Source organism: Myxine glutinosa, chromosome 7, assembly GCF_964187855.1.
Source record: "Myxine glutinosa chromosome 7, kmMyxGlut1.1, whole genome shotgun sequence".
Lineage (NCBI taxonomy): Eukaryota > Metazoa > Chordata > Myxini > Myxiniformes > Myxinidae > Myxine > Myxine glutinosa.
Genome location: NC_136267.1, coordinates 97,514,693 through 97,586,781, shown reverse-complemented (window position 1 = coordinate 97,586,781; position 72,089 = coordinate 97,514,693). Strand labels below are relative to the sequence as shown.

The 72,089-nt window shown below is 45.3% G+C and overlaps 1 protein-coding gene across 3 annotated transcripts; it reads right to left on the bottom strand.

The window, feature by feature from the left end:
• Positions 1-33,613: 33,613 nt before the first annotated feature.
• Positions 33,614-68,259, bottom strand: LOC137431449 (rho-related GTP-binding protein RhoE-like). Of its 3 annotated transcripts, none has more exons than XM_078782030.1 (5): positions 68,037-68,259; positions 64,590-64,677; positions 62,746-62,855; positions 37,006-37,143; positions 33,614-34,868 (listed from the first exon to the last, which is right to left on the bottom strand). In XM_078782030.1, the coding sequence occupies exons 1-5, from the start codon at positions 68,187-68,189 to the stop codon at positions 34,614-34,616; spliced, it is 744 nt and encodes a 247-aa protein (XP_078638156.1). In that variant the 5' UTR covers positions 68,190-68,259; the 3' UTR covers positions 33,614-34,613. The 3 variants fall into 3 exon arrangements, 2 of the variants coding, with proteins under 2 accessions (XP_078638156.1, XP_078638157.1); XM_078782031.1 differs by having other exon boundaries at positions 37,006-37,125; XR_013624119.1 differs by lacking the exon at positions 68,037-68,259 and having other exon boundaries at positions 37,006-37,125; positions 64,590-67,826.
• Between the last annotated feature and the right edge of the window lie 3,830 nt (positions 68,260-72,089).

Genomic DNA, 72,089 nt, shown 5'->3' with positions numbered 1-72,089 from the left:
GGGAGCAGAAACAGCAGAGCATGAAAGTTATAAGGCAGCCAAGAAGGCTGCAAAGAAAGAGGTAGCAAAGGCGCAGGAGGCATGTAGGAAAATGTTCGGAGAACGCTTGGATTCGCAAGACGGTCAGAGAGCAGTATTCAGGATTGCAAAGCAGATAGCGAAAGAGAGATGTGATGTGATGGGGGTGAGTTGCTTGAAGGATGAAGTGGGACAAATCGTTGTGGACCCAGATGGAATTAAAGGAAGATGGAAAAGATATATGGAAATGCTGTTGAATACAGAGAATGAATGGGATGGCAACATGGAGAGTAACCCAGTTTTAGGACCGGCAGAGAAGATAACTGAGAAGGAAGTTGAGGAAGCGATAAAAGCAATGAAGAGTAGAAAAGCGGGAGGGCCGACGGGAGTTGTGGGAGATATGTTGAAGGCAGCAGGAAGTTGGGGTGTGAAGAGAATGACAGAGATCTGTAATCTGGCGGTGAAAGAAGGCCGCATTCCAGTGGATTGGGAACTGAGTACCCTCGTCTCTCTATACAAGGGGAAAGGTTACCCTCTAGAGTGTGGCTCGTACCGAGCGATAAAGTTATTGGAGCATGGAATGAAGGTATTGGAAAGGGTGTTGGAGAGGAGGATAAGGAAGAAAGTGAAGATCGACGAAATGCAGTTTGGATTTATGCCGGGAAGAGGAACGACAGACGCGCTTTTTATTGTGAGGCAGTTGCAGGAGAAGTACATGGAGAAGAGGAAGAAGTTGTTTCTTGGGTTTGTTGATCTGGAGAAAGCATTCAATAGGGTTCCACGCAAAGTATTGACATGGGCAATGACGAAGTTAGGAGTGGAGGAATGGTTGATCAGAGTAGTGATGGCAATGTACAAAAGAGCGCGCACAGCTGTAAGGACGAAGGACGGGAACGGTGGTGAGTTTGAGGTGAAGGTGGGAGTGCATCAGGGGTCGGTACTAAGTCCACTACTATTTGTAGCTGGGATGGAGGTGCTGGCTCAGAACGTAAAGGAGGGTTTACCGTGGGAGTTGTTGTATGCAGATGATCTGGTGTTGATTGCGGAAAGTATGGATGGACTGAAGGAAAAGATGAACAAGTGGAAGGAATGTATGGAGACAAAAGGTCTGAAGGTGAATATCGGAAAGACGAAGGTGATGGCAAGTGGTAAAGCATGTGGTGAGGTGGAAATAACTGGGAAGTGGCCCTGTGCTGTGTGCAGGAAGGGTGTCGGAGTGAACTCCATTCAATGTACAATGTGCGCTGAGTGGGTTCATCAAAAATGTAGTGGTCTGAGAGGGTCATTAACCAGTGTGGCAGCTACATTCAAATGTAAGGTGTGCACAGAGGGAGCTGCAGATGGAGGAAATGTTGAGTTGGATCTTGGAGACGGTGTGAAGCTGGAAGGTGTGAAAACATTTTGCTACCTCGAAGACATGCTGAATGGAGAAGGTGGATCAGACTCGGCAACGGTTGCAAGAGTGAGATGTGCATGGAAGAAGTTTCGGGAACTGAGTGGCGTGCTGATGAGGAGGGGAGTGTCGTTGAAGCTGAAGGGAAAGGTGTATGCTGCATGTGTGAGAAGTGTTATGATTTATGGGAGCGAGACATGGGTAATGAACGTAGAGCAGCAACGAAGGTTGGAAAGGGTGGAAATGCGAATGATTCGATGGATGTGCGGAGTATCGTTGAGAGAGAGGAAGACAAATGATGAATTGCGAAAAAGATGGGAATAGAGCCTGTGATTGATGCTGTGAAGAGGAACAGGTTGAGATGGTTTAGCCATGTGTTGAGGAAGGATGAAAGTGACTGGTTGAGAAGAGTGATGGAAATGAATGTAGAAGGAAGTTGAGGACGGGGAAGACCGAGAAAGACTTGGCTAAAGATGGTGGAAGAAGAAATGCGGGCAAGGTTAACAAGGAGAGATGCAGAAAATAGGGCAAGATGGAGAAGATTGTCATGGGGACCGCAAGGCTAACCCCCGCTCTAGCAGGGAAAATGGCCTTAAAATGCATGTTCTTCTTGTTGTTGTTGTTGTTGTTGTCATTTTTCATCCGATTGACTTGAAAGTTGAACAGCATTTGCATATTGAGTCACTAAATTTGGGAAAAAAGCAGCTTTTTGGGTCAAAAGGTCAAGCTCAAGGTCAGACTTCTAAAATCATCAATTTTCATCTGAACAATCATCAATTTTCATCTGATTGACTTGAAAATTAAGCAGCAATTGCATAGTCTGTCACTGAATAATTGAGAAACCAAATATTTTGAAGGTCAACTCAATGTTTAACTTCTAAAAGCATCAATTTTCATCTGCAAAATTGTCAATTTTATCCGATTAACCAGGAAATTAAAGAACAATCGCAGAGTATAGCTCGGAATTGGAAAGACAACTATTTTTGGGGCCAAAAGGTCAAAGGTCACCTCAAGGTCAAACTTCTAAAATCATCAATTTGTGTCTGAAAAATTGTCCCTTTTAATCCTATTAACTTGAAAATTAAACAGCAATCTCATAGTGCATGACTGAATTGGAAAAGCAACTGATGCAATGCCTCTCAATAACCACTTATCTGGTACTCATTTTGCTGACCTCGGAAGGATGACAGGCTGAGTCAACCCCACCTTGTGTTAATTCAATGGGATTCTAACTCAAGACCTTAAGATCCCAAGCCTGCCACCCTAACCATTAGGCCAACACTGGTTTGCGCAGTGTTCCTCTTCTTCACAATATGAGCCCAAGCAGTTCCTCTTCTTCATAAGCTGAACACAAACGCTAACAGTGAAACAAGTTTCGGTCGGGGGAGTTGCCCCAGGAATGAGTGCAGGTATTGTGGCTGTTGTGCCTGCTATTTCCCCTTCCCCCCCCCCCCCCCTCCTCCTTCCCTTCCCCTCCCCCCCCAACCACATCCCCCACCACCATCTACCTCTCTGCAGTCAGGGAGGAAAGAGAGAAAATAACAGAGGGATAACCTGGGTGGGGAAGTAAGGCGATTGGATATTATGATTGTTATTTTGACTTCAGAATGAAAAATGATAACGATGACGAGATCATGGAATTGAGAGAGCAGTCACCTTTAGTTCAGGGTCAGCGGGTCCACGTGGAACCACTGCCATTCACTCGCAAATGGGTTCCAGATGAGATCGTACAAAAACACGAGTCCATGATCACCATAATCCTTTGACCACCAATGTTGTGTTTGATGAACAAATTCCAGAAGCCTGTTGCCAATACTACTTGCTCAGGCCGTGTTGTAAAACGACTGGACAAACTTAATGTTTCAGTTGATTTTCATTCTTGAGGAGAGGAGATGTAATGTGATGCTATGTTCCTGCTTCATGTTTGTATTCCACTTGAACGTGATCGACGGAGATCTCACGAGAGCACGCAAAGCGGCTATGGCCTGCTGAATAAAGTAGTACGGTATATACATTCTCTTGGATGCTCACTCTGCCAACTATTTTAAAGTTGGCTATATTTGATCATTGAGGTTTGCATGATTTTGGTACATAATCATGAAATGACAAGCCCTCACCTCTGAAAGATCATAACAGACAACGAAGCCCCGCCTACAGGAGAGGTCCGAGCTTTTGCGATATATTGTAGGATGTCAGAGAGGAATGTTCGAGGTTGAGTGAAGAGGAAGAAGATGCCTTTTGTCTCTCTCGCTCCCGCTCTGGTTTTTGGTCGCAGGCGGTCGCTTTTTTCTCGGGTGGTTTGTGAGGGGAACTTTGCGAAGCTTTGGGAACTCTTGCAACGTTGGAGGAAGGAGTGTTGTTGAACTGTGGTGCTTCTCGGGGGAGTTGGGCCCACGTTGCGTTTCAGAGGGAGTGGAAAGCGAAGCATGAACGACCGCACGAGACCAAAAGACCCAAAACCCAAACGAAAAACCCAAAAGACCCCGATACCCTCAGGTTCACGGCGCAGTGGAGAGCGACTCGTTGCCATTGTTGGTGCGCTTCCCGCGTGAGCGGCGTCGGGCCACCTGGCTCTGCCGACTTCATTTAAAAGCCTCGTAGACCAGAGCTGAGCACCGGCCGACCAATAAGACAAATTATTTCATTTCCTTTATCTTTCCCCTTGGCTGTTTTTGTGTCTGTATGAGGGTCCCTCAAGTAGGAATTTCAACTATTTCACTCCAACCTATATTTCATCTTTAATTTATTTTCATAAAATACATTGTGTTGCATTTTCAATTGTGTGTCGTGTTTCTCTGTTCTTGGGTCCGAGGATAGCCCATGTGGTGGCTGGCGAAGGGAAGCACTTTGGTTCCATTCCGCGTGCGCCAAAAGGTACCGCCAATTTCCGGCTTGTCCGCCTCGGAGTTAAAACTGTTTGGCTATCTGCCGCCCGTGATCTTAATCACCGGCGACACGACAGTTCTTTGTCACCAGAATCATTAGCTACTAACTGCATGCAATATTGATGCTATAGTGTACATGGCATTAATCGAGAATGTTTGAGATGCCACCGGAGCAGCTAGCTGTTTCTTCCTTGCAGTCAATGCTGCTGACAACAAGCAGAGAGACACGAATATGAGTTGTATTCGACTCACAATCAATCCGTAAGTATAGTGTGTGGTTTGTGTGTGGCTGCCATAAAGGAAGCCTCGAGCACGTTGCACCCATGAGGCGGGGTCAAAAGTTAAAATACTGAAAAATGGAATTATTCAGGGCACATTTTTAAACATATTGAAATGAAACTGTATATGCAGTCAACATTTGGGGAGGGGCGGGGGGAGGATTGTGAAACTATTTTTTGGATTTGACCTTCAATTCATGCCCCAAGGGGTGGGGACTTGGGGTCACACATCAAAACGGTGAAAAATTATTAACTGAAAATTTGACATTGGATCGTTTTTGGTGTTCATATGAAGGGGTGCCAATTTGATTCATACACCTGCATGAATAAGTAAATGTATTTTATTTTCCAGATGTGGGGCGCCCCTTCATATGAACCTTTCTAGAGCATTACTTGGTTTATCCTCAGAACACAAGGGTAGTCCAGCATGCACATGATATTTTTAAAATTCCCCTTATTTTGTATTGTTTGGCATTGGCTTTTCTATACTTTGTCACATGCCACATACCTTTATATAAAGGGGCCTTTTCTATGCCCCTGGCATTTTCCCCAAGATACATCTTAAATACGACCAAAATGCATTTGTTAATCATACAATATTTTATTCAAGACAATATAAAAGACTGAAAAAGTAAGGGGGGAAAAATACTCAACCCAAACAGGATTTTAACCCACAATCCACAGCTTGGGAGTCTGATGCTTTATCCATCAGGCCATTGAGCCAACATGGTAGAACTATTTTTTTAAATATTTTAAAGCGGTATAAAGTGTGTCTATAATGGATATTTATCTCTTATTATAATAGAGCAAACATATACAGTCACGTGAAAAAGTAAGTACACCCCATGTAAAGTTTTGTCTTTTTCAACATATTTCAACATACAGCTATTTGATCTTCATTTCAACAATATTGATAGATAAAGGTGATATAATATAACAAATATCATGAAACATTTATATTTTGTAGTCCATTGTATAATTTAAATAAACATAAATGCAAATTTCGCATGTGGGAAAAGTAAGTACACCCTTGGCTCTAATCGGTGGTATTGCCCCCTTTGGCAGAAATGACCTCAAGTAGGCGTTTTTATAACTGTCTACCAGTCTCTGACATCGACTGGGAGAAATTTTTGACCACTCCTCCATGCAGAATTCTTTCAGCTGTGCGATGTTTGAGAGGTTTCTTGCATGCACAGCTCGTTTCAAATCCCCCCGCAACATCTCGATGGGATTTAGATCTGGGCTTTGACTTGGCCATTTCAGAACCCTCCATTTCTTTTTTTCAGCCATTCCTTGGTGGATTTACTGGTATGTTTAGGGTCATTGTCATGTTGCAAGGTCCACCCTCGCTTGAGCTTCAACCTTTCCGACAGATGGCCTCACATTATCCTCAAGCACCCTCTGGTACAATGAAGAATTCATAGTGGATTCTATGATGGTGAGCTCCCCAGGCCCTGATGCAGCAAAGCTGCCCCAAACCATAATATTTCCACCACCATGCATTACAGTTGGTATCAGGTTCTTGTGGTCAAATGCTGTCTTTGGTTTTCGCCAAACATGTCTTCTGGTACTGTGGCCAAATAGCTCCACGTTTGACTCATCTGTCCAGAGCACATTGTTCCAGAAGTGCTGGTCTTTGCCTCGGTGTTCATTGGCAAACTTTAGTCTTGCCCTGATGTTCTTTCTGGATAGCAAAGGTTTCCTCCTTGCACACCTCCCATGTAGATCAAATTTGTGCAGCCTCTTTCTAATGGTAGACTCGTGCACTTTGACATCAACAGTGGCAAGAGCTACCTGTAGGTCCCGTGATGACATTCTGGGGTTCTTAGAGACTTCTTTCAGCATCTTGCGGTCTGCTCTAGGGCTGAACTTGCTGGGGCGGCCTGGCCTGAACAAGTTGACAGTTGTTTGGAATCTTCTCCACTTGTAGATGGTCTTCCGGACAGTCGAATGATTGATTTCAAATTGTTTGGAGATCTTTTTAAATCCCTTCCCAGACTCGTAGGCATCTGTAACCTTCTTTCTGAAGGCCTCAGAGAGCTCTTTTGATCTAGGCATGGTGACGCCGCACACTTCAACAACAAAGAGCAAACCAAACTAAATGTCTGAGGTTTAAATAAGACAGGTTCCTCCAAGATCCTCTCTCACGATGTTCTAATCATTTACACCTGAGCTGGTGCACCTGATTCTAATTTTAGGTGTTTGAAGTAGTGATAAATGTCGGGGTGTACTTACTTTTTCCACATGCGAAATTTGCATTTATGTTTATTTAAATTATCCAATGGACTACAAAATGTAAATGTTTCATGATATTTGTTATATTATATCACCTTTATCTATCAATATTGTTGAAATGAAGATCAAATAGCTGTATGTAGAAATATGTTGAAAAAGTCAAAACTTTACATGGGGTGTACTTACTTTTTCATGTGACTGTATGGTTATGTATGTTGTTATGTTGTTATGTTTATATGCGACGAAAACGTCTTCTTCTTCTTCAAATAAAATTAACACCCTCTTAATTAATCCTCTGAATTGCGTTAAGACTGCTGAGACCCCCTCAGACATTTGACGACCCTTTAAAATCCACCAAGACCCTTCAGACCACCAAGACCCCTGAAGACCCAAAAGACCCTAAGACCATTAAACACCCAGAAGACCCAAAACACCCTGAAGACCCAAAACACCCCGAAGACCCAAAACACCCTGAAGACCAAAAGACCCAAAAGACCCTGAAGACCCAAAAAGATCCAAAGACCATTAAAGACCAAGAAGAAATAAAAGACCCTTATGACCCAAAAACCACTGAAGACACCGACGGGCAGGTGGAATGCCAGGGTGGGCTTCAAGCAACCAGCTACAAGCACAAGACCCAAAAGATCCAAAATACCCCGAAGACCCAAAACACCAAGAAGACCCAAAAGACCCTGAAGACCCAAAACAACCTGAAGACCCAAAACACCCCGAAGACCCAAAACACCCCGAAGACTCAAAACACCCCAAAGACCCAAAACACCCCAAAGACCCAAAACACCCCGAAGACCCAAAACACCCCGAAGACCCAAAACGCCCCGAAGACCCAAAACACCCCCAAAGACCCAAAACACCCCCAAATACCCAAAAGACACCGAAATGGTCAAAGATGCCTGCCCCCTTTGAAACGATGTTTGGTGAGGCGCGCGGAGCACGCAGAGTCACGCTAGTATATACAATATACCAGTAGAAACTGAGAAACGAATTTTCAGTCCCCATGTTAAAGTTGCAACTCACACCTTTTCTCGAACTCCCCCTTGATCCCAAACTGACACCTTTTCTCTAACTCCCCCTTGATCCCAAACTCACACCTTTTCTCTAACTCCTCTTTGATCCCAAACTCACACCTTTTCTCAAACTCCTCATTGATCCCAAACTCACACATTTTCTCAAAGTCTTCATTGATCCCAAACTCTTCATTGATCCCAAACTCACACCTTTTCTCAAACTCTTCATTGATCCCAAACTCACACCTTTTCTCAAACTCTTCATTGATTCCAAACTCAAATCTTTTCTCAAACTCTTCACTGATCCCAAACTCACACCTTTTCTCAAACTCTTCATTGATCACACACACACACACACACACACACACACACATACACACACGCACACACGCACTTAATAGTATAGATGGGAGAATAAAAAGAAACTTACCTTTGTCAAAGGTAGAAACATGGTAGTGAAGGATATCGAAGATGGTAAAATACCACAAATAAATCACAAAACTCCACAGATGCATGTCCCGGATGAAATCCAAATGTTACACGACACCAAAAAGAGAAGCACAAACCTCACAGATCACGCGCTATTTTCAACTTAAGAAAATAACTAGTAAACTCTTAAATCATGTGAAATAAAAAGCAAATGCTTGGATTTGTCGAAGGAATTGAAACGCTGATCCGATTTCAAATATAAGATAATAAATACGAAGTTGAGAAAAACTCAGGAAGCACATGAGATAACGAGAAGGAGGAAGCACACAAAATGATGTGAATACATCTTCTTCTTCTTTCGTGTATCATCAGATGGCCAGCTCAGTGTCGTGCAGCCATGCCCTCGTCTCTGGTCCTACATCGAAGAGGCCGGCTTCTGAAGGTGGTCTGTATAGGGGGCAGGTGGTAATTATGTGTTCGGCAGTCTGCTCAGGCTCGCCGCACTCGCATGTGGCGCTGTCTGCCAGGCCCCACATCTTCAACGATGATTTGAAGCGGCCGACCTCCATACATAGACGGTTCAGCAAGGTCCATTGCAGGCGTGGTAGGTCTTCTCTTACGACGCCACCTCCTGGGTCCCAGATGTAGCGGTGGATGCGGGTGGGCCCGGCCGTTTCCCACACCTGCTTCCAAGATGCCGCCAGCCATGCGCTTCTAGACAGGTCCTCAGGGATAGAACTGAGCATCTCTTGTGCCGCCTTGTTGTAGGGATGGCGGGACTTGAGTCTGCTTGGAGGCGCCACTATCGTTGTGGTGTTGTGCAGGATGTGCCAGTCGTGTTTCTGGGCATTCCTTGCCAGGGCGAGGGTAGCAGCCTCCCGTCGGAGACCGGCCGGGGCGATTCCCGCTAGGACAGGCAGGTGGAATGCCAGGGTGGGCTTCAAGCAACCAGCTACAATGCAGAGGGCGTTGTTAATGGCAACATCAACCTTTCTCACGTGTGGGCTTCTGCTCCAGGCTGGGGCGCTGTATTCGGCTGCAGAGAAGACCAGGGCTTGCGTGGATATTCGTAGGGTCTTGGCGGAGGCTCCCCAGGTCGTACCAGCGAGACGTCGGATAAGCGAGACTGATTGATTGATTTATTATGACACAGGAACCTGCAGATGTTGACGAAATATTAGCCAAGTCTGTGGTGTGTGTGTGTGAATACATCATAGATGAGCCACAAAATAGCGCTGCAGATTATAAACCATCACTGAATTATTCACAGGTAAATAACGTACACAATAATGATGGAGAAAGATCGGGACTCGCACACCCGATATATGCAAATTATGTACAAGGTACAGAGCAGTGATAAATATGGATCGGGACTCGCATGCCTGGTGCATGTAAATTCATGGTAGTTTTTCAAATAATTAATTATTTATTTATCTTAGACCTGAACGAGAAAATTTATATATATATATATATATATATATACATATACAGACTTGGCATTTAATATGGAATATTTTTTTTGTGGGGGTGAACTTACTTTTCAAGATGTCTTAGAACCAAAAGTTCATTGGAATTATGTTGAAATTATTCTAGATTTTGGTAATGTGACCTTTAAAAGAAACAAAAACCACATTTGACATTTCAAAACAAATAAATTGATCCTTGAAAGTGATGTAAACTGATATCGAACTCAATTCATGGACAGTACTGTGTTAAACTTCTGTACGTTTTCCAGAAGTATCTCTTTATTTTGCACATTAGTCAAACTTTTTTTTAACAAAAACAAAAGTTAAATTACGACTGGGATTACGGACAGTAAAATTACAGTACAGTACTTCGTGTAACCCCCACGAGCATTCAGGAGAGCACGTACACATTGAGGCATGCTGTTCACGAGATTTGCCAAGGTTTGGACAGGAATCGCTTGCCATGCAGTGACAATAGCCTGCTGCAATTCACGCACAGAGGTCGGCTGCTGGTCCAAGTGGTCGATTTGACGCGTTAATTCTGCCCACAAGTTCTCTGTCGGATTCATATCCGGGGACATGGCAGGCCAATCCATATGCTCTGCACCACGGTCAGCAAGAAAGTGTTGGATCATGCGAGCACGATGAGGCCGTGCATTGTCATCTTGGAAGACAAAGTTTCCTCGAAAGGCTGCACGAGCAAATGGAAGCAACGTTTCTTCCAGAATGGCCCTGTACTTGAACTGGTTCAGGTTTCCATTCAGAACAACCAGGTCAGTTTTGCCCCCTGCATGAAAAGCAGCCCAAACGGTCACCACACCACCTCCAGCTTGGACTCTTGGCACTATACAATTTTTGTTGTAGGCTTCATGCACTTGTCTGCGCAATCGAACGTGGCCATCTTGACGATAGACCAGAACTCTAGACTCGTCACTGAAGATCACGTGATTCCAGTGTCCTGGCTGCCATTGACGGTGCTCTCTGGCCCAATGCAATCGGCGCTGGCGGTGTTGTCTGGTCAGGCGTGTCTTTCTCAGGGGACGCCTGGCACGATAGCCTGGTTGAACCAGTCGTTGGTTGACTAGCCTTCTGGATACAGGCACATTTGTCAGTTGCTGCCACTCAGCCCAAAGCCGATTAGCTGACTTGGTACGGCCATTGCGGACTAACCAGTGCAGCTGGCGATCATCCCTCCTTGTGGTTCTGCGGGGACGTCCTGGCCTCGGTATTGGAGTAGGGACACCCCTCTGAGCATTTCGTTTCAGGATCTGTGACACCTGACCTTGAGTGATGCCATACTGCCGAGCAATAGCACGCTCTTTCATGCCGTAATTTAGTAAAGCCACCACTCTATGACAAACAGCATTGTCGAGTTGACGGACTATCTCCAGAGGAAGCGGCAATAACTTTTGGAGATGTGCAGCAGTTGTTTTCCACTAATACAGAATGCAACAACCCTTGTGTACCCGACTGTGAAGCCAATCGTCAAATGCACCTGTCCGTACATTTTGCCACGCCACCTGTGATATAATCCTGTTGTTGACTTCTTGCTGCGACAGACAATCAGTGACATGGTTCTTTTAACAAATAAATCACCAAAGTGTAAAAGAAACTCACCAGATTGATATACTGAGTTAAGAAAGTAAACCCAAGTCAAGGAAAAAAAATATATTCCATATTAAATGCCAAGTCTGTATATATATATATACATGGAGGAGGTGCATGAGAGGAAAGTACAGTGAGCTGGAGGCAGAGTGTCAGGAGAAGGGTTGGTGAGTTTCTTGTTAGCCATTTGAGGTGCGGTGTAGAGGATATATTGGCAATTCCTTTTCTGCATTTCTTGCTCGGCTTGGAGTGTGTGGGACAGAAAGAATGAGGATGTGTGACAAAGTTGCCCAGGTTGCCTTGAAAGGCTCACTTTGGATTTGGAGGAAGTTTATGGAGGCACGTCAAACGGTGTAGGTTGAGGTTTTGAGTGGTGGTTCATTTCAGCCTAAATGGGAAGTGACTGAGCGTGGAAGAGAAATGGAGTGTGTGTGTGTGTGTGTGTGTGTGTGTGTGTGTGTGTGTGTGTGTGTGTGTGTGTGTGTGTGTGTGTGTGTGTGTGTGTGCGTGTGTGTGTGTGTGTGTGTGTGTGTGTGTGTGTGTGTGTGTGCGTGCGTGCGTGTGTTTTGGAGGAATTGGTTGGTGTGGTTTTGCCTGAAAGCCCGCTTGGAGTTTGCAAGAAAGCACCTAAAGGCCTCTCAGACTGTGAGACACAAGATTCTGTGGGCATTCATGTGTTTCACTGAGGAGAGGCTTCCGTCTGGCCACTCTGCCATAAAGCCCAGATCGGTGGAGTGTTGCAGTGATGGTTGCCCTTCTGGAAGTTTCTGCCATCTCCACACAGGTTCTCTGGAGCTCAGCCAGAGTGATCATCGGGTTCTTGGTCACCTCTATTACCAAGGCCGTTCTCCCCCGATTGCTCAGTTTGGCCGGGCGGCCAGCTCTAGGAAGAGCCCTGGTTGTTCCAAACTTCTTCCATTTAAGAATTATGGAGGCCACTGTGCTCTTGGGAACCTTCAACAACAACACAACAACATGCATTTTAAGGCCATTTTCCCTGCTAGTGCGGGGGCTAGCCTTGCGGTCCCCATGATAATCTTCTCCATTTTGCCCTATTTTCTGCATCTCTCCTTGTTAACCCCCTTGCCTGCATTTCATGTTCCACCAACTTTAGCCAAGTCTTTCTCGGTCTTCCCCGTCCTCTAATTCCTTCTACATTCATTTCCATCACTCTTCTCAACCAGTCACTTTCATCCTTCCTCAACACATGACCAAACCATCTCAACCTGTTCCTCTTCACATCATCAATCACAGGCTCTATTCCCATCATCTTTCGCAATTCATCATTTGTCTTCCTCTCTCTCAACGATACTCCGCACATCCACCGAACCATTCGCATTTCCACCCTTTCCAGCCTTTGATGCTGCTCTACGTTCATTACCCATGTCTCGCTCCCATAAATCATAACACTTCTCACACATGCAGCATCCACCTTTCCCTTCAGCTTCAACGACACTCCCCTCCTCATCAGCACGCCACTCAGTTCCCGAAACTTCTTCCATGCACATCTCAGCAACCGTTGCCGAGTCTTATCCACCTTCTCCATTCAGCATGTCTCCGAGGTAGCAAAATGTTTTCACGCCGTCTCCAAGATCCAACTCAACATTTCCTCCATCTGCAGCTCCCGCTGTGCACACCTTACATTTGAATGTAGCTGCCACACTGGTTAATGACCCTCTCAGACCACTACATTTTTGATGAACCCACTCAGCGCACATTGTACATTGAATGGAGTTCACTCCGACACCCTTCCTGTACACAGCACAGGGCCACTTCCCAGTTCTTTCCACCTCACCACATGCTTTACCACTTGCCATCACCTTCGTCTTTCCAATATTCACCTTCAGACCTTTTGTCTCCATACATTCCTTCCACTTGTTCATCTTTTCCTTCAGTCCATCCATACTTTCCGCAATCAACACCAGATCATCTGCATACAACAACTCCCACGGTAAACCCTCCTTTACGTTCTGAGCCAGCACGTCCATCACAGCTACAACTAGTAGTGGACTTGGTACCGACCCCTGATGCACTCCCACCTTCACCTCAAACTCACCACTGTTCCCGTCCTTCGTCCTTACAGCTGTGCGCGCTCTTTTGTACATTGCCATCACTACTCTGATCAACCATTCCTCCACTCCTAACTTCCTCAATGCCCATGTCAATACTTCGCGTGGAACCCTATCGAATGCTTTCTCCAGATCAACAAACCCAAGAAACAACTTTTTCCTCTTCTCCATGTACTTCTCCTGCAACTGCCTCACAATAAAAAGTGCGTCTGTCATTCCTCTTCCTGGCATAAATCCAAACTGCATTTCGTTGATCTTCACTTTCTTCCTTATCCTCCTCTCCAACACCTTTTCCAATACCTTAATTCCATGCTCCAATAACTTTATCGCTCGGTACAAGCCACACTCCAGAGGGTCACCTTTCCCCTTGTATAGAGGGACGAGGGTACTCAGTTCCCAAACCACTGGAATGCGGCCTTCTTTCACCACCAGATTACAGATCTCTGTCATTCTCTTCACACCCCAACTTCCTGCTGCCTTCAACATATCTCCCACATCTCCCGTCGGCCCTCCCGCTTTTCTACTCTTCATTGCTTTTATCGCTTCCTCAACTTCCTTCTCAGTTGTCTTCTCTGCCGGTCATAAAACTGGGTTACTCTCTATGTTGCCATCCCATTCATTCTCTGTATTCAACAGCATTTCCATATATCTTTTCCATCTTCCTTTAATTCCATCTGGGTCCACAACTATTTGTCCCACTTCATCCTTCAAGCAACTCACCCCCATCACAACACACCTCTCTTTCGCTATCTGCTTTGCAATCCTGAATACCGCTCTCTGACCCTCTTCCGAATCCAAGCGTTCTCCGAACATTTTCCTCCATGCCTCCTGTGCCTTTGCTACCTCTTTCTTTGCAGCCTTCTTGGCTGCCTTATAACTTTCATGCTCTGCTGTTTCTGCTCCCGTACCCTTCGCCTTCTGCCACTCCTTGAACTTCTTCCTCTTCTCGGCAATCCTCTTTCCAACTTCATCATCCCACCACCATGTTTCCGAGTGCCTCGGTGGTCCTTTTGTCCATCCACAATCCACATACCTCACCAACGGCTCCCAACAGACTATCTTTCATTGACATTTGACATCCAACCACTTTGAAGCTCAACCACATCATCCTCTACCCTACTCATCCTCTCTTTTAATGCCTCCCTTACTGTCACCTCTTTCAACCTCCACACCTTCATTCTCGGTTGGTACTTCACCCGCCGAGCTCTCCTCGCACCTTTCACTCTTATGTCGCAGACAACCAAGTGGTGCTGTGAAACAGCCTCCTCCCCCGGGATCACCTTTGTGTCTTGGGAACCTTCAATGCAGCAGAAACTTTTTGTAGGCTTCCCCAAATCTGTGCCTCGACACAATCCTGTCTCTGAGCTCTGCAGGCAGTTCCTTCGACCTCATGGCTTGGTGTTTGCTCTGATATGCTTCGTCAGCTGTGAGACCTTATATAGACAGGTGTGTGCCTTTCCAAATCATGTCCCATCAATTGAATTTACCACAGGTGGACTCCAATCAAGGTGTAGAAACATCTCAAAGATGATCAAGAGAAATGAGAGGCACCTGAGCTAAATTTCAAGTGTCATAGCAAAGGGTCTGAATACTTATGTAAATGTGATATTTCAGTTTTTTCTTTTTAATAAATTTGCAAAACTTTCTAAAATCCTGTTTTCTCTTTGTCATTATGGGGTATTCAGTGTAGATTGATGAGGGGAAAAAATGAATTTAAACGATTTCAGCATAAGGCTGCAACATAACAAAATGTGAAAAAAGTGAAGGGGTCTGAATACTTTCTGAATGCACTGTATATACCTGAGCATGCAATTTTCCCACACATATGATTGCCACTCTCTTTTAGTCAATGCTTCCGGGGCACTCACTGCCAACCATAGGGCCACCAACGGCCTTAACACGAGAGGGTCTTCCTCCAATGTGGGGGAAAAAATCCATCTCCCCTATGACAAACACCACTCGGGGCACAGTGAAGCAATTAGAGGTTTTTTTTGTTGTTTTTTTTGTATACAGAATCGAGGCTCGTGAAAGAGCTAACATTTATCACACAAAAAAAATCAAACAGACACACAAAGTATATAATAAGCGGAGCGGTAGACAAGATGGGGAGAGAAGGGGGAAGCACACAAGTACAATATTTAAGAACAGGGACATCGGGAGATCTGTGGGAGGTAGAGGGCTTAGGGGGGAGGAGGTGTGGGAAGGGGAGTGGGGGTGGGAGAAGTAAAAAACATGGACACAGCTCGGACTTCCAGGAAATAAGTCAGTATTTCAGAAACGTTGATCTGGGGTGAATTAACAGGGGTAGAAAAGATCAAGGTTTTGGATGGGGGAAGATAAGAGATGGTGGTGAACAGCTGTTTTAAAGACCTGGAGGGATGAGTGGGATTTAAGAAAGTGAGGTAGTTTGTTCCAGAAGTGGGAGAAAAGAGGAATGAAAGAGTAAAGGTGAGCAGAGAGTCTTGATTTTGGCAGTTTAACCAGAAGAGGGTTGCAGGCAGATCTTGTGCGACCTGTAGGAGTACTTGGGGAACAGACAGGGCTGGTGGGGTGGAGGGGGGGAGAGGGCTAGGCCAGAGAGGAGTCGGTAGAAGACAGAAAGACCACCAACCTGCCTGCGGTGAGTGAGTGAAAGGCCCTCGGAGTTAGCTTAATCGCGGGAGATTCCAATGATTCTGAAAGTTTTGGTTTCAACAGCGTGAAGCCGAGCTAGGTGTGAGGCAGGAGCAACAGCCCAGAAGGGAGAGCAGTATTCCATTGAGCTGTGGATGAAAGCCTTGTATGTGGTGAGAAGCTCAGGTGTGCCAAGGAAGGACTTCGCACGGCAGAGAATGCCCAGTCAGCGACTGGCTTTGGAGGCCAGCTTAGAAATGTGTTTTTCCCAGGAAAGATCATGGCAGATTGTGAGCCCCAAGAGAGTGAGTGACAGAACTTCTTGGAGAGGATTGTTGAGAAAGTAGATGGGAGGGTTGTCCAGACGGTCTTTTCAGAGAGACATAGTAAGAGTGTGAGATTTGTCAGGATTGAAAGACATGTTCCACTTGTTTGACCAGTCTGTGATTTTGTCCAGGTCTGCAGACAGTGAGGAGGCTGCGGACTGCCGATCTGAGGGATGAGGTATGGAGCGGCAGAGAGGGGAGTCATTAGCAAAGAGAAAGAGAGGATTTTCCAGAGAGTCGTAGAGATCATTGATGAAGACCAGAAAAAGCACAGGGCCCAGAACACTGCCTTGGGGAACTCCAGCCTGAACAGGAAGGGGAGATGAGAGAAACCCATTCAGGGCCACACGTTGACTACGACCAGAGAGGAAGTCCGCAAGCCATGCGTGGTGATTTCCATGGATACCATCGGAGGAGAGTTTGGTGAGCAGAGCGGGGTGCCAGACCGTATCGAAGGCATGTGATATGTCAAGGTAGACAGCTCTAATTTCCTTTTTGGCATTGAGGACCTCCATCCATTGTTGAGACAGCAGTAGCAGCATGTCCAGAGTAGAGTGACCTGGTCTGAAACCAAATTGATGATCATAGATCAAGCATTTGGAGAAGAGGAAGATTTGATATCTGAAGCAATGATGGATTCCATGACTTTGCCATGATTGAATTGAATGATTGATTCCATTTTCCATTCCATTCCATTCATGATTGATTCCATGAATTGGGAGAAGGCTGATTGGTCTGTAGTTGCAAGGATCTGTTTTTGCACATTTTTTGTGTAAAGCGGTCATGTTGGCTGATTTCTAAGCTGATGGCAGATGACATTGAGCAAAAGAGAGGGTGAAGAGAACAGAGAGAGTGTGAGATAGAGCGGCAGAGCAGGATTTTAGGACCCGTGGGCTGATGCCGTCTGGTCCAGTTGCAGAATCGGAGTCGATGTTTGACAGAAACTTCTCCACCTTGTCAGGAGAGAAGGACACAGAGTCCAAGAGCAGCTAGGTACGGTGGGCACAGAGAGAGACAGGTTTGGAACACTAGATTTTGAGGCAAACACAAAGTTGAGGCATTCGGCTTTTTTACGTGCAGAGTCAGCTGTGCAGCCGTTTGAGGTAAGGGAGGGGATGGAGGGGGAACAAACACCAGAAACAGATTTGACCAGACGCCACCAGGATTTGGAAGAGGGAGACAGGTTTGAGAGTTCAGTCTTGAGAGTGGAGAGATATTGTTTCCTGGCTGTTCTGAGGGTAGACACACACTTCTTCCGGGCTTTGTGAAAGGAAATGAGATTGCCTTCCGTTATTTGCTTTTAATCCAACATGGCTGCCATACCACGTGACCTATGACGTCACAATTATCATAAAAACATTGTGCATGGGTGTCACTCGTACCCTGGAAGTTTCGTCTCAATCTGACATATGGTTGCTGAGAAAAACGAGGTTTAGCCCATACAGACGGACGGACAACCCGAAAACATAATTCCTCCGGCGACTTTGCAGGCGGAGGCATATAAAATTATACGGGTGGAGTTGCACCTATGGTGAAAATTTCCTGTCAATCAGACCAACGGTTGCAGAGAAAATCATATTTATTCTGTGTGGACAAACAGACAGACAAATGGACTCAAATGCAATACCCTCTCCTCTGGCGAAGGTAAAAATGTAACTCAAATTTTGATATTGGGTCATTCGTGGTGGAACCTTTTGCCGCCATCTTTCAACTTCGCTTTTGCCTAGGATCCTTTTGCCTAGGAATTTTGCCTAGGATCCTGGGTTCGAATCCCGGTCGATCGCTGAATTAACGCCAGGGGGGTTGACTCAGCCTGTCATCCTTCCGAGGTCGGCAAATTGAGTACCAGTTCACTGGTAATTCCCTGCTTGTCGTTAAAGGCGGCAAAAAGGGTTGGCGTCAGGAAGGGCATCCGGCCGTAAAACATTGCTTCAAAAAGGGGACCGAAAAACAACAACAACCACAGTTCCCGAAAAAGGCCAACCCCCGCTTGCGGGGAAAAATGGCCTCTAAAGGTGGTTTTTTTTTTGGTTTTTTTTCAACTTCGCTTTTGGTGGGAAGCGTGTGGACTTGCGATGGCGTGCCATAGACTTCGCTTTCATTGGGTTTGCAATTAGCACAATGTTGTTAGTAAATGAGCGATCCTAGGCTTAAGATTTCAGAAGAGAGGTGGTGAATCCGGTTGGTTGGTTTTCTGGCAGCTGGTAGCAGAACGGCAGATCGGCGAGCTCCGACCAGCTGGGTGCGCAGACCGCGCTTTCCGGCTGTCGCCACTCGTAAGGGAGGACTGGCGCTGGGTCTGAACAGCGAGTGCACATCTTACCAGGCGTGACAACAGCTAGCATGTTACAAACCACTCTGGTGGGGAAGAGGGGTCGACCCAGCATCTGCGACGAGCGTGTTTAGGAGCTGGTCTCACATTATTATTTTCCTTCTCTAGCAATTGAGCCGTGCCTTGTAACGGACACGATTTTCATCAGAACCAAAATGGTTAGAAACCCACTTGGCCATGAAATTAACAGCAACAAAAGAAAATTGCTCTTGTATGAGATTCTAAAAATGTTTTTAGTTAAAGAACAGTGCTCTCATTTTTGCCTGAGGAAACCAAATTAAAGCACAGATAAATGGGTTTATTAAGGACATGTGAGAAATGGGTTTATTTAAATTGCTTCGGACAGTTTACATTGTATCGAGGACACTCGGTTTGAAAAGCCCTTTTCAAATCCCACCCTCAGCCTTTCCTCAGTCACATCCTCACCCACGTCCCCTGGCATCTCTACGTGGAATGGTTATGTATTCTTTTCCTCCCTATATTCCATGATATCAACATCAACATGCCCTTTATAATCTCATATCGTATGATGTGGGAAACCTCGATTGACTTGAGCCTCCACAACCAGCACCTGATCAAGTCGTATAAACGATGTTGCATCTGCTAACTGTATCCCTGCATGCATACTGTCTTTTGTTTAAAAAACCAAAATACTAACCTGATTACACATCTTGATCAGATCAGCTGTATTACAGATGCAATGGACACATCAACAGATGAATGGTACTCAGGAGACCAAAGATTGACGTTTTGAATCCACCAGCACAATGTTACGTATACGACTGGGTCGTGCAATAGAGATACAGTTTAAAGAAGGAACAATAGAGATATAATTGGAAAAGTAACAATAGAGATATAGTTGGAAAAGTAACAATAGAGATATAGTTTGAAGGAGGAACAATAGAGATACAGTGTGAAGAAGGAACAATAGAGATAGTTGGAAGAAGGAACAATGGAGATACAGTTGGAAGAAGGAACAATGGAGATACAGTTGGAAGAAGGAACAATGGAGATACAGTTGGAAGGAGGAACCATAGAGATACAGTTTGAAGAAGGAACAATAGAGATACAGTTGGAAGAAGGAACAATGGACATACAGTTGGAGGAAGGAACAATGGAGATACAGTTGGAAGAAGGAACAATGGAGGTACAGTTGGAAGAAGGAACAATGGAGATACAGTTGGAAGGAGGAACAATAGTAGTCCTTGAGCCAGACCAAAAGTAATGCTCCGGCGGGGGGAGTAATTCTCATTATGATTTTCCATTAGACCAATGTCTCAAGTGTCAGAAAAGGTGTGATGGACATCTGAGAACGGTAGCTTAGTGCCCGGATGGACGCCATCTTTGAAACCACCCAGCTCGAAAATGCCCATTTGGTGGGGTACATTGTTGCACGTGTATCTGGACTTCTATACTAGCTATCGATGTGCGGTTGACGACTAAATATACGTCCGATGTGTACCGTCTAAATAAAAAATAATATGAAGCATTTTGTTTTAGATTAATTATTATAAAAATCAATTATCGAAAAAAAATCATATATTTTTCAATATTTTATTATTAGACTTGTACTTTTTTTAGTGAAACAACACTGGTATGATTTTCCAAATTATGCATTGTGCTACACCGTTTATCTGGCTATAAAAATAACTCAAAAACTAAAACATATCATCCACCACGAGTTTACAACAAATAAATGTAAAGAGGCATAAAATGACTTAGGCCGCCGCTGGCATTATCTATTCTGACGATAACGCAAGTTAGGAATGTCGTACGGAGAGGATTTTAACACCATACGATATCTAATAAGCAGGCGGAAATTGTTACATAGGAAATCTGCACTTTGGTGGCCATCTTGGATTTCAAAATGGCCGCCAATTATATTAATTATTCATTACTAGAGTTTGGAAAGACGTATGGAGCTGATTTTAACACCATACGATGTATATTCCTAATAAGCAAGCGGAGGTATCATTGAACATGTCATGTTTTAGTCAAATAACACCGGTATGATCTTCCAAATTATACATTTTGCTAAACCGTTTATCTGTCTATAAAGATTTTCAGGCAATTTGGCCTGCATTATAATAGAGAACAACATATGCTATACAATATACAGTGCACACAAAGTTAATCATCAGAGTCGCCATCAGAGTCATTGGCATCCTGAGCCACGATAGCATCATCCTGCACCATGTTGGAGCATCCCTGCAGCTTACACACAACAGTGCACTTCAACCCATTCAGTATGCAGGAGCAATCTGACGGTCGACACGTCCTTCTGCATGTGCATGAGATGAGATTCAAGACGACATCTGGAGCTGGTAGACCCGCCATCCATCGGATTGTGAGCGAACCGCCATCATCGAGTTCCCAACCATGTCCTGCTGATGGTGTTGGGACGTCTGGTAGGTTTTCAAGGCTGCGTCGCCAGATAGCCGCCTGATAGTTGGCCCTAAGCGTATGCTGCATCAAGGAGTCTTCACAAGGCGGCAATTGTCCAGATTCGATCTGGCCCTTCTTTGCACAGAACATGTGATAACGGAGCGAATTAACACCGACGATCTTCGTGTTCTTGGCGTACAGCTGACACGTGAAGGCCTGAATGCTATTGAAGACGTCTGTTGGTACATTCCACGAAGATCCCAGATCTGTGAATGCTTGAAGATACAGCTCATTCGCTTGCACAAACTTCAAAGCCTTTATCTTTCCTTGGCTAGCCAGAGCACTCACAGTGTCACACCCGCTCCATGCATGAAGCCCTGGCAATGCACTGCAAACTCCAGACCCCAATACCGCAGCCAACTTTCCAACGTCGATCATTCTGACTCGAACCTTTGTTCCTCGTCTGATGAAGAGCTGACTATCGATGGTTCTGCTGAGATGAAGACTGATGATCAGAACGTCGGTGTCATCTGCCACTAAGATGATCGTCTTGTAGTGGGTAGCGGCGTGCTTTGCGTGGAGAAACATACGCGTGTCTGCTTCCTCGTGGCTACATTCGAGTGCTTGCACCAACTTCCACCTATCGCGGGTCAGTACCAGACATTTTTCACCACAGGTGACATACAGTGTTCTGTTGCCTAGCTTTTCGCGATTTGTTTCATGTTTCCACGACTCCGCCAGAAACACAACCAGTTTCTCCTTTGTCTGGCTGCAAGCAAGGAGACGCCGCCAGTTCATGATTTTGTGTGCGGGTCTGATCTCGCTGAAACTGATGCCTTCATTTGAACCGCGGTTCACACGCTCAGCTGCTTTGATGGATTCTTCTGTGTATGTGTCAAAGACAACATCGATGCGCTCACTGCCTTGACCAGCGTGAAGCGCTGCAGCAAGGATGCGGTCAGATAGTTCTTCGAACGTGTCGTTCTCGCCATGCATCTTTTGTATGAGAGCCATCGCATCAATTATTGTTGCACTTCGCTTGTCAACATTCTCGGCTGGTTCCACAAGACCTTCCATGTGTTTCGCAAGTGCAGCTTTGTTCGTTTTTTTCATTGACCCATCAACGTTTGCCAAAGACCATGGTAACAGCCCTAGTGGGTGACAAAGGACAAGTTGCATGTCGAGGTTCCTTGTCTTGGCGATGAGTATCATGGTGGCAAACAGTTGTCTGTCAGCTCTCAGGACGATCTCCTTGTTTGTGCCCTTCACAACTTTCTGCTTGATCTTACCAAAGGTCTTCAAGTTTAGCTTGTTCAATGTGTCATGAAAGCCTGTTCCCTCTTCAAGACGTTTCTGGAAGCTTTGATACGCCGCTTCCCCCTTTTGCAGGGTGTTGAGTAGGTCATTAGAAACGTCCTCCCTCGCAGCCGCTCCGGTAGATATACTGAGAAGACATGACGGATCATCGGCGAATGGATTGGTCCAGTCATTTTCCAGTAGATCACAGATAGCTGTGACGCCAGACTCATCACGTTTGATGCGAGAAGTAGACAAGTCAGGGTGCTTGGCGTGAGATGTGTCGCTGCCATTCACAAGGATAGTTTCTCGTAGTTGCCTCAGTGCAGTAGCCCGATTTTCTGCAGTTAGATAGTATCGTGACACAGCCCCTTGTCGAAGACTAAAACCTCGTGTTCCTCCAGCTGTTTGCGTATCTTTGTTTACTGTTTCTTCTGTTGTCTGATCAACAGCGATTCTGGCAAATGGATTCCCTGGTCTAAGCTGTATGGAGAAGTAGCCTTGATTGAAATGCCTGTACAACTCGGGGCATGTTTCGTGGAGTTGCGTCATCTGTGCATAGTACACTGGTAGATATCTAGCATAGTTCACCTTGTTCATTGCGAAACACCAAGGGATCACTCTTCTGACACAAGCCAAGTGAAGCATCCAGTCGCCTTCTCTATCCGCACGAATCAACCCCAGCAGGGTCTCTACCATATCAATATACATCATCCAGAAGCGAGCCAGGTCTCCATGTTTGGTTCGCAGAAAATGTAGGTATTTCGCGAACATGTCAAAGCTCTGTACACATGAATCATCATCGAGAGCAGCAGCGAGAGTCTCGTGGCAAACATCCTCCTTGATGCTGCGAATTTTGAGGTCAGTGCTTCGAATCTGGGGTTCCTTGTCAGGATAATTGCTTTCTATCCACACCTGGAAGCCCTTCCAAATGATGCGCATTAGTGCCTCGTACATCAACTTGTGGAGTCGCACAGCACGGTTGTATTGCTTGCCTTCCAGAACCCTGTTGATGGAACCTTCAGCGATTACTCCTGACTCAACAGCTACATCCCGAAGGCCTGCATCTCCAAACATTTTCCCAATGCTCGACATGAAGTTACAGATGGTATGGAAGTTCCCCATCATGAGCACGATTCTTCCATATCGATCGACATCTTTCCATGCTATTTCGGTCGCCTTAGCAAATAGTGCCTGGTCTAGCACCACCGGTATACGCTCAAGCTGAAGTGATGACATGATGTTCAGAGCTTCTCTGAGGATTTCTTGCACTGTTGCCATATCTGTGGCAGGCGCGTTTATAGTCGGCAGGTAGCCAACTATATCTTCCGTCACCTGAACACGATCTCTAGTCATGATGTTGAAACCAGTCCACGAACTGATTGTCTGGTCGCATGGTTCCAGCATGCGAGTCATAATCCATACGTGATTTCGGCGCTGCGCAAGGGATGTTGTGCCTGCAAGAGTGTCAGAAAGATCTGCAGGCTTGATTGCAGGTGGGCCCTCTCGTTTCCCACCGCTGTATATTGGAACTAAATCGCTGGATGACGGGATAGATCGCTTCTTATCTGCTTTGGATACTGCCGATGGAGGTTGGGGTGGCAAACACGACTGCGACTTCGGTTGGACGATGATACCGTTGACGCGATGCGATGTTCCGCCACCACTCAGCGATTCCTCTAGCCTGTCGATGTTATCGAATGCTAATACAGTCGGGACCGAAGGGTGCACATGTGACGGAAGTGGTACTGTATCTTTCTCCACACTTGCTAATTTGTCTATGCATAGCGCTGTCTCGATTTCTTCCAGAACTGTGTACGAACATCCGTGCCCGAGTCGATTCAATATTCTGATGACCTCTGTATTACCGGTGAGCGTTTTCATGACCCACGGAAGTAGGACATGCTTCGATGTTCTGATGGTACCCCGGTGTACAGCATTGATGATATCTTGAGCCATCGACCATACCAGTGTGTCGGCACGCGCAGAGCTACCCCCACTCCCGCAAATCAAAGTATGCAGAAATACACGAAGAGAATCTGGTATCTTCACGTAATCTGAAGTGAGTTCTGCTGGCTGAGGCGGCCAACGTTCATTGTAATGAGCATCTTTGATCTGGTGTCGCAGTGAAGTAGCTGCACGCACAATGTTACTTTCACCGTCCGTTCGTTCAAATGCTTTCACTTCTGCTTTCAGGTTTACGCACTCTGCAGCAATCTCTCGCTTTGTCAGATTATCGGGCATCAAGTATACACAGTGTTTCACATTGAAGAAGATGAGCGATTCTCCAAACTCTCTTTGTAATGTGCGCTGCAGATTCTTCTTGATGGAGTCACGAACATCAACTGAAAATGTATCTGAAGACAGGATATCTGTTGCAACATCAACTATTGGAACAATCCTCGGGTTCAAGAACAAGTCAGTGCGAATGAAATTGAATATACATCGTATCATTTCTTTTTTCTCGATATTATCTTCAATGTCAGTTTCTACTTGAGGTTTTTGGGGCCGTGTGTAGTTTCTATAGCAGGAGAAGTGGTAGTGAGCCTCAGCTGCAACCATATCTCGTGTAGTCAATGCCAAAACTCTCTCATCATTGCGAGCTGTCGCAGCATCTCTTATTGTCTTATCTGCTCGAAGTTCAACAGCCAAGACAACTGTTTCACGGGTACGACTGCCTTTTATGAATTTTGAAGCACGCTGGCAAAAAATGCATTTATCATCGTAGACCGTTGAAGTTGATCCTGTCTCTTCCCGTGATGATCGCCGTCGCACCGCATCGCCAGTATCAACTGAAGAACTTCTAGCTGCATTGGTCAAAGTAGCTAGGTGGTTTTTGTGAGTGAAGTCTGATCTACAAGCCCTATGGTATAATATTGGAATATTAGGAAGTTCAACTGCGCCTTCTTGGACTAGCTTTAGAATTGGATAAAAGTTTCTAACTGCGGCTGCGTCACACAATGTCTTCCAAGAACTGTTGCCCGCTGCCTTGCTTAGTTCAGAGAGTGGCGACTTCTTGCTGCACAGGATGCACGTTCCGGACTCAGGTTCAATCTTCGCCCGTTTCGCCTCGACACCGGCCATCTCAGCTGAAAGAACAAAAAGACTGACGTTAGATTACTCCGATATCCGAAAAGCTCGCCAGCTTACATAGACATACTCATCCAAGTCAGGGAACATGTTAGATGGCGCCACAATACAACTCTATAATAGAGTTGTATGTGGCGCCATCTAACATGTTCACTTTTAGTTCTTAAGCCACCCACCCCCCCCCCCCCCTCAGAAATTAATCAGGTCACCGCAACAAATCTCAGACTGAGATATAGAATATAGAATATAGATATAGAATAGACTGACGTCACTTTCGGCACTGGGTTCTGTGGGTTGATTATCGGCGGGAAATTCCAACTGACATAGTTTTGGTTTGTGGAAAGTGCATGCCTTTTCATATATTTTTTGTGTACACTCGTGGTGGATGATATGTTTTAGTTTTTGAGTTATTTTTATAGACAGATAAACGGTGTAGCACAATGCATAATTTGGAAAATCATACCAGTGTTGTTTCACTAAAAAAAGTACAAGTCTAATAATAAAATATTGAAAAATATATGATTTTTTTTCGATAATTGATTTTTATAATAATTAATCTAAAACAAAATGCTTCATATTATTTTTTATTTAGACGGTACACATCGGACGTATATTTAGTCGTCAACCGCACATCGATAGCTAGTATAGAAGTCCAGATACACGTGCAACAATGTACCCCACCAAATGGGCATTTTCGAGCTGGGTGGTTTCAAAGATGGCGTCCATCCGGGCACTAAGCTACCGTTCTCAGATGTCCATCACACCTTTTCTGACACTTGAGACATTGGTCTAATGGAAAATCATAATGAGAATTACTCCCCCCCCCCCCCCCCCCCCCCCCGGAGCATTCACTTCAAAAAATGGCCGGTTGGCTCAAGGACTATAGATACAGTTTGAAGAAGGAACAAAAGAGATACAGTTTGAAGAAGGAACAATAGATACATTTGGAAGGAGGAACAATGGAGATACAGTTGGAAGAAGGAACAATGGAGATACAGTTGGAAGAAGGAACAATGGAGATACAGTTGGAAGGAGGATCAATGGAGATACAGTTGGAAGGAGGAACAAGGGAGATACAGCTGGAAGGAGGAACAATGTCTTTTGTTCCTCCTCCCTTACCTCAAACGGCTACACAGCTGACTCCGCACGTGAAAAAGCTGAATGCCTCAACTCTGTGTTTGCCTCTAAATCTTGTGTCCCAAACCCATCCCTCTCTGTACCCACCACACCCAGTCGTACCCAGCTGCTCCTGGACTCCGTGTCCTTTCCTCCTGACAATGTGGAAAAGTTTCTGTCAACCCTCGACTCTGATTCTGCAACTGGACCTGACGGCATCAGCCCACGGGTCCTAAAATCATGTTCTTCCGCTCTTTCACTCCCTCTCTCTGTTCTCATCACCCTCTCTTTTGCTCAAGGTCAACTGCCATCTGCTTGGAAATCAGCCAACATCACCGCTTTGCACAAAAAAGGTGCAAAAACAGATCCTAGCAACTACAGACCAATCAGCCTTCTCCCAATTATCAGCAAAGTCATGGAATCCATCATTGCTTCAGATATGAAATCTTTCCTCTTCTCCAATGGCTTGATCTCTGATCATCAATTTGGTTTCAGACCAGGTCACTCTACTCTGGACATGCTGCTTCTGCTGTCTCAACAATGGATGGAGGTCCTCAATGCCAAACAGGAAATTAGAGCTGTCTCCCTCGACATATCACGTGCCTTCGATACGGTCTGGCACCCCGCTCTGCTCACCAAACTCTCCTCCTTTGGTATCCATGGAAATCTCCACGCATGGCTGGCAGACTTCCTCTCTAGTCGTCGTCAACCTGTGGCCCTGAATGGGTTTCTCTCATCTCCTCTTCCTGTTCAGGCTGGAGTTCCCCAAGGCAGTGTTCTGGGCCCTGTGCTTTTTCTGGTCTTCATCAATGATCTCTCTGACTCTCTTGAAAATCCTCTCTATCTCTTTGCTGATGACTCCACTCTCTGCCGCTCCATTCCTCATCCCTCAGATCGGCAGTCTGCAGCCTCCTCACTCTCTGCAGACCTGGACAAAATCACAGACTGGGCAAACAAGTGGAACATGTCTTTCAATCCTGACAAATCTCACTCTTACGATGTCTCTCCGAAAAGACCGACTGGACAACCCTCCCATCTACTTTCTGAATAATCCTCTCCAAGAAGTTCTGTCACTCAAGCTTTTGGGTCTCACTATCTGCCATGATCTTTCCTGGGAAAACCACATTTCCAAGCTGGCCTCCAAAGCCAGTCACCGACTGGGCATCCTCCGTCATGCGAAGTCCTTCCTTGGCACACCTGAGCTCCTCACCACATACAAGGCTTTCATCCGCAGCTCAATGGAGTACTGCTCTCCCCTCTGGGCTGGTGCTCCTGCCTCACACCTAGCTCGTCTTCACGCTGTTGAAACCAAAGCGTTCAGAATCATTGGAATCTCCCGCGATGACGCTATCTCCGAGGGCCTTTCACTTAATCACCGCAGGCAGGTTGGTGGTCTTTCCGTCTTCTACCGACTCCTCCCCGGCCTTGCTCCCCCAGCTCTCTCTGGGCTCTGTCCCCCAAATATTCCTGCAGGTCGCACAAGATCTGCCTGCAACCCTCTTATGGTTAAACTGCCAAAGTCAAGACTCTCTGCTCACCTTCACTCCTTCATTCCTCTTTTCTCCCACCTCTGGAACAAACTCCCTCACTCTCTTCAATCCCACTCATCCCTCCAGGTCTTTAAAACGGCTGTTCACCACCATCTCTTATCTTCCCCCATCCAAAACCTTGATCTTTTCTACCCCTGCTAATTTCACCCCAAATCCACTTTTTTGAGGTGACTTTTGACTTCTTTCCTGGAAGTCCTTGGTGTCCTTGCGTTTTATACCTATCCTGCCTCCCCCCAGGCCCTCTCCCTCCAAAAACATCTCCCGATGTCCCTGCTCTCAAATGTTGTGTTTGTGTGCTTCCTCCCCTTCTCTCCCCATCTTGTCGACCGCTCCCCTTTTTATATACTTTGTTTGCTTGTTTGTTTGATTTGTTTGTTTGATAAATGTTAGCTCTTTCACGAGCCTCGACTCTGTATAAAAAAAAAAAAAAAAAAATGGAGATACAGTTGCAAGGAGGAACAATGGAGATACAGTTGGAAGGAGGAACGATGGAGATACAGTTGGAGGGAGGAACAATAGAGATACAGTTGGAAGAAGGAACAATATAAATAGTTGGAGGGAGGAACAATAGAGATACAGTTGGAAGAAGGAACAATATAGATACAGTTGGAAGAAGGAACAACAGAGATACATTTGGAAGAAGGAACAATGGAGATACAGTTGGAAGAAGGAACAATAGAGATACAGTTGGAAGAAGGAACAATAGAGATAGTTGGAAGAAGGAACAATAGAGATACAGTTGGAGGGAGGAACAATAGAGATACAGTTGGAAGAAGGAACAATATAGATACAGTTGGAAGAAGGAACAACAGAGATACATTTGGAAGAAGGAACAATGGAGATACAGTTGGAAGAAGGAACAATAGAGATAGTTGGAAGAAGGAACAATAGAGATACAGTTGGAGGGAGGAACAATAGAGATACAGTTGGAAGAAGGAACAACAGAGATACATTTGGAAGAAGGAACAATGGAGATACATTTGGAAGAAGGAACAATGGAGATACAGTTGGAAGAAGGAACAATAGAGATACATTTGGAAGAAGGAACAATATAGATACAGTTGGAAGAAGGAACAGAGATAGCGTTTTACGAAGATACACCGAGGAACTTGATTTCCAAGAATATCTGAGCGTCATCAAAATCATCATGGCTGTGTTGCCCACAGAACCTCCAATCTGCAGGGATGCACAATCAAGGCAATTAAAACTATAGAAAATGAGGCATCGTGGAAGTGGACACCACAGCACATTTCAACGATACAAGTATACAATGTGGATGAGAAAGTACACGGATTTGTTAATGGCATGAAAACAAGGCTGTGGGAACCAGCTCAACAAAGCAGCAATCATTGAAAAGAGGCACAAGTGAAGAAGTCTGTGGGAAAGATCATCCTGGTCGTGTAACTGTTCCATCTTTTACCGCACACGCTGAGATCCTGCCTCAATAGCTTTGAGCAACTTCTTAGCACTGCCCATGCTAATTTGGAATTCCATTGGTGTTTAGCATTTGGCTTCTACACATACTGAGGAACAATTCTTCGAGTAAAGTACACTCTGAGGAACAATTGTGGGTTCGGGTGCGTTTTGTTGAACGCTTCTCTGACGGCTACACAGTTCCGAGCCCAGCAAGTTTTTGGATACGGATTGCCAAACATGGCGATGGTTCCCACTGGCGTGAGTGGCTTTCGGCCAATTGGGCAAGATATTACCATGCCACTTAGGCCTGGCTCCAAAAATTCACAATTCCTAATACAGAATGAGCCGTGAAGCAGAACAAATGCCATAAAGATTGCCCCCAACTGAGGCCAACCAATGCACAGCTTCTCCTTAGAAAACAATGGCTTTTGTCTGCCTTCGGACATTTTCCAATAGCAATGGCTTCCGACCAATTGGCCACCGTAGCATGACCGTGCTTCTCCCAACAAGTTTCATCAGGCACTCGTCACCACATTGCAAGGATAAAAAAACCAATCCGGTCAATCTTCCCTTATGAAAGAAACGCGGTGCATCAGGAAAGGTACTCAGGAGACCATTATGGCATGACTCCAGTGTTGACTGTACTTGAACAGTGGGAAAAGTTTCTCACATTGCAAAACAACCTCATTCGATGAAAAATACATTCTTTTTGCAATGTGTCTTGGAAATGACGTTGAATTATTTCCATATCAGCTGGTGACCTTGAGGAGCAAATACAATTTCCCCTTTAGATTAAATAATGTTTGACAGGAGAGGGCTGAGACATTCCACATGCTTGAAGCCCATTGCTTTCAGCACATCCCATTTTCTGACAATCATCATCATCATGGTTGCCCTTCGTAGCCGAAAATGGTGGTTCACAAGTGGCATGCGAATAACCTGGGAATATCAATTTTGTAACCTGGTGTTGAGGGAGATCAAAGAAGACCAGACCATTTGGTACCCGTAGTTTTTGGCAGGAATTTATTCAGGGCTAGGGGACAATTACTTTACTTTTCATAAGAGACTGTGGGATCATTAACATCCATTAATGACCAATGCTGGCAGAAGGATCCTTCAGATAACCATAAAAAAGTACAGTTATTGCCAGGCTTGGACTGGCAAGGTACCTTAGAGGTACTCACACACCTCTGAGCTGTTTAGCCTGGGTTTGAATCTCGGCCCAGCTTTAAACTATAATCCTGGTGTATCACAGGCAGGGTGATTAATCAATGCGTGCACCATCCTCAGATGGACATTGATGAAGGAATATCGTTGGTCGTTATGAAACATTGTAATTTAACGTCAAACTTGCCATTGCTTGCAGGAACGATGTTATGGAAGAAGCTCTCACGAAATTGAAGAACGTGTACGATTTTTAAAACTAGATTAGAACTCCATATAGGGTGACCTCTGCACATCCAGAATCGATGCAAAACTATTCAGGTCAGGGGCTAATTATTTAAAAGGATAACAGGGCGTGATCTTCAGAGCTCTCTGCCCAAGAGATTGAATTATGAAGAGAGTGGAACAAGTCGAGTCTCCATAATCTATCATCGCAGTTCATTGTGCAAAGCCACAGAGGAATTCACGCACGAGCAGATGTACAATGGAACCCTGGGTTTCACTAATCTCGAGATGGTTGCTTATCTTGCCCTCAACAACCCCGGGCGGATTGCTACTATGGAATTCTACAGGTCATGTCCATGACAGCAAATGCAACAGCAATCAGTATTCCCAAACCTGACTAATAAATGCAAGCCATTTTAACAGGCACAATAAAGCGATATTTGTTGCAAGCTAAGGGCGATTACATATTGTGTTAGTGATTCGATAACCTCATTTTGAACATATGCAGACAGGTACATTTTAGCCCAACCTGGCATCTGCTCGCTTGGGGGCTTATCATTTGGTCTCTGTGAATCAGTGTCGATATTATTTATTTTATTTATAAGTATTCAACCCTGTCTACTCGAATACGACAATGCATTTATTTCATATTGGGCACATGCATGCAATAACATCTGGCATGAGGCACATCAAATGATTTTGGGATTAAAGCCGTGTCATTGGACATGATTTTATATAAAAAACCAACCAATAGCACAGCATTGTACAGTGAGCGCCTTCAAAAGTATTCACACCCCTTGACTTTTTCACATTTTGTTGTTACAACCCGAATTAAAAATGGCTTAAATCGAGATCATGTCACTGATCTACACATAATACCCCATAATGTGAACGTGCAATTTTATGTTTAGGCATTTGTAAGCTTAAGAAATTGAATGAATTTGTAACATTTGAGCTTTGTCATCAAATTTTCAACAGGAGCTTTATTATGAGAATATTGAGAAGAAATTAATAATTTAGTCAAAACGTTATCACATAAAATCCACAAATTTTCATCTAATTGACCTGAGATTTAAAGAATTTGCATATTGGGTGACTAAATTGGTTCACCAATCAAAAACTAGAAGCTGATTTTTATTTATAGATAAAAAGGTCAAAGGTCAAGGTTGGATAACATCGTCATTTTCATCTGATTGACCTGAAATTTAAGGAATGTCCATATTGGGTCACTGAATTGGTTCACCAAAAGCAGAAACCAATTGGTTTTTTTTAAGATAAAAGGTCACAAAGGTCAAGGTCACAAAATCGGCAATTTCAATCTGATCAACTTTAATTTTGAGCAGGGTTTGCATATTGGGTCACTGAAGCCTATTATTGCTTTTGATGTCAAAAGGTCATGGTCACCTAAAATCGGCAATTTTTTAGCTGTTCTTTGCATGTTTTGCATACGGAATTAATCTGAATGCAAAGCAGACGCGGCCGGGATTTGCATTTTCAGATGCTTTGTAGTATCTATGTACACACACGTTAGTTATACCTTTCCAACTTTTATCTATTTAAACACAAAATGTACATGCCACATTTTGAAGGCGCTGTGTTCTCGATGACTTGCTGCACAGTACTGCACAGACAATAGACATCAATAGGCATGTCAGGCAAATACATTTACAGGAATCGGTACGAGGCTGTGGAGCATTATTAAGTATATAAATGTCACTTGCCAATTACCTTTAGTTTAGTACCGATACTATATTGACATATTCAAAGGGGACAGGGAGCCCAGACTCCCAAGAGATCACAATTTATCTCTGATGCTGGCCATGTATTTCCCCCTCCCCCACCCTTGCTCCCCCGCTCCTCGCTTGAAAGGATATTACATCTCACCTTTTTGACATCTTTGATCAACTTCTCAATATGATTCTTCACCTTTTGTTAAACCCCCCCCCCCCCCCCCCCAAAAAAAACCCAACAACACACCCTCACAGAGATGCCAGGTAGGTAGATTTGGGTATTGAAGTGGACAGCCAGGAAAGTTACAAAGTGATCTTTACAGCTCATGGGTGTGTTATCCATTCTGAAGCATTAGAGATGTGGTGTGCACTTAGGAAAATGCAAACTCTTTTCAGGACATCTTTGTATCCTACCACCTGCTTGAGATGAATTTCTGAAACCGATATAGAAAAGGTCCAGATCCAGGGATTGCTGACTAACAAACAAGCATCACAAGCCAGCTCAAAATGAAAAGGTCCCCCTGCTGAAAAAAGCCATTAACGTACAAACAATGGTTTGGGAGATGGGGACAGGGAGTTTGAGGTAGAACCACCTTTAGAGGCCATTTTTCCCCGCAGAGCAGGGGTTGGCCTTTTTTGGGCACCGTGGTCCCCTTTTTGAAGCAATGTTTTATGGCCGGATGCCCTTCCTGCCACCAACCCTGTTAGTCGCCTCTTGCGACAGGGAATTACCAGTGAACTGGTACTCAATTTGCCGACCTCGGAAGGATGACAGGCTGAGTCGACCCCCCTGGTGTTAATTCAGCGATCCACCGGGATTTGAACCCAGGATCCTAGGATCCCAAGCCGGCACCCTAACCGCTAAGCCAACACCAGGTAGGCAGGCAGTTTTGGCACTTGCATCACACTAGATAAAAAACACGCTTTTGATTTGTTCAATAGCATCCAGTCACGAAACAAACCAAAGAAAAGTTCCAGTTGTTTATTAGCAGTAAAAAACAAAACAAAACAAAAAACCATCTATTGACAGAAAAGTTAGAAATCATAGACCTGGCACATAGGCCCACGCAAAGTATACATGGCTGTAAACAGCAACAGCATGAAACATCGCTTCTCATCAACTGACAAGCTGGGGAACCATAATCGGAGAATTAAGACTTCAGCGTGACGAAGCACGGCATCAGAATAATATTGCTCACAGTATTCGAGGTAATAAATAGTACCAGGTCAGCAATGAGGTCAGACTTTTTAATGATGCAATAGTCGTCGACAGAGAAAATCCAACAATGTGGTGATAACTAGATCAAATCACAACAACAAAAAAACTGCCACAAAGTAAGTACATTGTTGCAAAGGTAATAAATAACGTTACAAAGACATCGCTGGACCAATCGGTGAGATGAAAAAAATACAAAAACAGAACAACATCCATCACTGATCCATCTATCATTAGAAGACATCACCAATAGGGAACTCTGCACTACTTTCACAACATCCAAAGACATATATAGATTCTGCTAACCAAGTACAGAACTTCAAGACAAGACAGGGATAAAGCATGCTGATCCACTCTTAGGCCCGATGCAAATTAAGCACCTCCACTGCTCGATAAGCGAGTCCAGAAAACTTAGCACTCAGTAGAAATTCCTATCATAGTACTGTATCACCAAACTAAAAGCTCCTGACTTAAATAGTTCCTGACCCTGATATGAAAACTATAACCCCAATCAGACATCATGTTGCCTCCAAGACAGGGAGAGCACGACAAAATTATGGCACCAACATCCTCTGGAATGAACCTGACTTCAAAGGCTTCAGTAGGGTAAACAACTCACTAATAATGACAACAGTCTCCTTCGTTCAGCGAGTTAACCCAAAGCTGCGTCACCAACTGGACCTCCACACAACCCTCTTGTCCCAACAGCTCAAGCGGAGAATGAAAAATAAAAACGCATCTTCATGAAGCATCACATGATAGTGCAACTTTTAGCTTTGCCCTGCCGGAGTGGGATACAGGCCGGGATGTCCTCATGCATGACCGGAAGTTGCGAAGCCTGCCGGGCACTTTGAAGAGAGTGCCTGGCCCCTTTCTCGGGTTTTTCTGGCAGACTCACAGCTGCCAAAGCTGCCATGCGGAAAAGGTCTCGCACGCCAAGCTTGGACGTCTTCGCCGAACACTCCATATACGCAGCTGCACCAATGCGTCGTGACACACTCACTCCCTGATGATAATGTACAAAAACGATATAGACAGTTATAAAAGGTAGCTATCTTTTCATTTTAAAATAAAGAACTAAAAGCTCAAGGAAGAGTTAAAAAGACAAAGGAATAACACTTTTTTTTTTAGCAACAGGCAACAATAACATGAAAGCTTCAAAGAAAACTCCATGCTGTTATTTTGTATCATATCTCAGGCATGTTTCAGACCATACCATGGAGCACAGGTCCATTTACTACATTCAGTGTGAAGAGAATGCCAGAGTCCCGACTTGAGGTTGGCCTTTGTGGAGAAAATGCCACGAGTCCAAATGGAGTGATTCTTTGGGATTGTTTTGAGAACACTGTTTAACTCATGAAGTTATGTAAAATTAAAGTTAACAGCACATTTCTGCCGTATCAACTTGCATTTTCTCTCATTGAGAAAAATAATTGAGGCCTAACATGAAAGAAAGAAAGAAAAAGTGTGTTTGCTGTAATTTTACAAACCATTGTGCAGAGCCAATGGTGCCCAAAGAGCCAATCGTCATTTGGTCTGATTCCATGGAGTTGTAATCAAATTAGGCAAGGACCAGACAGCTCAGTGGGAAGCCATCCTCCAAAGGGTGCACCACACATGTATAAAGGTAAAATTGATTAAATTGAGATGTCTCGTCACTGATCTGCACATAATAAATACCCCATAATGTCATAGTGGAATGCAAGCCATTTTGCTGCGTAGAAAAGTCTGCATAGTTCCATTTCAGTGTTGCTTTGGCTGTATGCTTGGGGTCATTGTCTTGTTGGAACGTAAATCTTCGACACAGTCTATGGTCATTTGCACTCTGAAGCAGGTTCTCCTCAAGGATTTGCCAGTATTTGGCTCCATTCATTGTCCCCCCTATCCTTACAAGTCTCCCAGTCCCTGCCGTTGAAAATCATTGCCGCATGATGCTGCCACCCCAATGCCTCCCAGTAAGAATGGTGTTACATGGGTGATGAGTTGTGCTCGCTTTCTGCCAGATGTATCGCTGCACTTTGCATTCAGGCTAAAGAGTTCAATTTTCATCGCATCAGACCACAGAATCTTTTTCCTCATGCTCTCTCTCTCTTTCAAGTGCGTTTTTACAAACACCAGGCATGCTGTCATGTGCCTTTTTCTCAGTAATGGCTTATGTCCAGCCACTCTCCCATAAAGCCTAGATTTGTGAAGTTCTGCAGAAATGGTTGTCCTTCCGGCAGGTTCTCCCATATCAGTGAAGGAACTCTGTGTTGATATCAGAGTTGTCATTGCGTTCTTGGTCACCTCCCTGTCCAAGGTCCTTCTTGCCCGGTTGCTCAGTTTGGTCAGACGGCCAGCTCTAGGAAAAGTCTGCGTAGTTCCATAATCTTTCCATTTCCTAATGATGGAGCTCGCTGTGCTCTTGGGAACTTTCAACACTAGAAATTGTTTTATACCCTTCCCCAGATCTATGCCTCCTCACAATTCCTTCTTGGAGTTCTACGGACAGTTCCTTGGACTTCATGGTAAAGTTTCTGCTATGACATGCACTGTCAACTGTGGGACCTTCTGTAGAAAGGTGTATTTCTTTCTAAATCATGTCCAATCAATTTAATTGGCCACAGGTGGACTCCAATAAAGTTGTAGAGACATCTCAAGGAAATTAGATGCACCTAAGCTCAATTTGGAGTGTCATAGAAAAGGGGTTGAATACTTATTGAATCAAAACATTTCAGCTTTTAATTTTGAATTTTTTTTTTTTAATTCAAAAAACGAAATTCCACTTTGACATTATGGGGTATTGTATGTAGATCAGTGACAAAAAAAAAATCTCAGCTAATCCATTTTTAATTCAGGCTGTAACACCACAAAATGTGAAAAAGGGGTGTGAATACTTTTTGAAGGCACTGTAAAGAAAGACTAAGTTACTATATGTGGAAAAGTCAGAATGAGATCCTGCAATTTACATCAATTTGAGTGTACAGTAATTTTTGCAATAGTAAGTCAGACACAAACACAAATGAATGGAGCCAAAACAAACTAGTGTAGTCATATTAGGTTTACTTTAACAATAGGTATATATCCAAATCCCTTTTATACACTTGCAAAGAGCTAAAGAATACCACAACAACAGAGCTGAGAGATACAGAAAGCAAACAGACCTGTTCGTAAGTGACGGGGCCTCGATCATCCTGTACCTCTCCACTTGCTCTCAGCTCTACTTTGCAACCAACAAGGAGAACCGTGATACTTGGACAAAACTCCCGAACTTCAGCCTGCCACTGTAAGTCACACAAACACTGAGCATGACATGCATGTACGACCCTGAAAATTAATTCAATAAAAGGACAGGACTTCAACCAAGATCAACAACAACAAACATGCATTTTAAAGGCCATTTTCCCTGCTAGAGCGGGGGTTAGCCTTGCGGTCCCCATGACAATCTTCTCCATTTTGCCCTATTTTCTGCATCTCTCCTTGTTAACCCCCTTGCCCGCATTTCTTCTTCCACCATCTTTAGCTAAGTTTTTCTCGGTCTTCCCCGTCCTCTACTTCCTTCTACATTCATTTCCATCACTCTTCTCAACCAGTCACTTTCATCCTTCCTCAACACATGACGAAACTTCAACCAAGATCATCTGTCTATATTAATAATAAATGTCAGTGTGTGTGTCTCTTGAATGTGTACAAGACTTTGGCACAGCAGTATGTGTGTCAGTGTGTCAGTAAGTGTGTCTCCTTCACAACTCCAAAACCATGAAATATAGCCGTCCAAAACTTTACATGCATACCAAGGGAACTCCAAGGGAAAGCAAGAACGGCAGTCTTGGACGTCACAACGTCGACTGATATGCCTCCGCCCACATTATTACATCATTACAATACTTGTACCACAAGTTTGATTTAAATCCATTCAGCTGTTCTCAAGTCATCACATTTCTACCTGACATGTAGACCTTTGACCTCAAAATTTAATCAGTTCATGTTTACATCATTATACATAGTCGTGGCCAAAAATATTGGCACCGTTGCACTTTTTTCAAATAAATGACAATTTTCTCTAAAAATAAGTTGAAATTGATAAAAGTATTTGGTCTCCACAATTCTTGATTTCACTGTTTTTTTGTTTTTTTTAATATACTTTTTCTATTCAAAAGTATTTCATCATTACAGAACCTTTGTTTTTGATTCAGAACATAATATATCCTTTTAAATCAGAAAAGAGAAAGAAATGGCATTGAAAAAATTATTGACACCCTGGATTTAATATTTGGTCGCACAGCCTTTGGAGAAAAAAATCCAGTCAAGCGCTTCCTATAGCCATGAATGAGCTTCCTATACTTCTATACTGGCAGTTTGGCCCACTGTTCTTATGCAAACTGCTCCAGTTCTCCCAGATTTGAAGGGTGCCTTCTCCCAACTGCTGTTTTCAGATCTCCCCACAGGTGTTCAATGGGATTTAGATCTGGACTCATTGCTGGCCACTTCAGAACAGTCCAGCATTTTGTCTTGAACCATTCCTGGGTAATTTTGAAGTGTGTTTGGGGTCATTGTCCTGCTGCAAGACCCATGACCTTCGACGGACGCCCAGCTTTCTGACAATGCGTTGAACATTGTGCTTCAAAATGCCTTTGCAATCTCGTGATTTCATGATGCCATGCACACATTCAAGGCACCCAGTGCCAGTGGCAGCACAGGAACCCCAAAACATCACTGAACATCCTCCATCTTTCACTGGAGGGAAGGTGTTCTTTTCTTTGAAGGTTTAATTTTGTTTTCTGTGAACATAGAAATGATGTGCTTTACCAAAAATCTCTAATTTGGTCTCATCTGTCCATAGCACATTCTCCCAGAAGGATTTTGGCTTGTTCAGGTATGTTTTGGCAAACTCCAGTCGAGCTTTCTTATGGCTCTCTCTCAGCAGTGGGGTGCTCCTGGGTCTTCTACCATAGAACCCCCTTTCATAAAGTTGGTGAAGGATGGTGCGAGGTGAAACTTTCATACATTGTGGCTGAAGGTCAGCTTGAATCTGTTTGGCAGTTGATCGAGGTGCTTTCTCCATTCGAACAATCGTTCACTGCAATCTTCGATCAAGTTTTCTCTTGCAACCACGTCCAGGGAGGTTGGCTACAGTGCCATGGGCCTTAAACGTCCTACTAACATTGCATACGGTGGACACAGGAACATCAAGGTCTCTGAAGATGGACCTGTAGCCTTGAGATTGTCCATGCTTGGCTACAATCTGGTGTCTGACCTCCTCAGACAATTCTCTGGTTTTCTTTCTTTTCTCCATGCGGTGCACACAGTGACACAAAACAGCAGAATGACTCCTTTTCTCTATTGAAACTGGTTGAATGAGTGATTTTTATATTTCAGGCACCTACAACTCACCACGGGTGAGTTCAATTCCAAAGTAAAGGAGAATCACCTGCTTGAAATCGAATTATTTCTAACAACTTCTAAAAGGTGCCAATAATATTGTCTGGGCCATTTTAGGATTTCTGTGTGGAATAAACTAAGATTTAATAATTTTTCAGCTTTTTTTTGTTTGTTCCACTGCAAACCAAAAATACATTTGTGGATACCAAATTTTTTTTAATTTCAACAATTTTCTGGAAGAAATGGTGCATTATTTGAAAACAGTGCAAGGGTGCCAATATTTTTGGCCATGAATTACCTGTACCAAGTTGTAATTTCAATCCCTTCAGCTGTTCACAAGTTATCACATTTTTACCTGACATGACCTCTGACCATTGATTGACCTTGGGACCCCAAAATCTAATCATTTAATCTTTACATCATTATGCACATCTGTACCAAGTTTGAATTAGATCCCTTTCGTCATTCTCAAGTTTTAGACCTATTACAGACTTTGACCTTTGACCCAAAAATCCAATCCCTTAATCTTTACAATATTATACATACCTGTACCAAGTTTGAATTGGATCACTTGAGCCATTCTCAAGTTTTAGACCCATTACAGACTGACTTATTAACCCCAAAATCTAATCAGTTCATCAATACATAATTCTACACAAGTGTACCAAGTTTGGTCAGAATCCCATCACTGGTTCACAAGTTATCACGGTAAAAGGATTTTTACCTAACATGACTTTTGGCCTTTGACCTCATGACCCCAAAATCTAATCAGCTTATCTTTACCTCATTATACATACCTGCACCAAGTTTTACTAAGATCCCATTAGCCGTTCTCAAGTTATCGTGGTAACGCAAACCTATCACAGACGGACAGCCAGACAGCCGGACGGACAACCTGAAAACAATGCCTCCGGCGACTTCGTCAGCGGAGGCATAAAAATGGAAATAAAAATCACTTGATATTTGGGTCGTTTGGTATGAGAGAAAGAGACAGACAGGCATAGGAAAGAGACAGACACAGACACAGAAAGAGACAGAGGTGGGGGAGCAGAGAGATAGACGGATGCGAGGGCGCAAATAGAGACACAGTCATAGGAAAGAGGCAGACACAGACACAGAAAGAGAGACAGAGGTGGGGCAGCAGAAAGAGAGACAGAGGTGGGGGAGCAGAGAAATAGACGGATGCAAGGGCGCAGAGAGGGGGAGGGAGAGGGAGAGAGACCTCTCCAGGCAATTTTATGAGACAATCATTTGACCGAGAGAGAAATCGATGCAAAGCCATAGACAGGAATATTCTACAGAGTGGCCAAAGTCCTTCTGCACGCAGTTTGAATTTAGTTAGAATTTATCTGCATGCTTCCCCCCATTCTCCACACAAATTTGAATTTTTCTCCATGTTCTTCTGTACATCTTCCATGTTGAGGGTTGGAGGTCATAAAAGCAGCCTCTGACGACTGTTGTTAGGCAGGGATGAAAATTTTCCTCTTTCACAATGCCCCAAAGCGAGTTGTCACATGGTGTTAAGTCCAGACTTTGAGGAGGCCACACTATCTCAGGTCCACGTCCAATCCATCATCCACTGAATTTGTCGTCAAGATATTCTCCAACTGCAAGAGCATAATGTGCTGGTGCACCATCTTGTCGCAGGGTAGCTGTTGCCTCGAGACCTCTCATGCAGTTGTGGACCACGTCTGAATCATGTTCAAATAAGCAGTGTGATTGACACTTGTATCGAAAAAAATATGGCCCTATCAAGTGATCTTCTGAAATTGCTGCCCACATCATGACATGAGGAGGATGCTGTTCAATTTCCTCATAAAAATGAGGATTGTCTTTGCACAAATAAAAACATTCCTGGATCGATTGCTGAGGTAAATAGCACACTCATCCGAAAAAAATACGCTTAGTCTTGATTTAATGGTGGGGAAATCGCTGCAGAAGAGCCTTGCAAGCGACTTCATGAGTGGCTAAGTCTCTATCGCAAAGCTCATTAACACATCCAGGCTTAAATGGCTTCAATCCCAGATCCTTTCTCATTATTTTTTGGACTGTTGAGCATGGAATGCCTAACTCAGAAGATCTCACATAGTTGAGAACAGTGTCGCGCGTAGGAGCTGGCTTATCGAACCTCTGAAAATCTTGTCCTTATGTTTTCAAAACTTGCTGCTCCACGCGCTTGGTCGTGAACCCAAACACAAGTAATCAGTCTCTCTTCTATCGTATACCCACTGGTGTCCGTCATGTTGAAGCCGAACCTGGGAAACAAATAAAACAAATAAGTAAGAGGACACACTTATGCATAGGGACTTTGTGGCCACTCTGTGGATCAACCTCAGGCAAAACCCCAAAAATAACCCACCCACCCCCCCCCACACCAACTCTTCTCCACCAACTTCCCCAACTCTCCACCATTTCTCCCTAACCCCCTAAGTCAAACATTATTAGCATTTAAAAGTAGAAAAAGGTAAAATTGCTCCTTTTTTAAACTGAAGTCAACATGGTGCCAAGTTAATGGACCCAACAGTACAAAAACAAACCAACTTAGTCAACATTTGGCATAATCTCAAAGGTTGTGTTCAACACATCAAAAGGTAAACATCAGACATGTCTTTAGGTACAAGCACATAGTTCCTTCCTTCTCCCTCTCTATCAATTCATGCCCAGCTCCCCTCTCGTCCTTTAAAATAATTAACAAATAAAAAGATCGTGCCCAAAGTAACTCTAGCACAGCTGCATTATTGTCATAAAACTGCAAAACATAAGACTTCAGGCTCATATGTACTTTGCAATATTTGGTTGCAAGTTAGAGGTAGTTGGCACAGGGTCAATGGTTATGTGGGCGTGGAGGGCAGTGGTCGAGGGAGGAGGTTGGTCACGTAAATATAGTATTTGAAGATGTACCTTTTGGACATGGCAATTGTTCATACTACTCAAAAGTTGAAAATCAAGATTTTGGTTTTTCTGAATCTAAATCCTTAACGTTGTTGGTGGTCTTGGTGGACAAAGGGCACGAGGAAGGGGGGGGGGGGGGGGGGGGAGGGGATGGGGGAAGGGAAGAGCAATGCAAATTTTCTATCTTTACAGTACAGTATTCCTGGCCACACAACTTCTAGTGCAGTGAGGCCTTTTGAATTATGCAGCTAGAGGTATTTTGAATTACAAGTTTGAATAAAGATAACGTAACAACCCCCTCCCCCCCCCCCCCCCCCCCCCCACCCTCCCAGGCCACTCCCTGAGGGAGTGGGTCATTCTAGTTCAGGATAATGGATCAAAACAAAAACCCTCTTGGAGGGGTTAATCAGGCGACAGAAGACAAAAGCTTAATAAATCCTCAAAGAATAATAATCTGTGTGCAGTATTCAGGATTGTTACAAAGTAAAAACCTTTTAAAGATTTTGCTTCAAATTTTTTTTAAATCAATTAAAACACTTGATCATAGATTTTGCAGAATTAGCGAAATTGGCAGCCCACTGGGATCCTCTAATCGATAAGGGTTTTGAAGTGGTAATAAAGCATGGCAAGGTTTTTACTCACCGCAATTGGCAAAACTATTTTACAAAAAACATAGAAGGTTGGTGTCCTTCAACAAGATCGTTGTTCAGTGAACATTAAGGCCGTGACGCCATCAGAGCATAGCCCTCAAAAGATCGATTCCCTTTCAAATTGCAATACAACACAGCCCTGGAAAAAACACTTGTATACAAAGTCAAGGCTTGTGGACGAGCTGGAACAGAATGGATCAAGATGTAGCAATGGAGTCAAAACACATTAACTAGAAAAATAGAAACAAATACAGAAAATACAGGCTAACAGATGGACCAGAAAATAGAAAATGATGCAAGATTTCCAGAACATCCATCCGACCAATCCCTGCAGAAATAAGACGTCCATAGACAAAAAATTTTTAAAAAGAAAGGAGAAATGCAACATGGCGGGAGACACCGAAACATCTTCAAAAACACAGAAACATCCTTGATCGAAAGATAATAACTTGCAAATTCATTCAACATGTCTGTACAAGCAAAATCAATGTGTGGTTCAAGAGGGCAGCCGAACCTGAAGTTGGCCACAAAAAACGGTTTTATTTGATGGAAAAGGTGGTTAAAGTACTTTCACAATACCAATAAAAACCATTCTGGATTGCGAGACTGACAAACATACGTGCCAAACTCCAGCACTCTAAAGAGGAGGAATTGATGGCATCGATGCCAGGAACCAAAAGAACATGGGATACAAAATGTAAACTGATGTATGCACTCAAACAAAATGTATGCACTCTACAGAGTGCCCTTCTCGTTATCGTTTCTTTTTTTCTCCTCTCACAATATTGAGGCTCATGGAAAAAATTGAGGTGACAAACGTTTTGAGCCATCCCCACAATGAACCACCTTTCGCGGCCATTTTTCCCCGCAGAGTGGGGGTTGGCCTTTTCTAGGCACCGTGGTCCTCTTTTTGGAGTAATGTTTTACGGCCGGATGCCCTTCCTGCTGCCAACCCTGTTAGTCGCCTCTTGCGACACACAAGGAATTACCAGTGAACTGGTACTCAATTTGCCGACCTCGGAAGGATGACAGGCTGAGTCAACCCCCCTGGTGTTAATGCAGCGATCGACCAGGATTCGAACCCAGGATCCTCGGATCCCAAGCCGGCACCCTAACCCAACACCAGGCTTACCCGTCCCCACTAAGTCGGCGAAATTGGATTGGAGCTATTTTAAAAAGTAGTAAAAAGTAGTAAGTGGTAGTAGTGGTAGTAGTGATAGTAGTGGTGGTGGTAGTAGTGGTGGTAGTGGTAGTAGTAGTAGTAGTAGTGCTTTTGTTGGAAAGGTTACAGAGATTTGCGTTCAGAGCTCATGCAAGCTCAGGCAAACATATGTTCCCAGTTTAATGTCGCTCAATTCCTCATCTCTGCAAGTCCATGGTTTGAACTACAGTAGACAAGGTAGAGCATTTTGAAGAGAAAGCGCTACCAAGACAGATAAGGGGAAGGTAAAAGAACGCCAAAGAAGACCAAAAAAAGAACACCAAAGAACACCAAAAAGAATGCCAAATAACACATTTATACAAATAAGAGCAAAGTATCTTGTGGGGAGACCGTACAAGGTGCATCATTTATAGTCCAGGTTTCCTTAAACTTTTGAACAGTGTTACTATATTCTGCCACCTTGTACTCCGAAATAATGCGTGAGCGTATTAAGCCCTTCAGACATACAGAACTGTGTTCCACCACATCTTTCTCAATTTTTGCCTTCCTGGTTTTATATATTGCCATTTTTGCACAGGCTAAAATAAAGTTAACAAGGAGATCTCGTGACTTGCTTAGTTTCTTTACCGGATGGCCGATGATAAAAAGTGTTGGAGAGAAGTGAAGCCAGAAGCGCAAGAGAAGATTTTTCATCAGTAAGAACACTGGTTCAAGACGGTGGCATTGAAGGTATATGTGAAATATAGTTTCCCTTTCACCACAAAAGCAGCAATCCTCTGAGAAGTTAGTGAAATGCTGCATCATAGATCCAGAGCTCAGTGCCCCATGTAGCAACCTCCAACTTAAGTCTGCCATCATTCTTGGCGTTGAGTAAAAAACAAACAAAAAAAAAACCACCTTTAGAGGCCATTTTTCCCCGCAAGCGGGGGTTGGCCTTTTTCGGGAACTGTGGTTGTTGTTGTTTTTCGGTCCCCTTTTTGAAGCAATGTTTTACGGCCGGATGCCCTTCCTGACGCCAACCCTTTTTGCCGCCTTTAACGACAAGCAGGGAATTACCAGTGAACTGGTACTCAATTTGCCGACCTCGGAAGGATGACAGGCTGAGTCAACCCCCCTGGCGTTAATTCAGCGATTGACCGGGATTCGAACCCAGGATCCTAGGATCCTAAGCCGGCACCCTAGCCGCTAGCCCAACACCAGGGATATAAATATGTGGAAACTTAGTGTGGATTATAATTACAATATAAATATGTGGAGACAAGTGTGGATTATAATATAAATATGTGGAGACTAGTGTTGATTATATCCAAGCTATTTATATTGTCTATACAAGTCTATATTGTGCTGGTGCAGGAAACCACTTTTGCACTTGTATTAGTGTGGAAAAAACACTTTTCGCACTTGTGTTTCGCAGTCTCAACAAAAGTGGTTATATCAAGGTTTCGCACCTATATGTCTATTTATATATTATACAAGCTTTTATATCCAAGATTATATCCCAACGCTATTTCCCCTGAAGTACTGTATTCTGTCGTATATGATAACACCTTTTTCTTCTTCTTTAAAAGGGTGCTTTCGACTTGCTCACCAAATCTACTCATTTCAAAAACCTTTAGCCTCGTCCTTCGTACCTTGATACCTCGTACCTTGATCGTACGTACGTAAATCGTACCTTGATATAAATAGCGTTGGGTAGATAGAGTGAATCCCAACGTGGATGAACAGTCGAAGGAAGTGGAAGAATCTCACGCCAGGGAGTATCCAGTCGGGTTGCAAGAGCTATATAATGGAGCGAGTGGATCACTAGCAGGTATATATTTTTCCTTGATAGCCCACAGAACGACATTTCCACTGTGCCAGGGGTCTTACTCATATTGTTTGCAGGTATTGGCTGAGAGAGCTCGCAACATCGTGGTCGGATTTTAAAATCCATGGAGTTACCGATGGACATCTGTCCAGATCCATCACCCTCTTTGGGATTCTCTAGATATTCCAGACAATCGGGAGGCAAGGAGCTTTTGACCTCTTCAAGTATCCTGGAGGGGATCCTGATTGTCCTCAGGCCCATTTTCGCTGCGAGTTCCTTGGGTAAAAGCGTTCTCTTACCATCGTTCAGAACGTCTCCCACTGTGGATATGCTACCAGCTAAGAGGCTCCTTCTTACTGAAAAGGAAGCCAGAGTTGGGCCCTGTAGAAGAGGGTTGAGAATGAGCGGTTCTTCTAACAGGTCCTTGCCTGGATAAGGAACTGTTCTTTGTACGTCGACTACATTCCAAGCCTTCAGCATTTCTTGATAAAAAAGAGGCAATGTAGCACTAGACAGGCTCCGAGATATAATGATGAAAAGATTCCTTTTGTACCCAAGATTGAGCACTTTGCTGAAGAAGTATGATGCCAGTGAGCACCATTGCGGTGCAGGGTTCACATGTAGGTAACGTTGTATGGTCTTCAGCCTGGATGCGTGGTAGTGGCTTCGAAGGCAGGGAAAACTGTCCACCTTCTGAAAAAGGCAAGCTCAGAATGCCCAGGGAAACCCAGTGTTTACCATTCCAAAAGTAATCCAGTAGCTTCCTCTGCATCTTAACCAGAAACTCCTCTGGAGTGCTTATGCAAGAGAGCCTAAATACTAACTTCGGAATTATAAACTGTTTAATAAGGAGTGTTTTTCCCCTCAGAGACAGGACTTTTAGTAGTCCACTCCAGTCTCTCAACTTTGCTTCGATCTTGTCCCCTAAAGTGTTCCAGTTAATGAGTGGTGAGGACCCATGGGAAGTGGATAAGTGCACCCCCAAATATTTGAGCTCATTGCGACTCCAGGTCAATTTCTGAAAAAGTGTTGGTAACTCCTTTACCTGCATTTGTCCAATTAGAAGCCCCGAGCTTTTCCTCCAATTGATTGTAGCAGACGATGCTGCTGAATAGACCTGCTGACAATCATAAACTATTTGCATATCCCTTGCATTACTGGCAAACACGAGAACATCATCTGCATATGCAGAACGTTTGGGGTTGACCCTGTTGTGTGGCACCACAATGCCAGTTAGCCTTCTTCTCATCAAACAAAGGAAGGGTTCGATACATAGGGAATATAATTGGCCGGACAGGGGACATCCTTGTCTTATTCCTCTCTCAAATGGAAAGGGCGCGAGCAAGAAACCGTTGACTTTGACTAGGCATTCTGCCGACATGTACAACGTCTGAATCATGCCTACAAATCTCCTCCCCAACCCAAATGTTAGCAAGGTTTCAAACAGATACTCATGGTTTATCTGGTCAAAGGCTTTCTCCTGATCCAAGGAAAGAAATCCGACTCGAGTCCGAGTCATGTCCGCATACTGTATCAGGTCTCTGACAAGGGATATGTTGTCATGTATTGTCCTGCCTGGAATGGCATAAGATTGGTCCGGGTTGACTAATTTTGTCAGGACTGGTCCGAGACGGAGTGACAACATTTTAGCCATGACCTTATAATCCACACACAGCAGAGACACAGGGCGGTAATTCTTCAAGTCTCTCAAGTCACCCTCCTTGGGAATCAAGACCAGCATCGCTCAACGCCAAGAAAGGGGCATTATACCTGTATCACATGCTTCCTGAGCTACGCTTAGGTAATCAGGTCCAACCAAGTCCCATACTTTTGTATAGAATTCACATGATACGCCATCCATGCCAGGGGATTTATCTCTTGATAGGCTGTGCAGGGCAGTTTTCAATTCTCCCAGAGATAATGGAGTCTCCAGCTGCTCCCGGTCTTCTACAGAGGCTTCAGGAAGACTACTCCACAAAGTGCCACCTGCACCTGCATCTGTGCTCTTACCCGAATACAGCTGAGCATAAAAGGCTCTAATTCGGTTTTGAACACCCTCAGAGCCATTGAGCAAGAGACCATCTTCTGCGAGAACACTCGCTATAGTCCTGAATTGACCTTTGCGTTTTTCCACCCCTTTGAGATAATTCAGGACATATTCATCCTCAGAAATAAACTGCAAACGAGAGCGCACATACGCCCCTCGTGCCTTCACACGACTACATGCTTTAAGGGTGCTCTTTTTTTCTTGGTATGCCTGCAGTTTAGTAGGGGTAAGTGTGGCCAGGTGCTTCTCAAGGTGCAGCAGTTCCTCTTCCAGTCTTTTGATCCCTAACCCAAGTGTTTTGCTCGATCCATACGAGTATTCCTGACACAGTAATTTCAATCGTACCTTGCCTACATCCCACGAGAATCCAAGTGAGCAAAAATCTCCTTTTTTATTCCTCCAGGCTTGCCAAAAATTCAAAAAGATTGACAAAAAGGCTTCATCCTGACAAAGCATTGTTCAGGTGCCACAAGCCAGGGCCTCGCCTTGTTTCCGCCAGGGAAAACTTAATCCAGGCCAAGTTGTGATCTGTGAAATGGGCAACTTTTATGCCGGAGTCACTGACAATCTTACACCAACGGTGAGACACGTAAATTCTATCGAGCCGGGATTGTGATATATGACCACCTCTGATACTCGTATACGTGAATGTTCTGTCTGTGGGGTGTTGTATGTGCCAAGTATCCCTCAAGTTTAACAGTGTTATGGTTTGTTGTAATATTCTTAGAGGGATTATGCGGCTCCTGACCTATTCGATCAAGGGAGGGGTTTAGAGTGCAATTAAAGTCTCCTCCAAGAATTACACACTCTTCACCAGGCAAGGTGAGCATGAATCTCTGCAACCGGTTGAAGAAAATCCCCCTTGCAACTCCTACACAAGGTGCATAAATGTTGACGAAATTGACAACAAATTCTTCAAACTTTGCTTTTATATGTAGCAACCGCCCCACACTGGCTTCCTTTACGACAAGTATTTCAGGTTTCCTCTTTGGTGAAAAGAGGGTAGCCACTCCACAAGATGTGTCCGTTAGGTGACTGAAAAAGGCCAAGCCTTCCCATTGGTTTTCCCATCGGGATGCAGCCTCTGGGGTCGTGTGGGTTTCCTGCAAAAAGGTTACTTCAGGTTTTTCCTTCACACAGAATGACAATACCTGGTGCACACGGAATGCATCCTTACAGCCATTGACATTCAATGATCCTATTCGTAAGTTTGATGTCATTATTGTATTGAGAGTTTTGTTTCTGTGAAATGCATCCTCCTAAACGAATTTATATTCAGGCCCGTAACTCAACAACTTTGCTAGAAACTTCCTGACTCGGGCTTGTTCGTCCGAGCCTAAAGTCCTTGTTTTATGTCCCTCTCTCCTTAGTGCTTACAAGGAATGCACTAGCAAGTCATAATCTTTCCACCGTTTCAGCGCATTTTCCACTTTCTTCCTGCTATGCAAGCTTTGTTCCAGGAACTCGAGCATCTCCTGGCTGGGAATGCAGGAATGGCGTCCTGCAGGTAGGTCTGTCTCTAAACCAGTCAGTGACCCTTGATAGTCTTCCCCATCACCAATACTTTCCTCATCATCGCTGTCTGGAGGTTCAAGATCCTTCTCCTTTGGTGTACTTGTACAATGTGTCAAGTCTTCTGCCATGTCGTCTCTCAAGGCTGACTTGGCATAATCTTCTGGCGCAGAGGAACGCTCCTTTGGCTCTGATGCGGCGGACGTTGCTTCACCTGTGGGAATGGATGCCTCCTCCTCAGTTGGTATAGGAGATCCAACCTTTTGGGGTGGTAAAATAGAGATGTGCTTAACTATTCCCCTTTCTGCGCCAACAGTGAGTGAAGTGACATCACCCGAGATGTCGGTCAGTGCCAGCAACTTTATTGATGCTTGTGTGTCTGGTTCCCTCTCTCTATCTGTCCCACCGATGAATGCTACTTCAGAATCCTTTGAAACTTCAGTGTTAATCCTTCGGTTCAGAACTGCTCTTGTAGATGTTTCAATCCCTGGTTTATTTTGAAGCTTTGTTGCAGTTGTTATTATTGGATGCATTTTCTCAGGAGCCAACATCACAGTATCGTTTGGCCCTGTCAAGTCAGATACCTCTAGGTTGTGTCTTTACCGTGCTGGGTTTACTACCTGACGGTCTCCCTTCCTGTTCATTCTTCAAACTGTCTTTGGGTGGATCTGAGAGAGAAGACTCTCCATATCCTGTCGTTTGATGAATAGTTTCCTCTTCTTCTTCTTCTTCCATTTCTTCAGATTGGGTTACCACTCTTTTCTCCTTCAGAATACTAGGCTTTACAAATCCCTTTGACACATTACTTCCCGCGTCATCCTCAATTGTACCAGGGTGTTCCGTGGTCCCCTCCTCTGCGGGTTCTGATTTCCTCTTCTGTGCTCTCTTTGCCTTCCCTGCTCCCACTGCCTGCCATTGATTTATGGCAGCGGAAGAGTTGGGATGAGAAGCTGGTATAGAACTTTCTTGAGGGTCCACTGCCCTCGAGCACAAGAGCAGCCGCCTCTCTTAGGTTACCTTCAGTGACGCTGGGATTCTCTCGAGGCTGATCTGGACGTTGAGGAGCTGCAACCTCTTTAATGATAGTGGGGCAGTCTGCTCTCCTGTGATCCTTCGCTTTGCATACAAAACAACGGGGTTCGTTTGTCATATAAAACACCCTGTAATTCTTTCCGTCAAAAGGAATAACAAACGACCCCTCACATTCAGCATCCTTTCCCAATTCAATGGAGACTTGTCTTTTAAAAGACCAGACATGTTGGAGGGAGGGCTCATGACAGCCCAAAGACACAGGCTTGATGGGTGATCTCAACACTCCCAGTCGTTCCAGGAAAGGCACCACAACATTGCCAGGCACGTAAGGAGGTATATTAGATATAATTATCCTTGTACCAAGACTTGAGAGCGGCTCGACTTGTACAAAGAGTCCTCCCACACTAATCCCTTTCTCAATGGCTTTGTTTGCTGCAGCCTCTGAGTTAAGAAAGAACACAGCTTGTCCATACATTTTCGAGGCTGCAACTATCGTTGCTGGATCAACCACACTAGCGAGTGCATTCACATAGGCCTCTGTTTGGGTGATTTGTCCCAACTCGCATTTCACCCCGTGCTTCCTTGTTAACGCCTTAAACGGGTGGGCAGGGCGGTTCCCACCTGCACCAGAGGTAGTAGCGGCCATCCTTGCCCATGTACCATCCAGAGGCATGATTACTATTAACGGTATATAAGTATATTTCCCGTCAAATGAAAATGAAAAATATATATATATCAATGAGCTCGTTCGCGAGCTTTTTCTTATTTTAGCATGACCGTACCGGTATGCTAATGATCAACTCAAAAGGATAATCAAACGCGCGTTGAGCAAATAACTTATCGGCTTAATCGCCAAAACTATGCAAATTTAGCACAGAAAGTCAAGGGTGATTAAGCAAAAACAAGGAAGTCAAACAGTTTGTGATACGCCACAAATCGGGCGCGGCAAATCTAGTCCCACACGGGTGCTATACGACCTAGGCCCGAACACAAAAGGACTAATAACTCAAACAGGACGTCAAAGTAAAATAACAAAATGAACCAACTCGGTTCAAATAACCCAAATAAACCAAAAATACAAACGAAAACGGAAGAGGATGAGAAGGAAATGTCGAAAATAGCACGGCTCGAGGAGCAGCAAAATGGCGTGGCATGGCGTAGTCGTAGTAGTCCGAATTTTTGCTCCAATTTTTAACTAGATATTTCAACCAAATACAGATTCTGGTATTTGGTGCTGTTTTTTCATTTAATTTTGTTGTTGTTGTCCTTTTCCCTTTATAAGGGGTTAAGTACCCTACCTAATTTAAACCCTACCTAATTGACTTGATCTAGCAATTTGCTTCTATGCACTAACCCCTATCTTACAACGAACTTTATGTAACTTCACATCTAAAATCGTTACATAATTAACTTGCACGGCTCACGAATTGGCAACGGTTGTGCAGCATTCTTGGCCCAGTCTCCCATAACGACCACACACCTCCTCCTTAGTTTAAGTGTTGATGGAGGAATTACTGATTTCCATCTGTGTGAGGGAGAAGGGAGAATGTGGGAAAGGGTGGGAATATTTTCTGGTTTTCAAATTCAATTTTTCTTCCTTAAATTTTCACCTCGACATAAATGTAATAAAATTTATGCTTCCTTCGGGAAGTCCTTGTTTATGGTGGTTGATGAAAGGGGTAGACAATGACAACTTAGAAATCAGTTATCGTCTACCTCTCCCTATCTCGGATTAGATGCCAAGGGAAAGCATTACCTGCATCAGGAGGAAAATCACACCAAGGAATTCTGCACACCTGAAACATTTGATGCTGATATTACAAAGAATACTGTCGCCAAAGCCCAATGGTCATAAACGGTATATTCCAGCAATGCCCCAATATTCGCGTTATCAAACGGCTCGGTCATGGACGATGTCCTACGTCAGTTTGAATGTGTATTAGAGGATGAAAGGTGGCTTTCAACAGCAAAGCTGTATCTATCAAGGGGTGTGTGTGTGTGTGTGTGTGTGTGTGTGTGTGTGTGTCATGTGTGTGTCATGTGTTATCAGAAACATGACATGTTGGGACCAAATAATAAACTCCTTTCATTGCAAATACCTCTGATCAACATGTTCAATAAATGATACTCTGACGAATATAGAACACTGGCTGATGCACGTGAACAGTTGATGCCGAAATGGAGCCAGAAGCATTGTGAAAATTTACAAAGGCATCCAATAACCCATTCCTCCCTCCCCAAAATGCTGGTTGCCAAGACAACAATATGTCAATCTCGACGCTCACTTGCCACAAAACCAAGCTGGCCATTTGACTTCATTCCGCAGGTTTTCATCAAACATGCAGATATTTAAAATAAATGTGTCATTCGAAAGCTTTTGTCTCACTTGATCATCTGGCAGCCGTGGTCATAACTACGTTTTGACAATACGATTACAAACGGCTACTATACGACAAACTATTACTACCCCAATTATTCCTGCCTCCTTGTGAGGTCGGTCAAATCCTTTCACAAACTGGATGGCCAATTCTGAGGTTCACCTGAAAATGCACGAATTAGACATTTGTTCAGGGTGCCGGTGATAACTCGCCGACTCATTGTGAAAGACATCATGGCATCTTCAACATCCACCAACCAATTCAACATCCACCAATAATATCAGGTGGTACACCCAGCTTAACATCCATCAAAGGGACGGTGCACTTTGGGATGCACCATCTTGACAGTTTCTACTTGTTTCGGGATTCAAATGCAAGTGTGCCACCTCCAGACCATCCTGCCGGACATGAATATCCTTGATAAATTTAAATGACAATAATTACACGATACATTAAAACACCAAAACCACAAAGCAGCTGTATTCAATATCAATACGCAGAAGTTGATACAGTTGAAAACGCACGGAAATGCGACGACGACGATGACAAAACTGCATTAACTCACCAACAAGACCACAATCGTTTTGGGTGATCACCTAGTCTATAATGTGTGTCTCATAAAGTTAAATAGTTCCATCAGGTCATGGCCGAATTCTGGTGACATTCATGATCAGATTTCTCCAAACATCCCGATCCTGCACTGCTTCCTGAAGCTCCAGCAGAGACAGCTTGGTTGCAGCTTTTACCTTCGGGAACTCCAAGGCCCGAGCTCGAGTCCCCGAGCACATACAAGCTCTGCCTCTTCCTCTTCTTTCCTCAACAATACTCAGCATGTTTGATTTCTCCAGACTTTTCTGCACACATAATGTGTCCAAAGTATTAGTTTCTGTTTTAGCATCAGTACTTCTAATGTACATGCTGGTCTAATTTCCTCAAGTTCTGATTTATTTGTTCTTCTTGCAATCCATGGAATTTTAAACCTTTATCTCCAACACCACATTTCAAATCTGTTTATCTTCTTTCTTTCTTTTTCACGGTCTATGACTCACTTTCATAGATTGTAACTGGAAGTACTAGACTAGAGCATTCACCGGTCTCCTCTTGGTTTGTTTTGTCAATCCTGACATAGCTGTTCTCCCCAACGCTCTACAATCTATTCGTTTCTCCTTCACATTATCGACTCACTTCAATCTTAGAATCCAGGAAGGTGAGACTTTCCACTATTTCCACATGATAGTCTCCCAACCTGAACACATCGATTTTGCTAGTTCACAAGATTTATTTTTTTTTTAAATAAAAACCAGCTTTTTGACTTTCCTTCTTCACTGTCTGCAGCAGTTTAATCAAGTCTCACAGAAGGATCTTAAAATTTTGTTCACAAAAATGAAGCAAACAAACAAATAACCTCAAACAAGAATACAAGCACACAAAGCTGAAGGTTCACGTGGGGCGCTCAATACCCTTGCACTGGTCCTGGAGTTAGTCCAAGTGGTCTAAAAGCCCGTACCTCGAATGACCACGTGCCATGTAGTTATTTATGAACAAAAGGTTTATTACCACAGATAGAGCAGGAGGGAGGAAACTTGGTAACTGAGTACACCTCTGATGTTCTTGAGGACAACAGTGATGGGCAAAAAAAACAAACAAAAAAAAAACTGAAGAGTGGTTTGTATCATGGGATAACAGCCCGCGTCTGACTGCAGGGAAAAGGCAGGGGGTGGGGGCTGTTGGGGAAAAAGCCTTTAGCTCAGGAAGGATTGACCCCTCGACATATAGTGAGCGTATTGTTACGTTTGTGGAGGGTAGGTGATGACATACCATAGTGGAGATAGAACGGTGTAAATTAGCATGGACCGTGGACGCGTATAGAAAGCCCATTTTGATGTACATAGACAGGGAAACTGAGCTTAAGGTTGTTTATGTGTTCTTCACACGGGGGATGAAGACATGCTAATTAGGTAGGGTTTAAGGATAATTCCCAGGCTAACCCCCGCTCTTGCAGGGAAAATGGCCTTAATATGCCTGTTGTTGTGTTGTGTCCCCGAGCTTTGTGATTGGTCGTATGACGTCAGCGATCGAGGGACTTCGAGAACGGAGGAAGAAGAATCTCTCTCCGCTGGTTCTGGCTTGAACAAGAAGCGGCACCATATTTCTCTGTTCGTGTTGGTGGGATTTTGCTCGTGTGAGTTTTGGTGCGTGCTTTTGAAGAGTGAGGAGCTCTTGGCTGCGTGGGCAGCATTGCAGAGGAAGAAGAATCGCTCCGACTGAGTCTCTCTGTCTGTCTCTCTCTCTCGTGGCTCATGTGGAGGTTTTGAGTAGAGCTTTCGGAGCTCGTGCGAACTTTTGCAAAGTCGGAGGGGGAGGTTTTGTTGGCTGTGGTGCTTTTCGCAGGAGTTGGAAGCCGCGTCTCACTTGGCGGCGGGAACAAAGAAGGCCCTTTGACTGCTTGCCTACGCATGGGTGCTTAACGTGGGGTTGTCGGGGCGCTTCCCGCACGAGCAGCGTTGGGCCACTTCGTACTGCAGACGTCTTTCAACGACCTCGGGGAGCAAAATTAGTATCGGCTGATATTTAAAAAAAAATCATCATTTTAGTTTCATTATCTTTCCCCCTGTCTGTTTTTGTGTCTGTGTAGAGATGGTCGATCACAGTGTAGAGGGCTTGAACGGCCTCGGAGTTAAAGCATCGTTACGGCTATCCGTCACCCTGCGGTATTAACTACAGGGCCAACTTGACAGTATTATAATATAGACTAGCGGTAACCTGTGAAAATCATGGGCATAAAGTGTTTATGTTCATACAAATTAACTTGACCTTCCTCTTCCTTTCCGCTTCCTTTCAAAATAATTGTGTCAGTTGGCACCAAAATTCATTCTGGCGGATTGCCTGAATATCGCTTTGTATTCAACTGCAGTATTGTCTCTTATAGTGTGGTTACTGGTAAGTATCCCCTTTACATTTCTGATCACATTTATATTTGTATTAAAAGGCATAGCATGCCTCTCGAGTCGCTGCGCGTCCGGCACACATTGGGACGTCTTCTTATTCTCCTCGGTATCAAGTGCAGCATCTCACTGTGCGTAAAACAAAATGGCGTGGGTTATTCAAAACTTTTCACCGATTTTCAGCTTTTATTCCACACTTAGACATTTGGAGACACATGTATGTTTATATGGAAGGGTTAGTCATAACTACATAGTATCACACATAACTTAGGGCGACAGGAGCAATAGCTGGAGAGAAGTTCCGATTACAAACTTCAGAAATAAGTGTTTTAATGATATAGATATTGTTACGTTTGTGGGGGTAGATGATGAAATACCATAGTACAGGTAGGATCGTATAGGTATAGCATGGATCGTGAACGGGTAGGAGACATTTCAATGTATTAAGTAGGGAAACTGGAGCTTAAGATTGATTATGTGGCTTCACACGACGGGTGGAGCTATGTTAACTAGGTAGGGATTAAAGTTAGTTCTCCCCAGTATGTGATTGCCCCCCTGTGGCTTTCCCTACGTTTTTACATTTACAAGGCTGACCATGCAAAACGTCCATTAAATCACCACCACCACCGACTGCTGGACATTGCTGATCAGCGAGTAGGCCATGCCTTATTGCCTTAATGACGCTCACGCCAAGCAAAGCCAGCAGGCCACGTCCCGAAGTTCGTCATTGGTCGTGGAGATGGGGTAATCCAAGAGCGCTCGGGGATTGGTCAGTGTGACGTCATGCAGAAGGTGCTCGTAAAAACGACCGTTGGACAAAATTACTCGTGTTTTTGGCTGGAAGAGGAAGGTCACGCTCTCTCAGTATCTCTTTGCTGGTTCTGGCTTGAAGAAGAAGCTCGTCATCGTTGGTGTGCTGGTCGTTGTGGTGCACTTTTGAAGAGAGTGAGGAGCTCTTGGCTGTGTGGGCAGCATTGTGAAAGAGGTCTTGGCTGTGGTGCTCTTCGGAGGCAAAGGAGACTGTCCTATCTTCTTGCCTTACGCCGATGGCTGCGACTGACGCGGCGCCGCCACCATCCTGTGCGTTTCCCGCCTGTGGGGCTTTGAGTTCGGCGACCACAAAGCTCCTCAAAATCCTCATTGTGGAGCAAAGCTGAGTGGCGGCCGACTAAAAGAAACCATCGTTTTATTATCTTTGCCCTTGTCTGTTTTTGTGGTGGAGTGGAGACGTCTCAAATTAGGATTTAGTTTTACCTCAACCTTTATTTTGCACTAGCAGAAGTACCCGGCATTGCCGGGCGGGGGAGGGGAGAAGAGGGGGAGGGGGAGATGTGGAGAAGAGGGGGAGGGGGAGGGGGAGAGGGGAAAAGAGGGGGGATGGGGAGGGTGAGGGACGGGAGGGGGAGGGGGGTGGGAGGGGGAGGGGGTGGGAGGGGGAGGGGGTGGGAGGGATGGGAGGGGGAGAGGTGGGGAGGGGTGAGGGGGGGAGGGGGAGGGATGGGAGGGTGAGAGGGCTGAGAGGGGTGGGAGGAGGAGGGGGGAGGGGTGGGGGGGAGGGGGAGGGGAGTAGAGGGGGGGAGGGGAGGAGAGGGGGGAGGGGAGGAGAGGGGGGGGGAGGGGAGGAGGGGAGGAGAGAAGAGGGGGGGGAAGTACCCGGCATTCAGTGTATAAACGTGAGGGAGAAGAGGGGGAGGGGGAGGGGCAGGGGCAGGGGGAGGGGGAGGGGAGGAGAGGGGGAGGGATGGGAGAGGAGAGGGGTGGGAGGGGGGAGGGGGAGGGGTGGGAGGGGGGAGGGGGAGGGGTGGGGGAGGGGAAGGGGAAGGGGTATGGGGGAGGGGAAGGGGTAGGGGGAGGGGGAAAAGGGAGGGGGAGGGGGAAAAGGGAGGGGGAGGGGGAAAAGGGAGGGGGAGGGGGAAAAGGGAGGGGGAGGGGGAAAGGAGGGGGAGGGGGGGAGCGGGAGGGGAGAAGGGTAGGGTGGAGGGGGAAGGGAGAGGGAGGGGAGGACTGAGGGGGGAGGGGGAAGGGGGGGGAAGGGGGAGGGGGAAGGGGGGGGGAAGGGGGAGGGAAGGGGAGGGCCAGTCAACAATGACGTTGCAGTTCTCATGGTTGGAGAGCAGCACAACAATCGCGACATCGTCCTGAATCTTCGCAACAGCACGAAGCGGATTTGGAGACTCACCGATCCTGTGACGCCCTCCAGTACCGGCGTTGCGGGTGGGGGAAGGGAGACCCGTTTATTCCCAACCCGTACATTCGCCCTCTCGACTCAAGCTCACTCGGACAAAAGCCTCGCACAAATTACACCGTGAAGGCCCAATGGCCATGTCTATGCCACAAATCAAGTACGTGAGCGAGTCGGGCGCACTGCATTGAAAATATATAGAACGCTCATACTCCGTGAAAAGTGAAGCCAACTGGCGGCGGAGATGGAACATCACGTGATCGCTCTGAGCGAATCAGCGCGCTGTTCTGCCACCGGTCAGAATCCGTGTATAATATTCCTCGCTGAAAAAAAATCTATGTGAAACATGCTACTATCTATGCTAAATCATGCTAAAATCTATGCTACTTGCTGTGAGTTTATGGCGGCAAGGAACATCACGTGATCGCGTCACGAACATCATTCGTGATCATGTCATCACGTGATCGTCATCAATGAGCGCGAATGAGCGAATCGGCGCGCTGGAAATTTTCCTTCCTTACTCATGGCGGAAATAAATATACTGCCGTAAATATGGTACATTATTAAAAAATAAATGTACTACAATATTTTTGAAAAATTTCATTGGTTGCTAGGAGACGGCAGCATGTAAAAACCGTTTGAATATTTGAAATACAGTTCGATCCAGAGGTAAGTGGTATGGTCTTGCTGGTTGGTGGACACGATATGTGTAAGGGAAATTATTTTGGTGTCCTGTATCTGGTCGTGCTAGTTGGTGAACACGGTAAATTTAAGGGAAATGATTTTCTGTCATTCTTCTGAGTGGTTGCTTCTCCTTCCCCGTATTTTTGTTCATTTTATTGTTTTTTTCCACTCTCTTGAGTTGTGGGCCTTCCTTGAGTGGTATTACATTTATCATCATCATTGGAATGTCTGTTGTAAAGATATGGACATCAAGTCCGTATCTTGACGCAGAGAGCATCAAGCACCATCTTTTTATACCAGGCAACGGCAACGCACTAACGCAGACCTCGCTCGGCCCCGCCCACAGCGACCTCGCTCGGCCCCGCCCACAGCGACCTCTCTCGGCCCCACCCATAGCTGCCTCGCTCAGTCCCGCCCACAGCGACCTCGCCCGGCCCCGCCCACAGCGACCTCGCTCGGTCCCGCCCACAGCGACCTTGCTCGGTCCCTCCCACAGCGGCATCACTCCGCCCTACACGGCACTATCTATATATTATTCGTACAATGCCGGGTACTTATGCTCGCTGAAAAAAAATCTATGTGAAACATGCTACTATCTATGCTAAATCATGCTAAATGCTAATCATGCAGAAGTACCCGGCAAAAACGCAATCGCTTTTCGCTCTGAAATACGTGTGAACGCGTAACTGAGTTAATGGCGGCAACGAACATCACGTGATCGCTCTGAGCGAATCAGCGCGCTGCTCTGCTACCGGTCAGATTCCGGTCATAATATTCCGCGCTGAGGTAAAAAAATATTATGAAATAAATTTTTAGTTCGGCCATGTTCTTCCCAGGCTCAATGGCCATGTCTGTGCCAAATATCAAGTACGTGAGCCTCTCCGTTTAGGAGTCTACCGGTAACATCTCACACACACACACACACACACACACACACACACACACACACACACACACACACACACACACACACACACACACACACACACAGTTTTATATATATATAGATTACATTTACTTTCATTAAATTAATTATTGTTGCATTTCATTTGTCGTGTGTGTTTATTCATTGTGGGTTCCGGAAATCAACCAGTGTGCTTCGTCCAGGTAAGCACCGCCAATTATTCGCCCGTTTGCCTCGGAAATCAAGGACTGTCCGGCTATCCGTCCAAGGCTGGTGTTCATCGGCTACAGACATGACAATATAAATGCGGTATGTAGAGGTGACAGTGATGGTAAAGTGTATATAAATAAATAATTAAAGGTTGTGTGGTGGTAATGGTGATGGTAAAGTGTACCTGAATCTAAATAAATAATCCAAGGTGGTATGTCGGTTTTAGAATAGTAAAATTATATAAATAAATGATTCACGGTTCAAGCATGTCAGTCGGGAAGATAGTAAAATTGATTTTTTTTTGATGTGCCATTCTCTTTCGAGCATTGGTGCTGCTGTAAAAGTTTATTGGCAAGAGTTGTATTGGGTGCTTTGCCATTGCCTTCCCAATGTTGATTTTCTGTGCTGTATCCTTTTTAAAATCTGAGTTTTTTTTTTTTTTTTTTTTTTTTTTTTTTTTTTTTTTTTTTTTTTTTTTTTTTTTTTTTTTTTTTTTTTTTTTTTTTTTTTTTTTTGTTTGTTTGTATACAATATCGAGGCTCGTGAAAGAGCGAACATTAATCACACAGAAAGACAAACCGACACATAAAACATATAACATAGGGAGCGGTAGACAAGATGGGGAGAGAGGGGGAAGGACACAAACACAACATTTGAGAGCAGGGACCGAGAGACATGGAGACATCGAGAGATCTGAGAGAGGGCGAGGGTTTTGGGGGGGGGGCGTGGGAAGGGGGCAGTGGGAGAGGTATAAAACATATGGACACTGCCAGGACTTCCAGGAAAGAAGTTGGAATTTCAAACAAGGTGGATCTGGGGTGAATTAGCGGGGGTAGAAAAGATCAAGGTTTTGGATGGGGGAAGATAAGAGATGGTGGTGAACAGCTGTTTTAAAGACCTGGAGGGAGGAGTGGGATTGAAGGGAGTGAGGGAGTTTGTTCCAGAGGCGGGAGAAAAGAGGAATGAAAGAGTGAAGGTGAGCGGAGAGCCGAGATTTCGGCAGTTTAACCATCAGAGGGTTGCTGGCAGATCTTGTGCGACCTGTAGGAATATTTGGGGGACAGAGCACAGAGAGAGCTGGGGGTGCAAGGCCGGAGAGGAGTCGGTAGAAGACAGAAAGACCACCTACCTGCCTGCGGTGAGTGAGTGAAAGGCCCTCAGAGATAGCTTCATCGCGGGAGATTCCAATAATTCTGAAAGCTTTGGTTTCAACAGCGTGAAGCCGAGCTAGGTGTGAGGCAGGAGCACCGGCCCATAGGGGAGAACAGTATTCCATTGAGCTGCGGATGAAAGCCTTGTATGTGGTGAGGAGCTCAGGTGTGCCGAGGAAGGACTTCGCACGACGGAGGATGCCAAACGGTTCCACTATTCGCAATTCAGTGCTAAGCAAAGAAGCAGCAAGTACCATTTTCAGTCTTTGGTATGACTCATTCATCTATCTATAATTCCATTAATCTCTGTGTGTATGTGTGTATGTGTGTATGTGTGTTTGTATGTTTGTCTGTGACCGCTGTTTCTCGACAACCACGGGTCCGATATACTTTAAACTTGCCAGGTATATTGCTGGGGACCCGAGGATGTGCCTTTTCAAGGTTTGAAATTAATCGGACAAGTACTTACCGAGCTATGGCGATTTAGCCGTTCGCCGTTCGCTTTGGCGTTGCGAATGGACCAAACCATTGCATGTAAATAGAGGGGGGGGGGGGGTTCTGTGGTCGTTGCGAATGGACCAAACCATTCATGTAAATAGAGGGGGGGGGGGTTCTGTGGTCGTTACTGCCACGTGGTTTCAAAGTTTTTTTTTGTTGTTGTTGTTTGCACGCATGTTTTTTTGCACCCACGTACGGGCACGCCCTAGGATGTTTACACACACACACCCCTACACAAATTTTTTTTTTTTTTTCTTTTGGCAAGGAACGGGCAGTCGGGCACCCACGTACGGGCACGTCCTAGCTTATATATAGTACGGGCATGCCCTAGTTCATTCAATGATCGTTTTAAGGCCATTTTCCCCGCTAGAGCGGGGAATGACATACGGAGTTGACTTTGGTATGACTAACGGAGTTTAAACCACAGACCTCCCAGATACAGGGTGGATGCTCTAACCATTATGCCACCAAGTCTGGTTGGTGAAGTGTAAACAAATAATTCAAAGTGGTGTGCTGGTAAGTGGAAATGGTAAAGTGTATAAAACAACAAACAAATAGCATTTCAAGGCCATTTTCCCTGCTAGAGTGGGGGTTAGCCTTGCGGGCCCCATGACAATCTTCTCCATTTTGCCCTATTTTCTGCATCTCTCCTTGTTAACCTCCTTGCCCGCATTTCTTCTTCCACCATCTTTAGCCAAGTCTTTCTGGGTCTTCCCCGTCCTCTACTTCCTTCTACATTCATTTCCATCACTCTTCTCACCCAGTCACTTTCATCCTTCCTCAACACATGACCAAACCATCTCAACCTGTTCCTCTTCACAGCATCAATCACAGGCTCTATTCCCATCATCTTTCGCAATTCATCATTTGTCTTCCTCTCTCTCAACGATACTCTGCACATCTACCGAACCATTTGCATTTCCAGCCTTCGTTGCTGCTCTATGTTCATTACCCATGTCTCGCTTCCATAAATCATAACACTTCACACATGCAGCATACACCTTTCCCATCAGCTTCAACGACATTCCCCTCCCCCCGTTCAGCAAGCCACTCAGTTCCCGAAACTTCTTCATGCACATATCACTCTCGCAACCGTCGCAGAGTCTGATCCACCTTCTCCATTCAGCATGGAGTATATAAATAGTGTATATAAATAAATAATGGTTCCAAGAGTATATACAGTTCTGTACTATTCTCTCTCCAGATTTTATTTTTAATTCCACGAATTCCAAATTGGCTCCGATCCCAAATTCATCTGACGCATTTCATTTCATGCCTAGATGTTATTGAACACGTGCTAAATACAAAAGAAATGTGTCCGGTGATTTTCGAGTAAAGGCACGGGCAGACAGACAGATAGATAGACAGATAGACAGACAGATAGATAGACAGATAGACAGACAGACAGACAGGACCCAAAATACAAGCTGCCATCTGAGCTGGCGCCAGATTGGGGGCTATTAATTACCTTCTTGAGAACACTGTCGAGCGTTTCTGGGCGACTGATATCAAAGCAGATTAACACAGCATCCGAGTCAGGGTAAGAGAGAGGCCTCACATAGTCATAGTATGAAGAACCTGGAGGGAAAGGGAGACAGGGATTTACTAGATATGGTCCTTGTGACCTTGCAACATATTAACTCACATTAATCTATGCAGTAGATTTAATCAAACTACTTTGACAGATTTAACAAACAACAGATAAAATACTTGTAGAATTTGTGTTCGGTTGGTACTGAGGTTGGTTTTTGGACGAGAGTTGAGGCACTGCACCATGCAGCTCGACTCAAGTAAAATTCCAAGCCGAACAATAGTGTGCATAGCAAGGTGTCAAGCCCCTTCAAAGTCAGACACCTGCAGTACGATAGGCCCATCACGACCCTGTGAAAGTACCGACCAGGTACGGCCTAAACAAACCGTTTGGCAAGTCGAGTTAAAGTCCGAGGAAGGTAAACGTGCGTCATAAAGGAAAATTAATTAAACATCATAATGCAGATCTCGAATCAATCAAATGCTTTAAATTATGCAACGTCTACAAGCCTCCGTACCACTTGTGGTACCCTAACTGGAAATCCAAAGACGAACCAAAGCGAGCACTGAGTCTGTCAAAAACACAATGCCTAGTCTGTCGGAATGGAGGTCGAGCACAACCGAGACATAGCATGCACATCTTTTGTCCGAGTCAAGGTTGGTTCAAAGCAATGCAGGCGCTCAAGCAGGCTTCGTAGGTTGTTCAGCAATCACTCAATTCTCCATTGTTGGAGACAATTTTCCAATTACATTCCCTCCTTCCTGCACACCAACATTCGAGATCCTTTTAATGCGAGGCCAGAGGTTGAATAATTATCCCGCATGAAGGTTCCTTTTGTTAAAATTTTGCACACCTTTTTGTCTCCATGTCAAGCAAGTCCTCGTTTTTAACAAATATATGGGAAACCACGAACTCTACGGGGTGGTCCGTAAGCTTTGCGATTGTACAGGTTGATGATTGAGGGGACGCGAGCGAGTACGCTGTGGAACATCGTGTGGTTGTGAGCACATTGGTTCACGAGAGGTCGCACAAAATGAAACGACGACGGTTCCATTTCCGTAGCCTCTCATGAGCTCGTTTTTTTTTTTTTTTAATAAACACTCTATACATTTATCGGATGCAGCCTGTGGCTACGGGTTGCATCATTGCTGGGAGAGCAGCGACTGTGCCTTCTGTTCCCAGTAAGCTGGTACTTATTTTGCTGACCCCGGAAGGATGACAGGCCGAGTCAACCCACCTGGTGTTTCACGGCACGACAGGGGCTCAACCTCAAGATGCTAAGCTCTTGAGCCAACCACCTTAACTGTTAAGCTGTCTCATGGCAACGATTACATTGGGTAGTTGGTCATTACCTTCCCAGTCATCAGGGCAGGAATTTGGAATTTCTTCCAGGATGCCGAAGGTAGCTCGCCTACTCTTTGCAAAAGACACCATGGGAAACTTAACGTCCACCAGCCAATGGCAGCACAAATGATGTACAGCGCAGGGTCCATCCAAAGGTCGGAACACTTTGTGATGCGGTACCCTACCCGTGAAGTGCTAATTTGACAGTTGATAGTCGGTTCGGGAATCAAACCCGACTAGACAGGTCAAAGGTAAATGCACTCACTACCTCTGCACCATCTTGTCAGACACACGTATACATAAATACACCAATGGAATAAGTTTTAAAAAGGGGAAAAGTGAAATTCTAAAAATAAAGTCCTCCCAAACCCCTGCACCCACTTCCCAATATGCAAGACGTATAAACAGAATTTCGATCCATACTCCTCCATCCTCACCTGCAGTGTCCCACATGCTCAGCTCCACACGACGTCGCTCCACTTCAAATGAAGACGAGTAGCTTTCAAACACCGTGGGCACATACTTCTACAGCAACGACAAATGAACCAAGAGTTAAGCTGGTCGTCCATTATGCTAGCATTAGATCACCATCAATGGAATGAACATCAGAGAAAAGAAACAGGAAGACACCGGTCTAAAATGTCACTGTCCTGTCACTTGCTGTGCAAGAGTCTCCAATTAATTATTTAATCAAAACATTGCAAGCAGAAAGAATCTCTTACAAACAACTACCCAGAGAGTAATGTGATTTGCGAGGGGTGGGGGAAGGAGGAATCCTTGATGGGGTTCACCACTTTGCCAAATATCATGGTTCTGATCTATTGCGGCCAGGTGAGGCTGCATTTTGGAGGATTAGATTCTTCAGGTGAGAACATGGTGTCTCCGTCTGTACATAGATATCAAGACCCAATTGAACATCTCGAAAAAAGAAGGTCATTGTGCACCGGTACACTGGCAAAACTGCCTGCCTCACGATTAAAAAGGGGGAATGGATATTAATGTAGATAGGGTTAATGATAAGAATGGAATTAGTATGAACTCACCCCATCATTGCCAATATTTAACCATTTTAATAAGTTAATGGGAGGGGATGTAACAGGCATGATGGGCCAAAAGGCCACCTGCCCCATTTTCGTTGTGCAAGAGTAAAAACAGTTGGATATGTCATGGTGAAGCGAAAATAGAGTGGAAAAAGGTGATGCGGAGGGGTGAAGTTGGAGGAGTTCCGCGGTGGGGCGAAGTTGGAGGAGTTCCGCATGGTGGGGCGAAGTTGGAGGAGCTCCATGGTGGGGCGAAGTTGGAGGAACTCCATGGTGGGGCGAAGTTGGAGGAGCTCCATGGTGGGGCAAAGTTGGATGAGCTCCGCAGTGGGGCAAAGTTGGAGGAGCTCCGCGGTGGGGCAAAGTTGGAGGAGCTCCGCGGTGGGGCAAAGTTGGAGGAGTTCCGCGGTGGGGCGAAGTTGGAGGAGCTCCGCGGTGGGGCGAAGTTGGAGGAGTTCCGCGGTGGGGCGAAGTTGGAGGAGTTCCGCGGTGGGGCGAAGTTGGAGGAGTTCCGCGGTGGGGCGAAGTTGGAGGAGTTCCGCGGTGGGGCGAAGTTGGAGGAGTTCCGCGGTGGGCCGAAGTTGAAGGAGTTCCGCGGTGGGGCGAAGTTTGAGGAGCTCCGCGGTGGGATGAAGTTGGAGGAGTTCCGCGGTGGGGCGAAGTTGGAGGAGTTCCGTGGTGGGGCGAAGTTGGAGGAGTTCCGCGGTGGGGCGAAGTTGGAGGAGTTCCGTGGTGGGGCGAAGTTGGAGGAGTTCCACGGTGGGGCGAAGTTGGAGGAGTTCCACGGTGGGGCGAAGTTGGAGGAGTTCCGTGGTGGGGCGAAGTTGGAGGAGTTCCACGGTGGGGCGAAGTCGGAGGAGCTCCACGGTGGGGCGAAGTTGGAGGAGCTCCGCGGTGGGGCGAAGTTGGAGGAGCTCCGTGGTGGGGTGAAGTTGGAGGAGCTCCGCGGTGGGGTGAAGTTGGAGGAGTTCCACGGTGGGGCGAAGTTGGAGGAGCTCCGCGGTAGGGTGAAGTTGGAGGAGTTCCACGGTAGGGCGAAGTTGGAGGAGTTCCGTGGTGGGGCAAAGTTGGAGGAGCTCCGCGGTGGGGCAAAGTTGGAGGAGTTCCACGGTGGGATGATGTTGGAGGACCTCCACTGCATTTTGGAGGATTAGATTCACGGTGGGGTGAAGTTGGAGGAGTTCCGTGGTGGGGCGAAGTTGGAGGAGTTCCGCGGTGGGGCGAAGTTGGAGGAGCTCCGCGGTGGGGCGAAGTTGGAGGAGCTCCGTGGTGGGGCGAAGTTGGAGGAGCTCCGTGGTGGGGCGAAGTCGGAGGAGCTCCGTGGTGGGGCGAAGTTGGAGGAGCTCCGTGGTGAGGCGAAGTCGGAGGAGTTCCGCGGTGGGGCGAAGTCGGAGGAGTTCCGTGGTGGGGCAAAGTTGGAGGAGCTCCGTGGTGGGGCGAAGTTGGAGGAGCTCCGCGGTGGGGCGAAGTTGGAGGAGCTCCGCGGTAGGGTGAAGTTGGAGGAGTTCCACGGTAGGGCGAAGTTGGAGGAGTTCCGCGGTGGGGCGAAGTCGGAGGAGCTCTGCGGTGGGGCGAAGTCGGAGGAGCTCTGCGGTGGGGCGAAGTCGGAGGAGCTCCGTGGTGGGGTGAAGTCGGAGTAGCTCCGCGGTGGGGCGAAGTCGGAGTAGCTCCGCGGTGGGGCGAAGTCGGAGTAGCTCCGCGGTGGGGCGAAGTCGGAGGAGTTCCGCGGTGGGGCGAAGTCGGAGGAGTTCCACTGTGGGGCGAAGTTTGAGGAGCTCCGTGGTGGGGCGAAGTTGGAGGAGCTCCGCGGTGGGGTGAAGTTGGAGGAGTTCCACGGTGGGGCGAAGTTGGAGGAGCTCCGCGGTGGGGTGAAGTTGGAGGAGCTCCACGGTGGGGTGATGTTGGAGGAGTTCCACGGTGGGGCGAAGTTGGAGGAGTTCCATGGTGGGGCGAAGTTGGAGGAGCTCCGCGGTGGGGTGAAGTTGGAGGAGTTCCACGGTGGGGCGAAGTTGGAGGAGCTCCGCGGTGGGGTGAAGTTGGAGGAGCTCCACGGTGGGGTGATGTTGGAGGAGTTCCACGGTGGGGCGAAGTTGGAGGAGCTCCGCGGTAGGGTGAAGTTGGAGGAGTTCCGTGGTGGGGCAAAGTTTGAGGAGCTCTGCGGTGGGGCAAAGTTGGAGGAGTTCCACGGTGGGATGTTGGAGGACCTCCACTGCATTTTGGAGGATTAGATTCACGGTGGGGCGAAGTTGGAGGAGCTCCGCGGTGGGGCGAAGTCGGAGGAGCTCCGTGGTGGGGCGAAGTCGGAGGAGTTCCGCGGTGGGGCGAAGTCGGAGGAGTTCCGCGGTGGGGCGAAGTCGGAGGAGTTCCGCGGTGGGGCGAAGTCGGAGGAGTTCCGCGGTGGGGCGAAGTCGGAGGAGTTCCGCGGTGGGGCGAAGTCGGAGGAGCTCCGTGGTGGGGCGAAGTCGGAGGAGTTCCGCGGTGGGGCGAAGTCGGAGGAGTTCCGCGGTGGGGCGAAGTTGGAGGAGTTCCACGGTGGGGTGAAGTTGGAGGAGTTCCGCGGTGGGGCGAAGTCGGAGGAGTTCCGCGGTGGGGCGAAGTTGGAGGAGTTCCACGGTGGGGTGAAGTTGGAAGAGTTCCGCGCCGGGCGGGAAGGAAGTGCAAAGCTACATCCGGTGAAGAATGATGACACGAGCAATGATCAAGAATTTCGTCACATTTACTTAAATGTTCGTGAATGAGTTAACAAGTTGGATTTAAAAAAAACTGTTTGCATTGGATTGTGAGAAGCTCAACGCAAGATAAAAGTGCAAGCCCCGCTTACAGCGTAAAGTAATACAAACACACCTCAGGGAAGCTATCCTTGGCGAACACGTGCAGAAGCGAAGTTTTCCCACACTCGCTGTCTCCAACTACGACGATCTTGGAGCGGATCGAGTGCGTCGTCATGGCCGTTCCACCCTGCCTGCTCTGCCTCTTTGAGCACTCCTGCAGAAGCATCGTCGTGGACCGACGGAGATGCGAGAAGGAATACGACACGGGGAAGGCGCGCACGAGCAAAGCGTTGTGAGAGGGGCGTGGTTTGGGCGGAGCAGGAACAGGGATTGGAAGAGAGAAAAAGAAAGGGAAGTGGGCGGGGCCGACGACGACACCGGCAGGACCCAGCTGGTCCGTGCAGGTGCTCCGCCCCACCATCGACCATGCGGATACAAAGCGCAGCTGCTCTGGGAGGGTGGACACGCACTCGGTCAGAGTCTCAGACGCGTGAAAATATTGCCGTTGGCCATCCCATGATTGATGCTGTGTTGCCGTTGTCGTCCCAATAACATTTACAGCACCGACTCGCAACTCCTCCCCATAATCAGACCTGAAGTGTTTTAGACCTTGGCGGGTTAATTACGCCGTGCACACTAAGCGAAAGGTGCGGTTAAGCAATTGGTTCACTTTGTCTGTCTGTCCAAAAACGTCAGTTTCTGATCGGGGAACAATTACTTCATTTGAATTGAATGTTATATTTTGAACACGAATCGGAAAACAAAGCTGTCGTTTAGCACGACTTTGGATCTGGATTCATCCGGATCACGCATGTGCAGAAAGGTAGAGAATTGGCAGCAAGTTATTTTTCTCAAGTCAAGTCACAAGTCATTTGATCCCAAGTCAAGTCAAATCACAAGAAATTGTCTCTCGTCAAGCCAAGTCACAAGTCATTGTCTCTCAAGTCAAGTCATAACTCATTGTCTCTCATCAAGCCATGTCACAAGTCATTGTCTCTCAAGTCAAGTCATAACTCATTGTCTCTCGTCAAGCGAAGTCACAAGTCATTGTCTCTCAAAGTCATTGTCTCTCAAATCAAGCCATAACTCATTGTCTCTCGTCAAGCGAAGTCACAAGTCATTGTCTCTCAAAGTCATTGTCTCTCAAGTCAAGCCAAGTCACAATTCATTGTCTCTCAAGTCAAGCCAAGTCACGTCATTGTCTCTCAAGTCAAGCCAAGTCACAAGTCATTGTCTCTCAAGTCAAGCCAAGTCACAAGTCATTGTCTCTCAAGTCAAGCCAAGTCACAAGTCATTGTCTCTCAAGTCAAGCCATAACTCATTGTCTCTCAAGTCAAGTCAAATCACAAGAAATTGTCTCTCGTCAAGCCAAGTCACAAGTCATTGTCTCTCAAGTCAAGTCAGGCCATAACTCATTGTCTCTCAAGTCAAGCCATAACTCATTGTCTCTCAAGTCAAGCCACAACTCATTGTCTCTCAAGTCAAGCCAAGTCACAAGAAATTGTCTCTCGTCAAGCCAAGTCACAAGTCATTGTCTCTCAAGTCAAGTCAGGCCATAACTCATTGTCTCTCAAGTCAAGCCATAACTCATTGTCTCTCAAGTCAAGCCAAGTCACAAGAAATTGTCTCTCGTCAAGCCAAGTCACAAGTCATTGTCTCTCAAGTCAAGTCAGGCCATAACTCATTGTCTCTCAAGTCAAGTCATAACTCATTGTATCTCGTCAAGTCAAGTCACAACTCATTGTCTCTCAAGTCAAGTTATAACTCATTGTCTTTCAAGTCAAGTCAAGTCACAAGTCATTGTCTCTCAATTCAGTCAGGTCACAAGTTATTTGGTCTCAAGTCAAGTCATTACTCATTTGGTCTCAAGTCAAGTCATAACTCGTTTGGTCTCGAGTCAAGTCACAAGTCATTGTCTCTCAACTAGAGTCAAGTCACAAGTCATTGTCTCTCAACTAGAGTCAAGTCACAAGTCATTGTCTCTCAACTAGAGTCAAGTCAAAAGTCATTGTCTCTCAACTAGAGTCAAGTCACAAGTCATTGTCTCTCAACTAGAGTCAAGTTACAAGTCATTGTCTCTCAACTAGAGTCAGTCACAAGTCATTGTCTCTCAACTAGAGTGAAGTCAAAAGTCATTGTCTCTCAACTAGAGTCAGTCACAAGTCATTGTCTCTCAACTAGAGTGAAGTCACAAGTCATTGTTTCTCAACGAGAGGCAAGTCAACCAAGCAAACACAACAACGTTGTCAACCCAGTGCCGTCGTTGGCCCATCATTGGGGCAGCGTCAGCCCCGTCGTTGGCCCAACGTTGTTGTGTTAGCTGGGAAGTCACAAGTTATATTTTCTAACTGGACGCCATGAAATTTTTATGGAATGCACCGACATTTTTTATGTAATGCCATCATTTTTATATCATTGAAAATGAGTCAATATACATGTCCCTCTGCAACAAAAATTACCTTGCAGTTGCACTCCTGCAAAAATAGTAAATCGGTCTTGTTGCAATTTTAAAAGTGTGAAATAGTGATTAATCAGCCATAGAAATTGTTTGGTCACTGATGGGTGAAGGGAAGGTTCATACCAGATATATTTTGTTAAATAAACTTCCGAGCTTGCTTCCCGTGTTTAGTAAATTATTATTTTAATAAATTATGAAACCTGTTGCTTTGGGATTACCTTTTACACACCTTAAGGCTTTAACTTGTAACTCATGAAATACCAAATGTGACGTAATTTCACAGAGACTCGGCCATTTTGTCAAGCATATTGGATATACTGTAGCTGTTGAATGTGACTAACCCATCATTGCAACAACAACAACAACAAAAATATATCACAACTAGAACGGCACTCAGTAGAGAGCATACCTCCACCTGGTTGGCCATATCACTTAATGGTGAGGAATCACTTAATAATTAAATAACTCATTTCCGAATCCATATTCAGAGCTTCACCAAAATTTAATCGATTCTTCCTTGTCACACACCCAACCTGTCCACCAAGTTTCGTCCAAATCTGTCCACAACTTTTTGAGATATCCCGCAATGTATCGTTTTTGGCCGTATCTCCCAAATGGTGAACAATCACTTAAAAGATTAAATAATTGTCATATCCGAATCCATTTTCAGAACTTCACCAAAATCTAAGCATTTCGTCCTTGTCACATACGCTACATCTCTGCCAAATTTCGTCCGAATCCGTCCACAACTTTTTGAGATGTGTTCACAAACGGACAGACAAATGGACAAACAAACAAACTAGAAATCGGTCAGAGACCGAGGACTTGCCGGAATGTACTTTTTTTTCAGGGGTGTTGGTTAGAAGGGAATCGGATAATGTTTGACAGAGTTATTAGTAAAAAAAACAATTTTGACCTTGAGTTTGACCTTTCAAGGTCACTCAAGGTCAAAGGCCATGGTGCCAAAGGAAATGTCGTATGTGACTTCCGATATGTCAGTAACAGTAAGTGTATGCATAACTCTTGTACTTTTAGAGTTATAGTGGTTTGAAATATATTTTAAATGAAAACTCGACCCCCCTGATTTCACGTTTTGGGTGACCTTGAGCTTGACCTTGGGCCTAGAGAGTTTAAATTGGGCACAGTCTATTCTAGGGCAAGGCAAATATGTGTGTAAAGTATGGTGATGCCATGTGCAACGATGTAGACGTAGTACTGCGCACAAACAGACAAACCAACCAACCAACTTGCCGGAATCTATTCCGGCAAGTAACAAAAAACAAAGACAGGGGTGAAAACATAACCTCGAACCACCTTTTTTTTTTTTTTTTTTTTTTTTTTGTATACTGAATCGAGGCTCGTGAAAGAGCTAACATTTACTTCACAAACAAATCAACCAGACAAACAAAATACCCAAAAGGAGGGAGCAGAAGACAAGATGGGGAGAGAAGAGGAAGCACACAAACACAACATCTGAGAGCAGGGAGATGTGTGGAAGGGAGAGGGCCCGGGGGGAGGAGGCATGGGAAGGGGGGGGGGGGGGAGGGAGAAGTATAAAACACAAGGACACCAAGGACTTCCTGGACAGAAGTTGGTATTTCAAAAAAGTGGATTTGGGGTGAAATTAGCAGGGGTAGAAAAGATCAAGGTTTTGGATAGGGGAAGATA

Coding starts and splice junctions, on each gene's coding strand:
- LOC137431449 (XM_078782030.1), bottom strand. CDS start 68,189: ATGCTTCTGCAGGAGTGCTCAAAGAGGCAGAGCAGGCAGGGTGGAACG. Junction 62,856..64,589: donor GAGCATGTGGGACACTGCAG/GTGAGGATGGAG, acceptor CTTTCCCTCCAG/GTTCTTCATACTATGACTAT. Junction 37,144..62,745: donor TCGACAGTGTTCTCAAGAAG/GTAATTAATAGC, acceptor TGTCATGCTCAG/TGTTTGTGTGACTTACAGTG.